Source organism: Oxyura jamaicensis, chromosome 9 (genome assembly GCF_011077185.1).
Source record: "Oxyura jamaicensis isolate SHBP4307 breed ruddy duck chromosome 9, BPBGC_Ojam_1.0, whole genome shotgun sequence".
Taxonomy (NCBI): Eukaryota; Metazoa; Chordata; class Aves; order Anseriformes; family Anatidae; genus Oxyura; species Oxyura jamaicensis.
Genome location: NC_048901.1, coordinates 19222726 through 19294814, shown reverse-complemented (window position 1 = coordinate 19294814; position 72089 = coordinate 19222726). Strand labels below are relative to the sequence as shown.

The window sequence follows — 72089 nt, the reverse complement described above, 5'->3', positions numbered from 1 at the left end:
CTCTATCTCAAGCTGCTAAATTCATTACCAGAGAAAGAGCAAGGTGCCTCTCTAGGGGACCTTTTCTACCATGGGTAGCCGTTAGAGAGTAAAAACTCTCTGATTATCCAGACTGCTCTAACCTCTGGACGCTTTCAAGATGTCATTAGGTAATCCTTTAGCCCCTGTAAAAATGTCACCATGCAAATGCTGTAATGTTTATCATCTTTTGTAGTCATGAATTCTGTCCTTTCCAAGATCTGTTATTGTGCTAGCAACAGGAGATTTAAAAACCAACAAAAACTGAAACCACCACCACCAACAAAACACTCAGAAATAGAGAAGTGAGGGGGAAAGAAAGGAGGGAGGAAAAACGAACCAAACAAAAAATCTAAAACACCAGTGTGGATACTGACGTTAGATAGCTAGAGGTGTGTATGTTATCTCCATGTTGTTAACTGTTGAAGAATACTACAAGTGTGCTCTGCAATATCATATAGAAAATGCTACCACTGCATCTTGAAGAAGTGTCACTGTGGAGCTTCACACTGATGCAGAATCCCTTCCTGTAAGTGGGATGCCATGGGGTATCACAGCATCTCTCTCAGTGGCAATGACTGCAGAATATTGCTGTAAATTAGATGCTTGCTGGCTAGGTGATCGTACAGCCAAAAATCAAAAAGGCAAACGAAGGCACAGATGTGTAGATAGGGAACTCTGGAGATTTTAAGTTTAGAAATATTTATTCTTAAGCTTATGATTTTTTATCTTTTTGTAATTAAAGATAATAAGTGTAGAGTTATGATGCATATGATTCATGAGCTAAAACAATTTAATTGCAACTCAATTTATTAAAAAGTAAGAAAAATCATCAGGAAGGTAACTTAACATGAAGCTCACAGCAGATGATCCTCAAGTAGCATAAATTTACTAGGCTCCATTTGAATAGGAAAAATGTTTTTACATGAAGATTTAATGTCTTTGAAATGTATCACAGGCAAAGCAGTTTAATTCATAATGCCAAAAGACAGCTTTGTGTAAATATTTAGTTATAGATGCCCTTTTTCTAATGGGAGATAGGCATTAGATGTGTTTTGAAGATGTGGACCTTAAGATCAGCTAAGATGGTCTAGTATTTTACAAACTCACTGCTTTTTATTTTTCAAACAAACCATCTGGATAAAGGTTAGGAACAAGAAAGACTCAAGAAAACCTAGCAGCTGGGTGGCAATGGTCATATTAAGTCAGTAGTTTTGTTTTTGCAGCTTGTTCAGTGGAATTGCATAAAGAGATCAGTTAGAAGGAAAAAAAAAAAAAAAGGAATTAATGAAAAGGGTTCCGAAACAATCAGCGGAAATAACAGGCATCACAGAAGAAATCATTCAGAGAACAGTTTTTACTCTTGTGATGTCTTTCTTGTGTACGCTGGATTTTGCTGTGCCTTGCTTGAATTTGTCTGGTTTTGGTGAAGAAATATTTTGAGTTCTTGGATATGCCAGGTATTATGATCCTTAATGTCCAGATACAGGCAGACAGACATGGAGTGAGTAGCGGATGTTTGCTTACTTTATAATTTGAAAGAGATTCAGAAAATAGACTGAACAGAAAAAAATACAGGAATTATGCATTTTGAAAACAAAACATGAATTGTGATGTTTTTGTCACTGTTTGAGGGAAAAGTCTCGTGTAAAAGCTGGATAAAGGTGTGGTACACGATTGCTCTCCAGTGTAAATTTATTTGACAGGGCCCCATTTGCTTTGCTGGGCAGTTTAGGCCAATGTCTCACAGCAAATATCTTCATACAGCTTAGGAAAGCTTGCTCTTTCATGTGTAATTAAAAATCAAAATAAAAACAGTTGAAGAAAGTTGAGATCTAAAAGCAAGAAGGGTAGCAGCTAAAGGAAGCTGGCACTGGTGGAGATCTCTAAGGATCTGTAAACTGAGACACAGCAAACCTTGCTAGCAGGGGTGTGAGGAGACAGGGTGATGCTTCTCATACTAGATAGGCTTTTGTTTGTGATTAGAAGCAGCTTCTCTTCTGGTTCCTCTGGAAGAGGAGTCAAGACTAACTGGAAGGCAGGATTTTCAGCAGCAGTAGAGTGCTGTCCTGTGGCTCATCGCTGCTTGAAAGTCTCTGGGAGGCCTTAAATCACGGGGTGATCAAACTGTCTTGAAAGCATGCAAATAATTGAACAATATTCTCTAGAAGTCCTTTTAAGGACTATTGAACATATTTAATTTATACATGGGATAAAAGCATGCTTATTTTCTTTTAGAATTCTTGGAATTGATAGGTTTGGGTATTCACTTTTGCAGTTTTGTTTTCTTTTGGCTCACTAAAGCACATGTACCTGGAGACTGCTAAAGTAATCATGGAAATTGCTGAATAGCATTTTTTTTTTTTCCCATCTGTGGTTGACTCTCTGCTGTTGTTTTCCCTTTTGTCTTTGTATAAGCTTCGACATTTCAAATCAGATTAAACGGATTTATGAGAGCAGTGTTTTGCTATTTGGTTGGTGTTTGAAAGGATTCCTTTATTTTAAGAGAAGCCTCAAGAAGCTTAGTTGAAGAATCTGACCAGGCTGTGACAGCTACATTAGAAATGAAACTATCAGGAGAAGGATCTGATTCTGATCATAGTTAATTCAAGGATTTCTGGATCAACCCTCAAATAAGAAGCTGAGATGATATTTATTTAAAAAAAAAAAAAAAAAAAAAGTCCTTCTCAAGCCAGCTGGCTGCATCTTTTGTCAGTATGCACTTGACTAATTTGTTTTAGATTATACTGAAAAAAATCATTTTGAAGAAACATGAGTAATACTGAACAGGTAACACACATTGATCCAGAAACTTGAGGGGAAAAATAACTACAAAAGTTAGAAAAGGCAGCCACTGATATTTGACTACAAAATTCTGACCCATTTAAATGATACCTCCTACATCCATTATACATTTGTATCCCATTGAAAACTTTGTCCCCCTCACTCCCTTATGCAATTTTAGTTATGCAGAGGCCCTGGGCAGAGGTGAGGTACTGCTCCTTGCTTTGCCTTTGGTCAGAGTTTCCTGTGTCAGGTTCCTTGAACTCCTGCAGACCTTAATTTTTCTGGGGATATGAGTTTTTGTCAATGTTGCAAAGTGTGTTGGTATTGATGGTGAAAAGCGTTATACAAACATCAAATATTCTTAATTGAATTGCTAGCTCGACTTGGCCGATTACAATGTCAGCAATGCTCTGAATTGGTTATGTCCTGGTCTATGGTAACACCTGCATCAAGCTTGATTTCAGCTTCTGTTGAGATACTGCACCATTAAAAACACATCCAGCGTGAGCATATCTGTGCCAAAAATGTTAGTTGCATAACAATGTCTCAAAACTCTGCCCATAAATCAAGAAAACTGTAACGAATGAGAAATGCAGTTTTTCAGGTTATGTCCTGCAGCATGCTTGTATTAGTTATATCAGACATGGGACCTCTTGGGAGCAGCCTTTGTGGTATAGACCAAGGGTCTTTACTACTTTTTTTTTTTTTTTTTTTCCCATTACTGCCAGTTCTTAAAATTTTGAATTAATAGATACATGGAGGTATGCAGTTTCACCAGTAGAGTACAGATGCAGCAGATGCATTTATTATAAGAGGTATATTAATTTATTGTAAGAGGTAAATTAATGGCTGGCTCTGGTAACTAATCCTGGTAGGGATGGTAGTTGTGCCAACCTCAGCCACATAATGCTCCATGCAGAGTTGGAGAAAAGAGTTCTAAAGGTGTTTTTTGTTTTGTTTTTAAGATATGCTGTGACTCCACTGGTTGCAACAAAATGATTATCACCAATTAACTTGTGTCCAAGGGGAATTTGTAACAGCATTTTCTACGTATTTCTCAGCAGGTTTCTTCCTGTATCAAATACAGCAGTGTGAAAGAACACCATCATGTCCTTAGAACTTACTAGTAAAGAGAAAGTATTTACAACATCCCTCTGAACACCACTGCATGGATGATGGAGCACTTCTAAAAGAATATCTGTGAAGGAAATAAAGCCATTAATTGAACAGAATTATTGTGCACCAAAGCTACATGTTTGAGAGGTCTCTGCAGTATTCAAATAACTATTGAACCATTTGGCACATCCCTAATAAAAACCTTTATCCATTAGCCCCACTGGTGCATGCTTAGGCAAATTAACTCTTTTATATGTAGATCTACAGAAAATGGTGTGTTATAATTAAATGATTCTTTTGGGGGCAGTAAACCTCTCTTCAAACAGCTTGAATATTAGTGCAGTCGTTTTTCTTTCAGCCCTACTAATCACAGCAAATTTAGCTTGCACAGCCAGAGTCAGGGTGCATGTTACAGGACACTCTGGCACTGGAGATGAGCAAATCCCGTAAGTGCTAGTGTTAGGTTTAGAAAAGGATGTTACCTGAAGTTAATGCAAATTTATCTGGATTCTTGCTGTTCATGAAATCAGGTTGCTGTTTTAAGATACCTGTTACTTACGATAGCGTAGGTCAGAGCCAACCCAAAGAAACCTGTTGTATGATTGACTTTGAATGTGACTGGGAGGTCTAGGTGATATATGTCAATTATATTCATTACATTAAAAAAAAAAAAAAATCCAAAAATCCAAGTCACTCAAGGTTTTTCTCTCTTGTATCTCAATCATTTCAAACTTAGCTCAGATTTTGAGCACTCCTTATGCTGGGTGGAAAAGGGCACCAGATACTGAATCAAAATGGCACAGATCCATATGTGCTTAAAAGAGCATTGAGGCCAAGAGCTCCTGAGGTGGCTACTGATTGCTGGGAGCTGTTGTTTTCAATTGTGCCTCATTTACTGAAAGTGCTGAATACTTATTGTCTGAAACCTGTGCTCCTGACACTTCTAGCTTCACCGAAGTTAGTGAAGTTAGGATGACTTATCTTGTGTATGATTATGCTCCTAATATTTAATACAGTTTCCACTCCTTTCCAAGCCCTTTATAAAAAAAGGCACACTGATTCTTTTCTGGTGTGTGTTTAAATTTCTGCTACCTTAGACTTTCAGGGTTATTTCCCACCTAAGAAGGGTGGTTCTGGTTTGGCACTGATTAACACTGTGTGCTGATCTTAATTAATCTGCTTAGATTCCCAGAGGTGGTAAGAGATTAACTTCCAAGAAAACTTAAAAGTTTTTTCTTCTTACTCATTGATTTCATAAGATGAAAGTTTACCCACTAAAGATCTGGTGAAGGTTAAAAATTGCAGAAACATTGTTATTAATCAGTAATTGATTTATTTCAGTGCTCTGTAAGTTGGTGAGGGTCATCAGTTCACTTTTGGGGAAGTGAAGCTTATCTCCTGCAGCAATTCATAAGCATTGCTTCAACTCTTAGCATCAGTGTCTTGTTTAACCTTGAGGCTGCTTACTGTATCAGTGGCAATGCCTAATGTGAAAATGCACTCTTTTGTAATGCAGGGATTGTGCCTTAAATGTCCTACCTTACAGACTACGTTAAGTTTTCTAGAAGGTGAAACATTATTTTCCACGTCTCTCCTGGGATGTATAGAAAGCCTGCTGAATTCTTTAAAGACTTGGTGTTTAGCTTGCTCACCACTCTCTTGCTTTTATCAGAAACCAATAAAAATAAAAAATGTAACATGCTATAAAGATTTTTTTTGACATTATGTAAAAATCATTGTTACTCCACTTGCTTTGAGATGTTCTTTGAATGTCGAAAATGGTCCTTTAACATCTTTTGGATGTGTTACTTATTTCCACACCCAAAATAATTTTCTGGTAATGGCCAGACCAGAAACAGTCAGGAATCACAGCTGCCAAAATGTGGGAACAGGGATATTCTGAAGCAAAAATTACTTTCTTCTCCTTTTCCCTTTCCCTCACCTCCTAAAAGGAAATATTCACCAAGTTTTTGTAGAAACTCACAGCTCAGACAGTGACCAGGTTTTACTATTTCACAGTTCACATTGCACCAGCTAATGATGAAGAACCACAGCAGTTTTAGCTGTTCTTAAGGGACTTCATATTAGAGCTAAAAGCAAGAAGCAGCTACTGTTACAATAGCTGGAAATTTTCTGATGGCCTTTGTTTTAAAACAAAGGTGGTTGAAGCTGAAACATGTAGAAATTGGTTGAACTGAAAAAAAAAAAAAAAATTCAACCTGCTATAAAGGTAGATTTACGGTCCTTGAAGTTTTTAGCTAGGAACTAGATAGGAGGGAATCTCTCTGGTTTCCTTCTTCCATTGATGCCTGCTGGGGGAAATTGTTGCAGTGGTGGGGAAAGGGACTGAACTCTTAGAAGTAGCTTTTCTGCAGTTCTCCTCTTTAAAATGCAGTTCATATTCTGCCTTTACTTTGACACCTAACAAATTTTACACACGATTTATTCTAAATGTGAAATTTTCTGTGTGGGGGGAAATTTTTGCACAACTTCCAATTTTTAACTTTCTGCACTAATTAACAAAGTGACTTCATTTTCTTCCCGTAAACTTTTTACTTGTAAGCATTTCTCAGGGTAATTAAACTGTTTAAGTAATTCAGCTGATAGCGTACATAGTTTTATTTACAATGTAATTAGGACCTCTACCAGAAGAGCATGAGCGTGTAACAATTTAATCCTAGAGAAGAATCTTTTGAATTTTAGGTTTGTGGGTTTTTATGTTTTTAATTTCTCCACACCTTTTTCTGCAAGAGTAAAGGTAAATGAATACACAATTTACTTAAGATTATTTCAAGGGGAAGATCACATTTTGGAGAGCAGAATTGACTTATTCACCTAGGTTGTGCGTGTAATAATCTTTTTTTCTACACTAAGCACCATCACTTTGTCTTTCAGCAAGTACTTGGGATTCCAGGTTTCCTCTTCCAGCTTAGACATTGATTCACTGTCTGGCCTTAGCTAATCTATTATCACACTTTCAAATTTATGTGCCTGTAGCTATGTTCAGATACTTGAATAAGTGACTTAAATGACTTGCTTATCAACAGTCCTCATGTAATTGTGTAACTGTGGAGTATGGCACCAGTTCTGCAAAAGCTGAGGATGCCTAATTTTACACTGATTAGTGCTGTTCACTTAAACATTTGCAGAACTCCTAGTCAGAAGGGGACTGGGAACTTGATTTGAAGTAATAAATTATGAATATTCTGTCATTCTCTAAGCATATTATTCAAGTGTAAAATATTTCTACTCCTACTGTATCTATGATGCTACAAAGATAGTTTTTTCTGTATTAGCCAGGTCACTGGTAATTACAATGTCTACCAAATGTGTGCAAGTAGAGAAAAGTTGTTTAGATAATGAAATGATACCATAGCAGCAATTGGTAAGAAAAAGTAATCAAAAAAGTATGAATGTTATTTAATTAAAATGTATAAATATTTAGGTAAAAGCTACTTATTCAATAACTTCTTGGAAAAAAAGACACCTGTGCTAAGTATCCAACTCTGCAGCTCCCTTGCTCTCACTTTAACAAAAAGCATTTTGAGAGATGTTTGGAGAATTATCCTGCATATTAAGAAAAAAGCACTATGGATATTTCCCACATTTTCATAAAAGTGGGCGGACAGGGACATGGGTAGTGAATATGTATGCCTTTATATCTGTATAGATGATCTTGCAAGTTGTTGTTTTTTATCCTCAATGTAAGGAGTACCAACAATGCTGGTGTAGACAGACAGGATATGATTTTGGAACAGTTATTTCTGGGGTGGAAATGCTGACCATCCAGTTGTGTGAACAACTTCCATCCATTCCATCCATCATGTACCTATTACAGTTTATGCAGCTTTGACTAAAATTACATGTATGCCCTGCTGCAGTCTACATCCCCTTTGCTCCTTTGGTTCATTTTCAGGAATAGCTCTTTTAGCTCTTTTTTTTTTTTTTTTTTTTTTTTTTTCCAGGCTTAAGTAAAGAATTAATTTATACTTTGAAATGATCAGAGACCTTCCCTTAAAAAACACGACTTGATTTAATGCTGTGTTTTCGAAGTAAGTTAAATGTGGTTCCCTGCATATTTGAAATAGTGACCCTTTCTTTTAAATTGCTTATGATGGTTAATCAGCAAATCAAGACATACTTCAACTCTAATTAAAGCTCAGTAGAAACGCAGAAGGGTAATGGACATAGGATAGGCAATCATCTCAAAACTGAAAAAGTACTACATTACAGAAAATGTTTATGGCACATTTGCATTTTTCAGACGGTAGATAGAGTTGCTTCTGCTGCATCAGTTATCAGGAGTTTTAATAATTAGCTGCCGTATAATTAAACATTAAATCAAGGAAGTTGTAGCCTTGTTTCCTTGATAAGAGGTTTCAACATTTCTGTACTCATGGTATGAAACTGCTATATCTTTGTTTTAAATTACTCTGGTAGAGCTTATTTACATTTCCAAGCATGAGTAGATTGTACAGCTCTCAATTTTACATTTGTGCTGTTTTGTATGATCTTCATACGTTTCTGCCAAAAAAAAGGAATCCTCTCAGGTTTGGCTCAGAATCTAGTTAGTTTTGTTGTGCATTGGCCCAGGCTGACCCAGCTGGTTGGAGGCCATCTGGCTTCAAGTAAGCTGTGTCTTTCACAGCAGCTAAGTGTCAGGCCTGCTCTCTACCTTCTGATTAGTCATCTTAAAAGTGCATTTTGGCAGTCCTAGATGGTTCTGAATCATGGAGTCATTGCTGCTTCATCCCTTGGATTATTAAAGATGTACCATTATTTTTTCCTATTCTTTCTGTGATTACATTTTTTTGTGAATTTGGTACATCATGCAGGAAGGTTATGTACTGACGGGGTTGGGGGGGGGGGATTCTTTTTTCACACATATATGCTTAAATTTATCACCTATATAATGATATCCTATATGTGCATGGTTTTTGATTTTTATTTTTTTTTAGAATAAAAAAAATATTTCATAGATTATGGTGGAAGGAGGTGTGTTCTTGGTTGCTGTATGTACTGTATATGAAACAGATATTAGTCTCTTTAAAGATGATTTAAAATTTCTTTCCATAAACATTTTTCTATTGGACTGGTATTTGTAATATATTGTTTCTGCTTGGAAATGGCTTCCACTTCCCATCCCACAACTCCCTTGGGAAATTTTTGACAAAATACATTTGGTTTGTGAATAAAAAAAAAAAAAAAAAAAAGTCTAGGAGACTGAGAGAATATGCTGAACTCTAGGATAGGATGTCTGGGTTAGTGCACAAGAGGCTCGTATGAGAATGCCAGGAGGTTAGTCTAGTTTCAGGTTCAGTTTCTGACCCTGTTGGATGATTTGAAAAATGCCATTTCTGGTTCCTCTTTCAGTTAAATTGAGAGGATATTATGGACATTTTTAGCATTAGTTATCTGCAGGCTATTATAGTATTACTTCCTAACCATTTATAACAGCTTTCAGGGTTATGCAAGCCATGACAGCAGTGGATGGGCAGCTGTCGCAGCTGGTGAAAGAGCCTCTTGCTCAGAAAAGAGGTCATGTGCTGAGTCCTTTCAGGGAATTCAAATAGAAGGAAGATGCAAGAAAAATTTTAGAGACATTTTAATTTCTAAGGATCTTGCCCAGTCTTTTCTAAGTAAAATTAGGCATGTTCTCTGTGTGGTGCTGGACATTGTGGGTTTTGTGTTGGTGCTTTTTGGTTGTTTTTAGCCTTTTTTAATTATTAAATAAATCTGCTGTTCTGAAGTTCCCTGTCTATAGTAGGTGTATAGTACAGTGAATGGAGGGAATGTCTTTAAAAAAGATGTGTGACTACACACCAAGAATTGTCTAGTAGTTCCTATTGCTGAATACTATTCCCAAGAAGATTTGTATACCTTATATAAGTAATGGGCAAATAATGTTAAAACAAAACAAACAAACGCACACACGGGATTCTTGAGAAATTAAACTTCTCTATTTTTCTCATTTCTTAAGAACCACATAATTAATGAGAAAAACACTTATTGACCAATTAAAAATACTAATTGGTTTAAGCTTATTCTTGAAATTATTTGAGTTATTTTACCCAGTTTAAAACCTGCATTTCTCATCAAACCATCCAAATGCAAGGAGGATCTGACAGTTTTTAATAATTTGAAACTTATGTTTCAAGTCAATGGGCATAATTAATGTTTGATGTATATAGATGTAATTCTGGGTGATTTCCTTTTGATGAAGTTAGTTCACCAGGAATTTTGCTGGAATTCAGGACTGATGTTTTTAATTTATCTTATGTTGCAGATAATTTAGTAGATGGAAGGGCTCTGAAGAATGTAGTACTGGAATGACACTGAGAATCTAGGAGCTCTTGTAATCTGTGAGAAGTAAGGAGAAATTGTATTACAGTAATTGACTTCAGTAAGATTGAGACTTTCTTTAACAATTCCATGGGGCTTTAGGTATTTTTGCAGTCTATTTTAAGACAGGTGCACACTGGTGAAAGTAGTGCTTCTAATCAAAATGGGCTATATTTTATTCAGACCTTGGAGACCAAGTAGGTAGAGCTAATTGGCTTATAACTGACCTGCTTAAAGGATGTCAAAATTGGCTGTTGGCTGTTCCTTTATAACATTAGCATGATTGACTAAGAGTCTGCAGCAAGATGTGAAATATTATAACCCAATTCATTAAAATTGTCCCCATTTTAGATCATTACATATTTTCAGAACAAATGGAACATACAGTATAAAAGAAATGTAGATATGTAAATCATTAACCCTTCACCACCTCCTTCTCCCTCTATTCCACTCTACAGAATTAAAAAAAAAAAAAAGAAAAAAGAAAAAAGAAAGAAAGAAAAAAAAACCCTTCCACTTGATCATATGAAATTAAGGGAGGAGCAGTGGGACTTTTTTTTTTTTTCTCATGGCACAATGGAAAGTAAGTGTTTTTTGGTTATGTTTGTTTTCAAATCTTAAAAAAGGAGTATCAAGGGTTTGACTTCCATTATTTCCAAGTTGTCTTGTTGCTTGTCATAGAACGACTCAATGCAAGAGTAATATGCATATGGATCTACAATGACATCAAAATTTCACCTCTCTCCTGTTTATTGCATTGAGAGAGTTTGTGTATTTGGATAATAGTTTTATTCCACCTGTTATAAATTATTAACTTGCCACAGGTAAGATTAAAACACTTCTGTTGGCCACCTCCAACCATGTTAAACATAATGCTTTGTATATTTTACTGTAATCTATATATATGAATATAGTAATGTATATATTACTATATATTTTTTCATTCTTTTTGGATAATTCTAGAAAATTCTACAGGGTGCAAACCTCACTGAAATCATCATTACCTCTAACAGCAAATGATCCATTGAGCATCTTTAAGCTGAAAAACTTTCTCCCTTTTCTTTCTTTACAGTTTCAAGAGCTGTTTCAGGTTGTGCATTTGAGCACAGAAGGCACAACATAATGAGTACCAGTCTTCTGAAAAAGGCAGCATGCTGGGGAGGATTTGCCTTTTGTGTCCTTGTGGTGAGGATTTCTTTTTTCTTTTTTAATTTGTTACACTGCAATTCCAAATGTAGCAGGTTTCAGAGACATTGCTAGATGCTTATGTTCATGTGTGTTCATTTGCAAACACTCTGCCAGTTGGTAAAGTGAGAATACCATTCCTTGTTGCACCTTCTTCCATGTCAGTTACCTCCCCACACAAAGTGAATGCTGAAGTCATGCTGCATTCGTGCTCTTTCCTTTCAAAGCTCTGTTGGGATGCAGGTGGCTGAGGTAGAAGGCTGGCATCCCTTACAGGAGTCTTGTAAGCATCATGGGGGGGGAAACAATAATATGATTAAAATAATGACCTCTCTTGGTAGTCCAAATTTAATGTGTGGTAATGACTGAACATTTGTTGCTTGTGTTCCATATTCTGCACTGAATGGTTTTCATATTGTTCTTTCCTGCAGCGATCAAAGCCACAGCAGGCATTATTAAGCAGTGGGTTCCTTAAGTACAAGAGACCAATCCTATTTATTGTCAAGCCTTCATAGCCAAAGTGAGCCTTTTCCTTTCCCTTGCCTTTGGTTGGAGAGGTTTTATTTCCATGTAGTTCCATGCTGAACATTGCAGCCAGGCACTGGGATACAAGGGAGGATTTGAGACTTTGGTAGATACTGCATGCACTTCAAACTGCCCATTCTAGCACCTAAATTAGTTGCAATGTGACAGTGTTGTAGTTAAGAAAGAGCAAGGTATGATTCAGACCATCTGCTATAGGAGCTCCTGGACTTTCTTGTATATAAATAAAAGTACTGTTATGGGTAGAAGTAGCTGTGATTAGCGACTTGTCTGTAGCACCCCTTCAGATGTTGTAGTTTCTTACAAGCATGTAAGTGTATGTGATACACAAAGGAAACTTAATTGTTTAAGCCATTGTGCAAGAATAACGGATTATGAGACAAGTCCTCAGTTCTATTCAGTGTGTTGTGTAGAGAAAAATGGTCCACTTGGTCTACCTACTTCTCATCCAACCTTTCCAGTGCTTTCTTTTGCTAGTGATTTTTTTTTTCACCCTGGTGTACAGAATACTCCTTTTCTCACATTAAGTGTAACAACACCAGACAGATGATAGGACACTGTCTGAATCACCGGTGATTCACCTCCTGTCTTTCTGTTGTCCATCCAAAGTACTACTGCAAACCCTGCTTCTCTTGTCTCTTTTACATGAGAATCAAAAATCAGGTAAATTTCTCCTATTTGAATCTTATGCTTCCTTGAACCTTTCTAACTGATTTGAAACCTTGACACCACTCATTGTTTCCTTGTATTTCTCCACATCTATCTACCATTTTCTTTCAAGTTCCGCCTAAAACTCATTTTTTTTCCTTTTCTCCAGCACTCTGCACATCCTGCCTTAACTGGACTCTTTTTTTTTTTTTTTTTTTTTTTCCCCATTTGTCTTTTGTATTTATGGATTGGAATATGTCCTTTGCTGTACATTAAATCCTTTGGTACTCTCTAGCCAGCCTTGACCGTGTGAATTTAATGAGGGTTGTCTAGTGGTTGGTGTCATAAGTTATCGTAGGCTGATTTTTCGACTGTCCGCTGTTGGACTAGTTTATCGCTTTCCTGATGTGGCACACATAAGGGTGTCCTGAAGGCTGCTACTTACAGCAGCAATCTCATTCCCCAAAGTCTATGGTTCATCTGGATGCGGGCTGATGCTGCATTCCTCTGAGGTATGCAGTTATATTACAGGGTGGTACATACATCAAGGGGAAAAAAAAAATCTGTGAGGGAAGGCTAGTATCTCCTGAGCATCTCCACAGTGCTCAGAAAAACATCCAGCAGCAGAATAATAGAAATATGTTTTAGAGCTCTGAGTAGTCTAGCCCACTTGTAAACTGAGGAGGTTCTGAACAGGGATGATTGTGGTCCTGACAGTTTCTGGACTGGTGCTTTCTGTGTGGACTGCAAATGGAGCTTTTGTAGTGAATGCACAATCATGCATCCTGCTGAGTAAATGCTTCTGCACAGGAACAGCTGAGGTTCTCTTGCAGTCTTGGAAATTGTTCATACTTATAAGTATGGAGGAAGATCAGAACAGAAATTTGAAATTTTATTAACCATCAGGTAATCAAACCTAAATTAGAAAGTTCTGAAACTATAGTTAGGCATAGCAAGAATTTAATTACTCATCTTCTCACGGTGTAGAATAAAATCCCCATGGGGTAATTGCACTTTTTCATAATCTGCATGTGTTCTTAATTTCATTTAAATGGACGGCACATCAAAGTAAGCTCTTTCTGGTGCTTTCCTTGAGTCCTTGATATATCTTGTAAAATCCTACCACGCAGCTGTGGCACAAATCATTCCCAACATGTTTTATGACATTTTGTGCACGTCTTGAAAGTAAGTTGGGAGGCTTCCATGGGATAATGAACTGCAGTATCTCCAGCCAGCTCATTGTTAGAATGACATCTGTTTTTAGTCATTAATAATAACAGATGATGTAAGGCCCTGTATAGCTTTCTTCTGGCTGTTTCCAGGCATATTTATCAGAAACACTGTGCACAGCTCCCATATTTATAGCAGAGCTATAATCAGATAATTTGCAACAAAAAGTGTGCTGTCATGCATGTTTTCCATCTATGTCCTGTAAAGCTATCTTGTGTGACTGTAGTTAGAGAAGCTATAATACTTTCCAAAGTTTTGTTTATGTTCAGTTGTGCTATATAACACTGTAGCGGGTTAGCAGGTTACAATCCTATTAAACAGTTTTTATCAGAAGAAGGAGTTGATACCATATCTAACATAAACATTGGTGCAGTTTACATGATTGTAATGGAGTTACTGAGCTAGTCTGAGCTGGTCTCCGTGTCTTTTTGAGGGAACAATTGATACACTGAGACTGAGGATGTTGGGGCAATCCGGTTTTGGCTGAAATAACTTTCATAGATAGCTTATTACATGAACTGGTTATGGGTCACTGGGGACTCCTAATTGTCACCGGTGTTTTGCAGGGTTAACATTTTAGCAAAAAGTGTGCACAGTGTCCCTGGAAAGTGCTGTGAGGTGGGTGTCCAGGGTGTGTGCCTTAATGGTGTGTGCCTTAGAATGCTTAAAGGTCCCGTGATAGCGCAAGTTGTCCTTCACTTTTATTAAATGAGTGCAAGTTATTTGGTCCTTAAGTATGGGAGGCTTTTTTTTTTTGCACTTCTGTGCACTCATCCAGGTGTTATTTGGGTACTCGGGTCTTGCTAAAGCCTGTAGGCTTCTTCTTCTTGTGCCTTCTGTAATGTGACAGCAAGCATTTATATCCAGAATGATGTCTTGGCTTTAGTGACCTTTCCTAGCACCTGGAATTCTCAGCTGCTGCGTTGCTTTCTGTTGCTGCTGAAAGATGTTAAGGCAGGTACTGCCTAAGGTACTGCTTCTCCGCATACTACTGATCCCAGGGCCACTGGGGAAATGACAGTGCTGAATATCCTCACCTCTGGCTAAAAGGCTAGTTCAGTTGAGTCCGAATCTCCTCCAAAGCAGCTTGACCTAAACTTATGGATGTAATGTGAACATTTGCAAGTAGATGTGTATAACTTCTAATAAATCAAAGGACTAGTAAGCCAAGAGGCCCCAGGGATTTACAAATCTTTTCAGATTTTCCTTTTTAAAGACATCTTTTTTACTCTCTACTAAGGTTGCCTGGAAAATCTCAAGGTAATTACATTCAGCTGAAGTGCGGGGGAGACAGAGAGCGCCTCCTCTGATTTTACTTTCAGGATGGTTACTTGTCTTATTTCATGTCTGTGAGCCAAACTCTGTTCTTGAAAAAGTGAAAGACCAAGGGCAACCAAATGTGGATTTCCAGTGTCAAGCATAAGATGCCCCATTGCAACGGGCACAGTCCATATGACATTGTGAGAGTATTTTACTGAAGCAGTGTTCAGTATGTGTGTTGTGAGCACAGGTTTTGGTAGGCTCAAATTACAGATGCACTTTTAAAATAATCTGGCATGACGATCTGCTTTCTGTAAACCAGTAGAGTTTCATAAATTCTTGAGCTAGAGAAGATTTTTCAAGATATCAAATGATGAAGCATCTTTGTATGCCTCATTTAGTAATTATCCACATTAATTCTTTAGATGTATTCTTTATACCTAAATATAGAATGCTTTTCAATGTTTTCAAAATCTGAGTTTTGAACTATTTATGATCAGAAAACCACTCTCTTCTCCCTTTTACCTTAAATAGGACACTACAGAAGAGCTTTCCATAACGTTTCCAGTTTGTCAGCAAATTTTCTAAAATATACAATGGGTATAACATTACAGGAATAGATAGTGCCTTTATCTTAACGGTATGGAATGATACTTTTGTGTTGCCATTACTGCACTGTGCTAACATACCTGGTTTTACCTCTCAAGGATGATCCATTTCACAGACACTGAGGTAACTTCAAAATACTCTGAGAAAATGTATGGGTTTTAAAAGGATGGTGGGGAATTCCGATGCAGTTACTGATATTTCACTGGTGAATCCCAGTGTTTGGATACTCAGCTGGACTCTGGAAGAGCAAAAATATCCTGGACAGGTTTGAAATGAGCAGTATTGTATATTTTTACTAGCTAGATTTAGATTAATGTGATGTGAGAACTCTCATATCCCTCAACAAGTGTTAGCTATGGCTTGGCAAGATCAGGATTTGACATTCTTGGGTACAATATTTTTTTTCTGGAGAAGCTGGTATAGCACAGAGCAGCCCCAAACCTCTTCTCCAGGCACATCGGAGGCAAAATCCCACTGAGGTGTGGGAGATAATGTAAGTTATATTTTCACTGTATTTGCACATCTCAGTGGCAGCAAGCATTATTTCAGGGATCTGTTCCAGGGGATCTTCAGGGTCAGATCAAAGCTAACATGTTAAACTACTATGATCGAGCACGTATCATCAGAATGTTCAGCTTTCATAACAGAACTCATAAGGTGCCTTTTCTTTCCATTAACCACTTACTGAGAATTTTTCTTGTTTTCTAATTAGTGTGTGTTGAATATAGCAATAGATATATTCTATTCTATTACAGGTGTTATCTCTGCTTCCCTCTGCTTCACCTTTAAATATCTGTACTCAGGTTTGGAAAGAGCCTTTCGTTCTTAAACTTACTTTAAAAATGGCATTTTGCTGTACTTCATGGAATAGTTAGACCATCTAATTTATTCAAGATAATGGCTCTCTGAACTTGTATCTATTTTTGGAACATTAATGATATTCTGCAATGCTTCCTGTGGAAAATCAGAGACTGATACAAGCATTAGTATGTGTTAATTAAGTCTAAATTAACACTATATTGTTGGTCAGAGCTCTGCAGTGTATATAGGAATGTTTACGATGGTTAATCTTTTGTTATATATTTTAGCTTAGTTGCACTTCTTTATTACTGAAATGTAATATATTATTTTTTTATAAGTTGTAGATAGAATTTAATTCAGTCAGGTCAAAGCTTACTTCTGTCCATGTCGTCCAAGATCAAACTGCTTTACACAGAGCAGAAAGCATGTGGTTAACTGTTTTTTTCTGTATTTTTGGGGAAGATTTTTTCCTTAAAAAAAAAAAGTCAAGCCTCTAAAAATCTAACTTGTTATTCAAACCCAAGTATTTTGTGTTTTCTACAGTTTCTACCTGATTGGACTTCTATCATTACATTCCTATAATATCTGTGCCTTGATTGATATTGGTCTGTTTGCAAGAAGAGAATATCACTAAACTGTTAGTTCATTGCTGCTGGATATTCCTACTTTGAAAGTCTAGTTTATACTTAGAAGAAGAGGCCCATGTCAGTTTACTCATACTTAGAAGATGAGACCTATGTCAATTTACTCATGGTGCGGTCTTAAAGCTAATTTGTTAGATCTTGCTGATTGGTTCAAGCAGGATGTCTTGCACAGACTTTGCATAAGCAGGTTCGAAAAGAATCTGTCAGTGCAAAAGCAATCAAATATTCCTCACATCAGACTTAACAAAGCAGAAGAGGGTAAAATGTACAAAGTGCAGCTACTGATTGCCGTCCCCTGTCTTCCAAATAATGAATAACTTACAGCTATTGCATGTTCCTTCTACAGTTCAGTATACAGGCAGAAAAAGAAAATATCTAACTTTCATCATTAGCTTAATCAAGCCAGTGTATCAGTAACCTGCGGTGAGACTGATTGCTGAAGAGCACGAAGAGTTGATGTCTATGTAACATGTGATTTTGAACCTTAAACTTCTTAAATTTTATTTAATTTTAACTGAAGTTTTTCAAAGCTAGGTATTCTTTTTTTTTTTTTTTTTTTTTTTTGTGAGAAGTGTTAGGATTTCAAAAAGACTGTTTGGGAACAAAATTTGAATGTACTTAAATACTAAAATCCCCCTGTTCCTTTTTCTTTGTGTGTGGGGGGGTTGTTTTGTTTTATTTCCCAACATGAAATAGGAGTCCTTGCCCCTTGTAAAAAAGGGGATCCTTAAAAATCCAGCAAGCCTGACTGAAGCAATGGGCTGCAAATGCTCAGGGCTTGCTTTTGGCCACCCAACACTCAGGCTGCAATTCAGGACTGCTGTTTTGCTGTAACAAAGTTCTCCTGGCTTGCAAACCCTTTATCATGGAGCTGAGAGCCAAAATCCAACATCTGGGTAAAATTAGGGCTTCCAGATTTCAGGCTATGATAAAGAAGTGTCAGCCAGGGAACCCAGTCTTAGAGTCCCAGAGAGACAGATACTGAAAGCAGGAAGATGTGGGACCCTCTGTTTTCAGAGCTGCAGATTAGTGCTCCAACTAGCTGGTGGTTTTGGCTGTTCTCACATGATTATTGATCTGATTGGAAGCAATTGGGATGGAAGCAGGAAAGAAAAACTGCCGTGGGTCAGTTTGAAAATATGAATGACAATAAAGGATTAGATATTTGCATGGAAGTTATATAGATACTTGTTTGGGGCAAAAAAAGTTGGAATACATGAACGAATTTAGGGGCCCATAAAAATGTTCTGTTATCCAAAGAATTTCAGTCTTGGTTTGTCTGATTTTTACCCTGAAGTGTTTTATTTTGAGGTGATGAAGATAGTAACAGTGCATAGTTATTTTGGAATTCCCACTTTCTATAGTCTTCTGTCATCTTTTTCCCCACCTTCCTCAAGGTGCCCTGTGACCTCTTTTCCTCCGTTGTCTATCCTCCAGATCTTGTTTTGTTTTGTTTTTCTTTCTGGAGTTTTTAAAGCTCCCAGGTTAAAAAGACTGAAGAAGGCAGATCTGAAATGCTCAAGAGAGTTCACATCATGTAAAAGCAGGAGTGAAAGTCAAATGGGGAAAAAAAAACATGAAAAATCACAATGCATGGGACCAAAAGGTTGAAAGAATACTTGAAAAGCTTCAAAAACAAATTCTTCCCTTTGAGAAATATTCTATCAAAATGTTCTTTCAGCTGCTTTTATCTCTCGGGTCTTCAGTGAATTATGGTTTAAGATTGAAATACTCCCTTGAGCATATGTAAACTCACAAATGAATCGGAAACTAAGTAGAGATGCAGAATTCTACTTTGTACCCTGGATTTGCCCTCCCTTCCCCCAACTGTGCTTGACATACTGTGTTTTTCTAGTTCAGAGTTATACGTAGTTCTGGAATAACGGATAATGGCTTTTATTTTCCATGATAGAATTGATTCTTTGCACATTTTGATGCTTTTAAGTTTTTCTCAGTATCAAGTCACAACAATTTACTTCACGTTTTATAACGCCTATAGCATAAAATGCAAGAGTGCATCAAGATGATGACAGTTTAACTGACAAAATAGCCAAGGCACTTTGGGGGAGATGCTGCCAGAGATGACAAGGATGAACTCTAAGTTTATGAATTAAAGTTATTGGAATATAAAATACATTAACTAGACATTGATGTATTTACTGTGAGAGAGTCTAGACTGGCCCAAATCCTGCGCTGTTTTATTTTTTTCTTATGATTCTACTAGGCCAGATTCTGACCTGGATCAGACGCATATCAAACCAGAGTAAGTAGGTAGAAATGAAGCAGTTTATAATCATGAGAGATAAGATTCAAAGGTGTTGATGTCACTGTAGGTGCATCTGATACAGCTCAGTTTAGACTAAACAAAGCATTAAATACTTCCATGCTTCTGTTGTGTGGAGTGCTCCGGCTGTGAGCTTGAGCATCCCCAGGTATGTTTCAATGCAGAATTTTATTTGGGGGGGGGGAAAAAAAAAAGGCCTTCTAAGGATTCTGTGCTAAGTTATCTAACAAAAATAGCTTAAAATATTCAGTGTTTCATATGTCTTGCTTAAACATGCTACTGCATTTGGTGAAGTTTGAACAACTGCATTTACATAGCTAATCTTGCTTTATAGCAGTATTAAAATAATGAAAAAGGACTGCAGCTGATGGGCTGATGGAAACTACAATGTCAGAAGACAAGTGGAGACTGTCTTTAAGTTGAAGGAGTAGGGATGCTTTACATGCACTGGAAGTGTTTAGTCCAAGAACTGTATCCATGAGTTTTAGAATTTGCCACATTTTCAGTATTTTTATTTTCACAGAGGTGAATTACAATAAAATTCATCATTGCTGTGTTTCTAGCTAATTGAAAAAGTCCTGTACATGTAGAAGTTTAGAATGGAAACAATATTGTCCGGTGTCCAAATAATGTCTGGAGCAGCCTTGCATTCAGAGCTGGGTTGCCAATCAGCTCAGGTGGGACTTCATTCTTCAAAACAAACAAACAAAAGTAGAGTTCTAAGACCACTTCTCACACCATCAGCAGTCCTAGTGTTACCACCAAGGAGCTTTGCGTGCAAGTGGAAATTCTGGGTGAAAAACAGAACAGAATAAGACAGATTTATTTTCCCTTTTTTTTGTTTGTTTGTTTTCCTCTGAAGCAGTTCACATTACCTTTCTGAATTTGAATTCTTGCTACCAAGTTTTTCAGAATTTCTTCAACAAAAGAATTTAAGCATACGCTGTTATTATATTTACAAAAGGAGATCTTACTGCACAAGGCACTTGGCGGAGATCGTCAGGTGAATTTGCCTGGTGTGTAGGTGAAACGTTCAAGCCAGTAGATGTCTTTTGCTGTAGTGAGGGGGTCATCATTTTCATTCCTTTAAGCATACCAACCCTGGAGCTGACATGCACTTAGTTCTGGCAGTGAAGTTCAGCTCTGTAGATTCAACAAGGAATCCCTGAAAGTCATGTACTGAGCAAGCTCTCCCAGTGCTACCTTACAGTGTGAAGTCTGCAGCCACATTGTTCGGGAAGGTGGTAGAATCAAAACACTTTTCTGCAGTATTACATTGATTCATCACGCTACATCCTGATGAACTTCAATCAGTTTTTTCCCTCAAGTGATCACTGATTAATCTAAAAATCTGTGAAATTAAGTTGTTTGAACTAGGAATTAAAAATTTCCAGCAATTAAAAGCAAAGAAACAAACCAAAACAGCCACCAGCATTAGAAAGTGATTAAACATGGCAACAACCGAGACATTGAAATTAGTTGTCCTCGTTCCAATGGGTTCGTAACTACTATGATGTTTTTGAAGCTATTAAATGATAGTTAAACTGTGTTATTATTTGTAAAACAGCTACTTTTGTATCCCGGGCCCACTGAGTGAATGTCTTGCACAGCAGGAGGTTGGAAGATAGTGAGCCTAATCATTGTCATTTTACTGTACAAGAGGCAATTTTAGAAAATGATTCCTTAAATTATAAGATCCAAACAAAGACAAGGCTCTGCAGCTGGGAACTTTTTTTTTTTTATTTTGTCATTAAAAGTGTCTTTCTTTTCAATGTTGTCAACTTGGGGTGGTTTCACTATACTAGTTTAAATATAGTAAAAGATATATTTAAAATTTTGCATATTTGGTCATCTTTCTACTACTTTATATAAGGACGTGGTGCACTAGTCTAGCTTTAAGAATTTTCTCTACAAAGGATACTTTGCAAACAATGAGCCTGTTTCTCTCCTGAATTACCCTGGCTTGGCTCCAGTGTAATTGTGCTGCAATCAATAACATTACACTGCTATAAATTTAAAATAATGTAGAAGAGAATCAGATGCAATGAATCTAACATTTTAGATGAGAGTTTGCAGATAGCTTATACACATCTAGTAGTCTAGACATTTAGTCATTACCCCAGTTATGCAAATGAAATCTGTTTTACTTCTGCTACGTACCGCTTGGAAGGCTTTATGGTGCTACCCACCATAACCTCCTGATCTTAGTCAGTGTTTTGCAACATATGCTCTTCTTATAGAGTATATTCCTTTTCTGTGTGTTTTGCTCCAGTCTCATCACTGTAGATTTTTTTCCGTCTATGAATTTCATAAACTACTCGCTGAGCTCCTAGTCATTCAGATTACGTTAAATATTTTGTCACCTTCCATTGCACTGAATTTAACTTTCACCCTTACCAAAATGTCACCTCCAGCTCGATGCGTTGCTTTTTCTATCTTACAGAAAACACATGCAAGCTCTGAAGTTCCAGTATGTCCCGTTCTGTTGGTATTTTTTCTCATTTTTATGTGACAGAATTTTACACCCACATTGCACAGAAGCAGGTAACCAATGCAAGGTGCAAGGAAGTAAGAATTAGTACAATGTATTGAGAGTCTCGTGACAGAAGTTGATGACATGGGGCTTCCTTCCACCATGTCTTTTCAACTCACCTTGTGCCAGGCATTCCTTCCAATTGCTGTCGGTATGGAAGAGATCTGTCACATTCCCAGATGTAGCATCTCTTGCTGTCAGCTAGCAAAAGTGAAATGAAATCCAGGAGTTGCATGAGGAACACAGACAAATAATTTATCCTGTTAGTGATCTTCCAGATTTGCCCATTTTTCCATCCTGCCTTCCACTTGCTCATCAACATTCTCTTAAAGTGCTCGTTGCTGCTATCACCAGTAGGTGTGTGTGAAGCTGCCTGGTATCTTTAGATCACCCATTACATATGCTGTATCGCTGCTGATTTATACACCCAGCAGGGGACAGATGTGAGAAAAGACTGCATGCAGGGCCGAAATGCGGAACTCTGCAGCTGTACATGGGGAACAGTCTGACGGAGAAGCACGAAGGATCAAACAACTGCTAGATGTGCTAGAGGGGAAAGTTTAATGACAACTTACTGTGACACTTATGACCAGACTGATTATGAAGACTGCATAAATCTATGGTATATTTCAAGAGTGTTACTGTACGGCCATCTGATATAGGGGTTGCCATGGCAAGTACAGATTTTCTATTAACCAGGAAGGTGAATAGTCTCATAAAACCCATGGAACCTGTTAGTGAATAAATTGCATATGAGAAGCACCTCTATTGACCCCTATGTAAATTTAATATTTTCAAACAATGCTGTAAAGTCTTTCCTTGGTTATTTTTAAAAAACAGTCTGTGGTACTGTCAAATCAAACTGTTCACGTTCTGGTATTCCCCATGTCTTGGATGACAGCTTAGACAGATTGGAAATCATCCCCGAGCTAAAAATACTAGTGTGGAGGCAGCAGGGTAAGAAAGTAAGTTAGTGAATACCATTAAATAGGACTTTCTCTTCAGCTTAGATACTCAATAAGGTTAAGTTCCTCAGCATTCCTACCTGAAAATTAAATATATATCTATTCACACACACATGGACTATTTATTAAAGATTTCATAACTTGTGAGGAATATTTAAAGAGACCAGTATAAATAGGAAAAAATTGTTAATGCAACCCGAAGTGAAGAAATTGAGCAAAGAAAGTGTTTAATGATAGGGAGGGAGGGAGGACATTTAATTCCTCCCTCCCTATGTTGCACGTACATGGAAAAGAGTTCCCCTTGCTTACGCATTGTAGCCCCACAGAAGTAATGACAGGGTGGGGGGAATATAAAGCTTTGGGGTGCCTTGCTTAGGCCCAAGCATGCAGTCACATACAACTACATGTGATTTGCTGGTGGAAGCAGTATGGTGGGAACTTTGTTGTGCTGTTGCCATCTTCTGTATAGTTTAGCACTGCTTTGTTCCAGAGCAACTTTGGTTTGCAGCAGAACTGCTTTACTAACAGCTATGACTTTCTTGCTCCTCACAGTATAACTTGTTCAGTAATTAGCAATCTTGGGGAAGCCCAATGGAACACAGAAAATGCATTAGTATTTCACCAGGAAATGGTCTCGGTGGCAAGAACTTGTGAACAGCACATTAGCAAAGGGTCACGTCAGATACTGACCTAGTCTAGAGGGGAGTGTGTTGCCACTGTGGATGTTTTAGCTGATTTGAGAGTGTCTGGAAGTCAAGGAAGACAAAACCATTGGTTGCGTCCCCCTGTTGTTCTTTACCATTCATGCCTGGAGGGTTTCTACTTTGACTTCTTCCCTTGTCTGTCTTAGACGCTGGTGGCCATTGTCTCACATGCCACTCAGGGTGTTGCAAGTGCAATTGCTCAGGCAGAAAAATAACTACTTGGAGAGAACAAACCCTGGGTAATAGTCACATGTAGCATTCGGTGGGGTCTGACTGCCCAGCAGCACAAATCTGAAGAACCGGAGTTAAAGCTTTCTCTTATTTACAGCAGCTAATTTCTTATTCACTACGTCAGGTATATTTCTCTTCAGTCGTCTTCAGTTTTGCACATTCTTCCTGGTTAGTTATTTTAGCCACATGTTAAACACTTGCTATAATAATTATAATTCTCATGTATTCAGTTCATACCATATCTCTTTTAATGCTGTAAGTTCGTATTTCCCAGTCCACATATCTTCCTCCAAGCGATACTAAGGTGTTTCGTTCAGACCTCCGTTAGTCCTTTGAACTACAGTGGTTCAGCTTGTTAGCCTGCCATCTCACTTCTTATCAGTCACATTCGCTTCTCATTACTCCAGTTGCACAGCTACCATAATTAGATTTTATATTTTTAGGCATTCAGAACATTGCTTTAGTGTATGCTGTGCTATCAGAAGCATTTTAGACAAGCTGTAAGACCAAACTAATTAAATCGTTCCATGGAGAATTTTTAAAGGCGAGTTATTGCTACTGGTAAATTGGTAAATTCATACATACACAGATGTTAAAGCCAGAAAAGACTGGTAGGACAGGCCAGTCAGACCTCCTGTGCACTGGAGGTCACAGGACATTATACCATATTTGCTCTCAGTCTTTGATACCTTATATCTTTTAGGAGAAGATAAGCCAGACTGGATTTAAAAAGTCCCCCCTTCCCATCTCCCCCCTCCTTCACGTAAGCTTCCTTTTCATTCCTGGAAGTTCTCCCAAAAGCTAAACAGAGATCTAGAGCTTATAACTTCATTCATCAATAATAACATGTAATTCAAAAGTGTCTCAGAAAGTGCAAATAGAGCCACACAAATCCACAGATTGTGTTTTCTAATAATTAGGGTCTTTGTTTAATATTTCTAAAAGTTTAATCTGAATTTGCAGTTTAGGTTCTACTATCTTTCATTGTGGTGTTTTCTATTACTGGTAGTCATATCCTGGGGATTTTTTTACCAAAGGTACAATCTCTGCCTTTATCCACTTTCCTTAACAGTTGCATTTTCTTCCTCCAAATGAGCACCTGTTGTCTTGTTCCCCTTCTCTAAGGATAGGAATGTCTCAGTAAATGATGTGCTGAAGCCCATCTGGGTCTTTTCACTCTGTATCGCGGATATCTCTAGCTAGATTGCATCTAGTATGGGAAATGGGTCTGGAAAAGACCTTCTGATGTTGTACATGCCTGTAAAATACAGAATTATTGCTGCTGCTGTTCTGAAATGTGGCTCTGCAAGAGCATTTGCCTCATAGTTAACAGTATTGAGAGGTAGCTTATCCTATTGCACTGTCTCTGTATGGAGTGGATGGTTTTGAGATGAGGACGATTTTATGTACTGGAAGCTGTAAGTATTTGCTGAAATATTTTGTGTCTCTGTGTTGAATACAATCTGAGCTGTTGAATTTCCTTGGCTCCTACAGTTATATACACAGAACACATTTCTTTTTAAGTTGCACTATGTATTTATAACTAATAATTTGTAAACATTCCAGTTGAAACAAGAAAAATGACTTAGTATTGTGGTAGGATACCCATATAGCTCCTAGAATGAAGCTTACTTGGAAATGAGTTACAGCAGGTGTAAGCACTCTCCATCCTTCCATCTAAATTATTTAGTCTCTGCTAGTACTATAAATGGCTGCTTTGTGGAAATTAACAATAGTGTATTCTACCAAAGTAAACATACTCCTCTTTCATTCATTCACTTATTTTAGAGCTAGCAAAAAAAGAATTAAAGGTATATTTTACAGGAAGAACTCAATTACTGAAATCTCTAGAGGGAGCAAGTAGCTGTAAATATGGGACAAGTATATGATAATATATAAAAATAACTGTGGTGCAAATTTACATAAATAACCATTTTTCTTTCAGAATCCAAAACAGTACATTTATCTTCCCCTTCCTTTCTAATGGAGTGCTTGCTGCTGGATTTCCATAAATATCAAAGGTAGTTTGGATGGCACAAGCATTGTCTTTGGATTTTGAAATACCTGAAACCTGCATCACCTGTATTATACCACGTTTTGGCAACTGCATTATCAAGAACATCTTTATAAACAAGGCAGAGGCTGAACATTCACTAAAGGTTCATTGGTTTGTGTTTAGGGTTTATTTCTTCAGTGGAATAGGAGCTCCAAGCTCAAGGGCTTTGGGATATCACACCTTGATATATATATATATATATATATATACATATATGTATGTATTTCTACAAATGTATACTGGAATTTTAATATTGCTTTCATGTGGCAATGTACTCTGTATCCTTGAGCATAGGTTGGAAAGTTTCAACAAAATGTGTTTTTTGTAGTAGGTTTTTGTCTGCAGGAATCTTTCTGGAAACAGAGGTTTCTTTGTCAGCTGATACTCCTTGTGCAAAGGAAGCAAGATCTATCATTTGTGCCTTGTGCATCTCTGGAAAAACATAGAGGGAGACCATGTCTGAATCTGTAGATGCACCAAAGGAGTCTCTTCTTTCTGCACCATGAAAAGATTGATTTTGTGCACACAGCAGAAATGCACAGATTGTTACTGGATAAATATCTGGGTCAAACAGCACATACAGCACACATGATGAGTGCTCCAAAGGTTTCCTATAGGCAGTGTGAATTGTTCACTATTTTGGGGTAGCATTTAGAGAAACCTCAAGTCTATCTTGGTGTTGCTTAAAGCAATACATAAATTGGTGCAGCTTTTTGCTGGCTGCTTAATGGGCTGAAGTACCCCGTCCACGCACCGTCCTCCCCAGAGCTGTTGACAGAGCAGATGGATGAGACGGCACCGTCTGTCAGCTTGGAGACCATCCCACAGAAGATCAAGACAGGTAAATGCCTTGCTCCTGCTGCAGATTGGATGTTTTCAAGAGTATTTACAAATGGCAGAACAACACTTACTTGGCTTAATAGCGAAGTGCAGGCAGTGAGAGAGGAGTAGGCCAGAGGAACTGAGGCAGTGTGCTGTGACAAGGCAGAACAGACCCCTAGCCCTGTCAGCAATAGGGAACAGGCAGATGTCATTTGAAAACTGTCACAGCTGGCCTCTACCTTCCAGTCAGATGGTGCAACGCGGGACCAAATACCTTCATCTTTCTCTTAGAAATCTGTGATACACAAGCCTTCAGTACTGGTATCTTCCTCCATCCCTCTCTCCCCCCCCCCCCCCCAAAAAAAAAAAAAAATATGTGCTGGGGAAGAATTTGCAGAACTCTGGCTGGTAGAACTGGTCGGCAGGTGGGAGAGAGGTTTGTTCAAAGCTAACCATGAAATATTTATAGCAGTAGACAAGTCTGGAAACCAAGAGAAATGAAAGCAACCAATACCCTGGTTTCTGAATTTCAGTACAACCTCCCGCCCCCTGGCAGAGAGATGGAAGGAAAAGGTGATCTGGGCCACCTGGTTAAAAATCACACAAAAGTAGTTACGGAACATTCATCTTTCCAGACTTAATTTTGCTTTTCGTAGTGGTTAGAATATTTATTTAGTGTTCTTCTATTTGTTCTGTTGTGCAGATCATGCGTATTGTCATTGTGAACTCTTACAATTCAGCCTCTTAGTCTTGTAGTTTTAAATTGAGAAAAGACCCTGTGTACTGCCATACTAAGTAGGGTTTTGTGTTCCGATGGGGCTAACCACATCCTGTGCACTTACTCGAGACCCTCACACATGTTGCTTTTTCTCATTGTCCTCTCTTCTTCTAAAATGAAGGACCCTGTTCCTACAAACGAGCAGTTTGCTTTGTCTAGCAAAAGTACGAACTTCCATTGTTATTTCAGCCTTAACAGCTCAGCAGAGGTTTCAATCTATTTAAAGATTCTTGTAATGAGTTCAGTGATTTTTATATGTATACAGGGGGCATTTATTGTTGTGTGAAAGGCAATACTTGCTAAAGTGTCAAAGACCAGAAGAAAGAAACGTGACCATGTATGTGGGCTTTCTTTGTAAATGTTATAAGCGATTGTTAATTATTTATTGTTTTATTTCTTTCCTTCTGTAAGAAATGTTTCTAAGAGTTTGTGTGGCCTTATTTAATCCAGATATGTCTTCCATACTCTTTGTCCACAGCCCTGGTGATGACAGGAATTTTTATTGTCATTGCCACAAGAGTTTGGGTCAGGGTCTATGTGCTGGTTCTGGTTCTTCATGTGACTTCCTCTCAATTCACAGGATTTTCTCCCTGTATTAGCCATCATTTGTTCATTTATACGGATACTGCTCCCTTTTCTAAATCACTTGTATCTAAAAATATGCCACTGCTTGGAGTTTCATAGCCCTGGGTCTTCACTGGGGCCCAGTTTCTGGCCTGCAGAGACAGGAACGAAAAGGTGGTATTCATCCTAGAGGAGCTATGATCTAGTACAAGCAGGAAAAATATAATAAAAATACATTAGGGTAGTGTAACAAAGCAATAAGATAATTATGGTCACCTTGAAAGTTGGTGTTAAGCATAGCAAGAGCCTAACAGAATAAAGTATATTATGGCAGCCTTTTGGGGCTCATTGGTGCCGCAGTTTGCTTGTATAGAGTGTGTCGTGCTTGGCCCACAGGAGCAAAGGAGGTGGTGTTACCACAACATGGCTTCTGAGAGGCTGTAATTTGGGTGTCAGATTGGAAAATTGAGTTGTACTTGGCATGTTCAGGACAACTGGGGGACATGGCTCTTCCCTGACAGTCAAATGTTCCTTGGGAACCATAGTTCTGTATTTCCGTCTCTGAATTTTGAAGAAGATAGGAGAAATTTTTTTCTCAGAAGGATAATGGATTTCTCTTCATCTGTGGTAGTGCAGTCATCCTTTCTAGAGCAAGGAAAATGATTGGTGAACCAGAAATAAACCTTAACAATAAATGTCCTTTGAAGAATAAGAGAAAATAAGAAGCTTAAAGAGTTTGGAATGAGCAAGTGTTTTTCTCTTTCAAGTAGATTAAAATCACTGAAAGAACAATTCCAACTAATACTGGCATATAAGCCTTTCAACCAATGAGGTAATATATTCATTTTTTTCTCTCCTTTCTTATGTATGGAAAAAGCAGTGGAAAAATCTTATGGTTAACTCTGCCCTCTGACTTTATATATCCTGGTTGAGATTCAGTGGATCTGACAGGCTATTCTCTATGCTCAGCACAATTTCAGACTGCCATGTTGCATCTAGATGAACTATGTGCAGGCTGCAGCATGCTAAAATGATTTGGTTCTTGGCCTGCCCAGAATTGGGACCTAGCTATTTAAGCATGTTTGCTGTTCACATGTAGAATGTGTCTCCTGAAAAATTAAGGTGCAGCAGAGACTGATGCAGTATTGGATCTTGCACGGAAGCAGTGGTAGCTGTGGTACACATTGAGACGCTGCAGCCTGGCGGTGCTTCCTGCCAGAACCCCCAGTTCCCATGTAACCTTAGATGCTATTATTTTTCACATAGCACAAGATTCCTTTCAAAATGTAATGGGAAATAAATAAGAAATGAAAATAATTTAATGTTACCCTTCTCCATTTCTAGCATATTAAATGCGGACTAAATCCCTTTCATTCGGTCAACATACCAGCCAGGGATTTCCAAGGCTGCATCAACCAAGGTTTAATAAACAGTGTTATCAAAGCAACAATTCTTTCCTTTTCGCAAGACAGTTAATTGTGCTCACTGCCGGAACAGTTAAGGACATATCTGTTTATCTTATTAATAGGCTTGTCACAGCCATCATTCAGCAGTTGCTGAACATCTTTGGAAAATAGCACCTATGTAACAGACATAAATTTAACACTTCACTAAGATTCCCTTTCAGAAATTTTAGCCCATATTTTGTCTCATTGCTTGTGGACTTTATTTATTTATTTCAGTCTGGCCTCAGGCAGAAAATCTTTTCATGTTTTCATGGATTCACTGTGTTCAGCAGTGTTGCAGAAATCTTTGAGGTCCAAGCCACCCCTAATATATTGAATTTGTAACTTCTGTATACAGGTAATACCTTATTTCCACAGCATTTCTGAAAACATTCTGAAAATTTACTTGGAGCATTAATTAAGCTCGAACACTTACACACAAAGTTACGCTTCCTTCTCAGCATTACAAGAAAGCAATTAGTTAACACTGGAGGCAGTGGCTTTTGCTAATCAAAAGAACTGAATTTAACTTGTGTCTGCTTAAGCAATTCAGTTATAGAAACATGGGGGAAGACAGCCATATTACTGGACTATCATTTATAATGAAAATGTGCAAAGCAACACAATTCTGCTAAACGCTATAATTTTACTTTAATTCAGCAGCTCCATTCATATTGCAAATATTGGAAAATAAGATAGCTGCTACTCAGTCTTCCCGTGATGTATTATATGAATGACTTTAAATTCAACTTTGAAATCTTCTCTGTTAAGATAATTTTTGATCTAAAAGCATATAGATAATAGATATTATCTTTTAAACATTTTCATTTTAATCTTACTTTAGACAGTCTTCTACCTTGACTTCATCATCACATACTCTTCTTCTTCCCCAAGCAAAACCTGGTGAACTTTAAATAGAGCCCTCAGGGAGAGAAATGTTTCTATTGCATCGCTGGACTTGACTGAATAATTGGTTTTTTTTTATTATTTCCTCTTTTTGCTGTAGTAAGATTATAGGACCTAATGGAGTTCTGAATTAACTTAATATTAATATTTTTAAATATAATAAGCATTTTTCATGTTGCAGACAGCAGGCACCATACCTTGGCTTTATACATCCAGAGCCATAATAGATCTCATTCAAACTTTATAGAAAACATCCCTACATGGGTCTTTTTATTATTCATCTATAAGCTGGCATTAATGAAGCAGCTGTCCTGGAACTTGATAAGGTCTGAATTGAATTCCTGATTTTGCCAGTTTTCTTGTTTGTCCATGTGAAGTTGCTAGATTTGTGTACCTGAGACAAGTCCTTTGAAGAATGGTACTCTTATTTTTCACTCAGCCTTTGTCTCTCTAGTCCTGACTGTAAACTACAAGCACCAGGGATTATCCCATTTGTAGTATGTGGTTCTTATTTGGGATTCACTTCTTGCTTCTGAAACACAAATGCAGTATTTGTTACTATAGAGTTATTTCTATCAGAACAGTCAAAACCCCAAAACAATGATGACATATTTAATCTCCTAAGTCTTCTGCTAGAGCATTTGTCTCCTGTTGAATATAAAGATCTTGGTAGTTTGGGCATATACTCTTTAAAGGCAATTGATTATTCTTGGTGGTAAATTCACCAGCCATTAAAGAGACAGACGAGTAAGGAATTGCACCCAGTGCTTAATCTCGTCTTGGGACAAAGGAATAGACTGAAAGAATTCTTGAGGTCCTTTCCTGCCATATGCTTATCTGTGGCTATAATAACCTATCAGTCTTTGTCTAATTTTCTTTATAAAGAGGATGAAGTAGTATCCAAGAACTCAAATTTATTTTCTTATAGTCTCCTTATTGTCTCTGTTGATTAGAGAAAAAATATATAATCTAATATTTTGCATAAAATGCAGTCACTGCTTCCCAGATTATTGAAATGTCAATTTTTCAGTCTGTTTTCTCTTTGTAATCAAGTTATCAATTCCCCACCTCCCTGTTTTTTGTTCGGCTTCCTCTCAGAAATACAAAAGGAACTGGCCAGCTTTCTTCCCACTGTGAGTGACAAAACCTCAAGATAGTGTTAAGCTGACATGGACTGTGCTGCTTTGCCAGTCTCTGAAATGTCATTGCCTGGGCAGCCTGCTGGGCTCAGCTCAGAGTCATGGTGCCAGGACTCCTAATAAAAAAGAATAAAGGTTAATGAAGGAATGGGGTTATTAGCTGAAATCAAGTTGCCTGCTTTTTGTCTGTTCAAGGCATAAGGTTCTGATTTTTATTTATTTTTTTTTTTAACACTACTTTTCCCCTTCACAGCCTTTGGTATGTAGTTTGTATTCTAAATTACAGTGGATGCACAAGACACACTCTAGTGTCCTGATTTCAACATGGTCTAGCTGTTTTCAGTGGTAGTCCTTGAAGTAGATGAGTACTAATGGTGCTGACCCTGCATGATTATAAGGCAGAAAATGATCTCTTTTATGTCTTCTGTTTTGAGAAACAAAAAGCCTATAAGCATGCCCAGAGCCTAGCTCTTCTAGTGGAGCTGCCTCTTGCCCCTCCCAGATCAAAGTGTTGTGAAAGACACAGAAGATATTCACAGAAGATATTCACAGCTGGCTTGTTATGTCCAAAAAAAGTTTAAATACCAAGATCTGTGTGAGTCTTCATGAATCACATCCATGAATCTGGTTTTCACAGAATCCTAGAATATCTGAGTTGAAAGGGACCCACAAGGATCATCAAGTCCAACTCCAAGGTCTCATGGTGACCTCACAATTTTAGAGTATTGCTGGCACAAACCCACTTAATTTTCAACTGTATTTGAGAAGGAGGCAATTAATTGTTTCTTAAGGTAAGGTGTTTTTTGTTGTGTTTTGTTTGGTTTGGTTTTTAGAATTATATTTAAAAAAAACAATTCCTTGTGTCTTACCGCCCAGCACACCTTCCTCTAGTAGCCCTCTGAAAAGCACACTGGGAGGCTGACAGTAAAAATCTGCACAGCAGAAAATAACAGGTTGAAGTCTGACAGCTAGAAAATGTTCTGAGCTCTAAGTCATACTTTTAGCAGTGGAGATGTCTGAAAAAACTCTACTTTTTTATTTTTTAAAGTGCTGGTCCTAAAGTAGGTGATTACTGTAGTTACTTGCATCTCCTCCTTTTCCTGCAAACAGTTACCTTTTTTTTTTTGTTGTTGACCAAGTGAAAAGAAGTAATAACACAAAGTAAAAAATTGAAATCAGTGTGAGACAAGAATATAAATGTATAAACGTGTCTGCATACAAATATATCAGTGCATGCACACACATCCATCAGTGCATAAGATACAAATTCATCTATAGTTATGCATTATAGAGTGATCAAAAGACCAGGGCTTGTTTGACAATGAATATTGAATTGGAGGCCTCCAAAATTTGAAAAAACAAACTATTGCAATGTGAAGTAACTAAGTGGTTCCCAGAATTTGCTGTTTTTTTACTTGAAAAATGACATAAATTTACAATTACTGCTATTTAAGAAAAAAAAAAGGGGGGGGGAGGGGGAGGAAAGGAGGCTATTTTTTTAATCTTTCCATGCCATCAATACAACATTAACAACAAAGAAAGTAAATCCCTTTTTAAAAAGAGAAATTACACCTTGCTTAGAGAATAGAAGGCTGGGGTTGGTTGGTTGGTTATTTTTGATGACATTCTGTAGAGTTAAATAAAATAAGAAAGTAAAACACATGCTCAGCAGTAAAGGGCATTATCCAGCTTCAGCTAAGTCACTGGAAATCCTCCCATTGACAATCACCGTGCATTGCAGTGTTGAAAGCAGAATACAAGATGAGAGGGAAAATGAATGTAATCTAAGTATTATGTGTAGCTATACCCAAGTGTTGTATAAAATGATTTCATGGGGTGTTATATGATGCAGTAAAAATGAATGACAGTAAAATACAACTAGGGTTACTGTGTAAAAACAATACTGAAATAAAATAATTTAAAGGAGGGTAAAAGAAATAAAAACAGATACTAAGAAGAAAATAGAATGTGACAATGAGGAGGAAAAGACCACGCTAAGATGGGGTTCTGGAAGAAAATAATTTAATATAGGGCCTTATATTTTCACTTCGAAAAGGACAATGCTTTAGAGCCTTCTGCAAAGAATGCTCTCAAAGAGCATTTGAGAGGAGAACAGAGGAGCTTTGAAACAGTAGAGCAAATCTCCCTTGAAGGCAGCAAGAGCTTTGATTTGCTTTGGAGCAGCTGTAGAAGCACAGTTCTCACAGAGGTCTTTCCCCTCCCTTAATTTTTATAGAGATTTTCCACAGTCTGCCCAGGGGAGTGTCACTGAGTATACTTTTCCAACCCCTGTTGTCAGCATGGCTGTTAACTGTGCTTTCTGCATGGAGACGGGTAATTTTTCAACGATGGGAGCATGGTTGCTCAGGTGTGCAACGATCAGCGTGTACTGATACTGCACCCTGTGTGTCAGATCAGGGATCTAATTGTTCTCATTGTGCTTTTATAAGCTCCTTGCATCCAACTCAATAATTGTTACTTGTATTTGCAAAAACACGAGGAAAAAAAAAAAAAAAAAAAAAAAACTAGAAATGTACTTGTGCTGCTGCTGTATTATCTGGTTATTGGGCTGATAAATTGAAGGCTGGAGAACACATTTTCCTTCTCCCTCTATGATACCTGTTCATGAGATTATTAGATGTATAAGGGCTGTATGTTCTATCAGACCTGAATATGGGGCATATACAAAGCCCCACATTGTCTAGGGCAGGGTATAAAGAGTGAGGCTTATGGCTCAGAATAATATTTCCTCTGATTTCCATTTTTAATTCTTTCTGAAGTACGGGGTGAAACGTTGGGGAGAGAGGGAATCAACTCTCTTGATTTTTTGGTTCACACCTAGGAAGGAAACTCAGTTTTAAGCATATTTGTAAAATAGAGGTTTTGTTCCCTTCATTAAGTCTGTTCAAAAAAGGAAAAAAAAAAAAAATAAAGCTTCATTGATGTGCAGTGCCTCTAATTGTTATAAAATTTCTGGCAATGTAGTGCTCAGTTTGTACTTAAAAATAAAGAAAATGTTTGCTTTTTCAGCTGTCTGTTGTTCATAAACTTGACCGATTCTGCATTTAGAATAAGGGGCATCACTGAGGATGTCTTCTACATATGGGAAGCCTTGATTTCTTTTGACTATAGTTTAAATTAGGTAGTCCCCTCTGGCCACATTCATCCCTGCTCTCACACACTAAATTGTGGTTTCAAAAGAGGAAAGAATGAATATATCTCTCGTTTTTATGATCTGTAGTTGTTTGTTTGTTTGTTTTTTAAAAAAACTTGTTTTGTTTTAGAGAGAGTAGCTTTTAAGGCTATTCTTGTAATGTATCTTTTTTTCCATGGGTTATGGAAACCACTGAGTTAGTCCAGAAAATTAGACCCTGAATCAGTTTTCTTTATTTTGGTTTTGTTTGCTACTTTTCTCTGTAGCAGAACACCTATATTTGGTAGGAACTGTTCCACCAGGGATCTTATGCATGGGATGTGTGGCTGGTAAATCCTTGTGTAACACTTCTCAATCCTGCTACAGCTGCAGATGGGAATTCCTTTCTGATGAGCAGTTGATTTTCTCAAGGTGCTGGAGAATCGTAGTGCTGCAGGGCAGAATTAGTGTCTTCTGAATATGAGGGCTAATATATGCCCCTGGCTCAGAGAGGCTTTTCTAAAGATTTTTTTTTTTTTTTTTTTTCATTTTAAAGAGAACCAAATCTCTCATGAGATCTCTCTTACAAAAATGTCCAAGATGAATTTCCTAACATTTATCCCAGCTGCAGTCCAACACCTACTACTTCACTGGAAAGACAAATTTAAAGTGGTATTCCTAAAAGAACTGCTGTATTTCGTTGTGAGGCTAAAGGTCAAGAGCAAAATGGATTTTGTTGTGCATACCATACGTGTAGGATAATTATAGATAATCTGGGCTGTCCCTGAGAGTGCAGATTTTGGAACCCGAAGTGTGGGAAAATTCTCCACACTGACACCACAACTGACTCGGTGTGGCCTCTACCAATTCACCTAGCATCTATCCCATGATGTTTCTGCCTTTTGTCGTATGAGTGAGCACAAATTCCTACTCTTCTGACTTTCTTTAATAAGTTACCTAACAGCAGATCAGATCCTATTACCCTGAAGCAGAATCCTGTTTCTCAGATTGTCATCCCAAAATTGGAGCTGGGAATTACACTTTTCTAGGATTGGCAACAATTCTGGAAAATTTAGGCGAATCTTCACTTTCTGCTGCTGTCGGGGGCATGGTCCGTATGCTCAGTGAATACAGGTGTGTTTAGCTAACTTCTGTGCTGCTTTGCCTCATTGTCCTCAATCCACTTCTTTATCTGGTTCCATCTGCTTTAGATTTACTATACTGCTATGCAGGGAAAAACTAAGTTTTTGAAATAGATCAGATTTTTGTTGCTGTTGTTCAGGGCTTAAATTCCTTGAATATTTACAGTCCTGCTGATAAACTGTATTTGGGCATGGTAGACAAAACCAGTGCAAACTCTGAGATCAACATTCTACTGTCAAAATTGGATAATGAATTTGGTGAGCTTTTTACTATGTAGGTACTATTGAGGTTTACCTGGGTAAAAGTAATGAAAGCATAGGGAAAAATGTAATGAAAGAATAAGGAATAAAGTAATGAAAGCATATGGAATTTTGACAGATTGAAACCATTCCAAATGTTTCAGTAATCTCTGAAAAAATAATAATAATTTTTAGCTAAGGGCAGATTGTAGAGAACTAACTCCACGGTAGACTCCTTAAAATTTAGGGATTCTTTGCAAGGTGTGCACTTGCTCAGAATGCTTTAACTGAATTTGTATTGGAAGACCATATGCACTGTAGAGAAAAATTAAGAACTGGTCTGGATTAGCATTGTAATGTTCAAATATCCAATTACCAAGACAAAAATTTGCAATTGATAGAGCAATAGAAAATAAAAGCCTATTCCAGAAGCAAGACAGAAACTGCTGGTGGTTCTTCTGGGAAATATGTAGTGCTGGAATGCAGATGACCTGGGGTTCAAATGGGTAGGCTGGATCCCTTCGGGTACCAGCGAATATCTGTAGAAGAAGGAACCTCTTTACTATCCACTGAAAGGAATGTGAAGGGACTGGGACTCAGAGATTACAGCCTGTATTATCAGCTCCTTCATAGTAAGACTCATTAGGGATACTTTAATAAGGCTATAGAATGAATGTCTGTCAGACTGAATTATATGCATTCCTGGGTGAAAAAGGGAACCTGCAAAGGTGAATGTGCAAGTATCAGTCCCAAAGATCCTAATTCTGTATTTTAAATGTGCTGGTTGATTTTCACGGATTCTATGGAATTTGACATATGGTTTTATTAGGTTAGCACAATTATCCTGAAACCACTTATGGCCATCGCTGACAAATACGGCTTTTGAAAGTGTGATCATGAGTAGGCACTCCAAGTTTCTGAAGTGTCTTCTTTAGTAGTACTCAAGCAATTGACACCGTAGAGTAATAAGACACTTCCAGACTATTAAGAATTAGCCAAGCAATTATTTCTTGAGCTCTAGTTCTGTGTAAATGTTTAGGGGCTTTTGTAATGCAGTCACATTTTATTTCATAAGGAATATGCCATGACCATTACTGCTCAGCAATGGGTGTATTTATATGGGATCTTTCAGGCAGATGTTGGAGCGCTTTGCCAGGCAGATGTGATGTTTATTCTGCTGAAGTGCCAAGCTGGCCAGGAGCCTTATGGCTGCAGCAGTACAGTGCTGAGCGAGATAATATACCCTGCCTTTCAGCTGGCCTTACTAGCCCGGGCTCAGTGCCATGCTAACTGTGGCTCTGCTCTGGAGCTGACTTGTGCCCAGCTGGCTAGGAGTGTGATGAGAGTTTACCTCAAATAAAATGTAGACTTATTCAGTATCTCTTTCTATCCCCAGCAGTCCAATCCAAATCCCAGTGAAGTCAAAAGAATGATTCCCACATATCTCAACAGTCTTTGGATCAGGCCATGTTAGAAGAAGGGATTTGCCCCAGATTTAGAGTATGCTGCCACCTGTCATTCACAAGACTGCCTTTGGTATGAGTTTATCCTGAGCCACACTGTTCTAATATTTTATGCCCTACTAAAATGAGTTAACTTTTTCTCTGCGGTTGCAGCCACCACATTGTCAGCCCACTTTAGTATTTTATCCATGACTATTCTGAGTCAGTTTTAACTTCCTTGCCTACCTATGCCTAATAAATTCCGAACACGTAGGTTTTACCAAATCTAACATGGGAGAGGTCATCTGAAAGTTAGGTTGCTAAAATTTCCATGAAAATAGACAGCCAAGGTAGAGGTGAGGAGAGGCAAACCTAGTGCTTGTCAGTGAAAGAATCATTGCAACATGATCTCAATTTGCTGGGATTAGAGCAATCAACATGAGGATACTCGGAGAAATGAACAGCTGATGAGGATTTATTCAACCAAGAGTAATCCAAGGATAAATCACAAATACCAAAAAAAAAAAAAAAAAAAAAAAAGGCAAACTTCATAAATTTTGCTTTACCAAAACTACTTACCTTTGTAAATTCTCAGGAGCCAGCGGCTGACTTTTACAGGACATTAACATGGAAATGGTTGCAGGTAGGGCTTTTTGACTTATTTAATAGATCTTTCTGAAAGATATATTTTAATATGGAGAATCTTCTGGTACTTTTATTTATTCCATATCTACTAAAGTTATGTTAGAACAGCAGACAGCTGAAATAAATTTTGTCCAAGCTGCTAGAAGATTCACCTAGTATTGCTCTGTTCAATTTATTGTATGGCTGAAGCTGGTGAGGGTTAACAGTATGACTATTTTTCTTTGGTTTTGCAATTTTTTTTTATATTTTTTTTTTGTAAGTAGTGTGTGTCCTGTGTAGTCTTGCCACCCACAAGACATAACTTTAGAGTTAACTGAGCCTAACATTTCACCAAAAGTGTCATTTGTAAAGCCTCTACCAAAATTTATGGTATCTCTGTGCATGCTTGTTCCAGCAGCACGCAGCTTCCAGGAGAGCCAGGCTGCAGTTCGGAAGTACCCACCACGATTTCTAGTACTCAACCTACCTCAGGTCTGAACAGGAAACCTGGAAGGGGTACCACAGTACTAATATAGGAGTCAATTAGTGCTGTGAATCAATTTTAATTAAAAACAAATCAAATCAATCACTCTGAGCAAGAGCCATGGGTACAGTATGACAAACTCTTGCCTGGAGTTAATGTTTATGGCTAGTTTTATAAGCTGCTGAAAAGCAGGACATATTGCTACACCCTGAAATGTAATGGTGTCAGTGACTGCTGCTATAATAAACTGCAGAGCCTCCTCCCAACCTTTTGGATTAAGTAATAAAAGAAAATGATTAAGAGGGCAATTCCATCATTTTTCTTTTGTTGAATAAAACACTTTTTTTTTCTTCCTGACTTGCTAACAGAGACAGCCATGAAAATGAATGATTTGGCTTCACCCAAAATGATGGATAATCCTGCTAGAAGAGCATGACAATGATAGACAGACCTCTTCTGAAGGAAGAGGTAATAGAGGAGACTGACACTTTGATAGGCACCATGATGAACAAGCCCTTGGGGGCTGTGAGTTAATAGGTTAACAGAAGTGTTCTGGCGCTCTCAGCCCCTTCCATCTCTGTGCTCCTTTTACAGCTCCTTCAGCACCAACCTAAATAACGCATTGAACTCAGGACCTATGCATTTTGTAGCACCACCATGTGCTTTTTGCACAGTTCTTAGCATTGTAGTAAAGCACATAATGAAACTACTTTCTTTACTTAAGTGCAAATGCCTGCTCTGCCCAGCTCTATTTGATTTTGCCTCTTCCATCTCTTAGCCATTGCTTGCAGGTAATATAATGCCCTAAGGATATTGCACATGTGGGGTCTAATCACCTGTGAAATACATTGTCACAACGTCCTGCTGAAGTTGATGGTGGGCCACTTTCTGAGGCTGACTAAACCAGAAGCTAGCCCAAATAGTTTCGTTGACATCAACAACGTATGTGGCTGATTTCTTGAAATTCACTATCATATCATTTCCCTCTCCCCCTTTTTTCACCATCACCCTTCATTTCTTATTGTTAGAATTCTGATCAACTACTAACCCAAATATTTAAGTATTATGAAAATAAGAAAACAAGACTTATTTAAATGATTTTAATTAGTTATAACATTTTTTTTAAATTTTTTCCTTATATACCTGTAACATTTTTTCTGATAACACAAATTACTGAACTATTAATGTATATTTCATTATTTGCTGTGTATCTTGGTTGTTTTCTACATTAATGTCTGTTAAGAAGTCATGATCTTTGCAAACCACCGTCTTGACCTGGTAATTAAAGTAACATATACTTTGCCAGTTTTTATACCTTTTGCATTATGGAGCGTTTTGAGTTGAATGAACATTTTCTTGTCTGGTTTTCAAAACCAGCTGGAAGTGTACATTTTGACAGGAAGGGTTAGGTACAATGGGTTTGAACAATTTTACAGTAAAATTATTCATGTGAGTCAAACTAACGTGAAAAATAGTAACATAGGTAAATGAATAATAAGGTAAATAAATAAACAGAAGTCAGTATAATGCCAGTAAAACATGCTTTACAACCAAAAGGAAGTAAATTAATATATTTCAGATCAAAAGAATGTGAAATCACAGTTGACAGAAAGTCTCTCTGGGACTATAATGAGAAGTCATAATGATATACTTGTTTGTGTTGTTAGTACTGAGGGATAATATATGGTTCTCTGTGTAGGAGAGCAGAGGACAGATCAGACAGATCAGCTCCCTGCCAAGCTGCATGAACTTGGACATACAAAAATCCTTCTCTGTACTTATCTTTTCCTTTCTTAATTTATTTTTAATGCTCTCCGGTGTAGGTGGTCAATACTTCCCTGCCTTCACATGACACATTTCTGTATATCTGTAGTAGTGTATTAATGTAATCCAAATAAGCTTAAGGTGTGTATTTTAAAAGCACATGACAAATGCATTTATTGATAGATTTCTAGTCTGGCTTCAGGACACAGTCAAGTTGATATAAAATACCAAGTTCACATAGAAAAAAATGCACTAGAATTTCATTAGTATAACTAAACTCTGTATTTGAATGGGAAAATGTTTATCTCAACTATTAGTTTTTATGTTGGCTTCCTTATTTAAGAAAATTCTTTATTAAGTGTATCTATTGCTTTCCCTCCACATACAAGAATATTGCTGAACTTCAGTAGGGTGTGTGGGGTGTTATGTTACTATTTAAAAGAGTATCTATTACATTAGTTAAGTGTAACCCCAAAGTTAGCACAGACCAAGTTGGTTTTCTAGTTTCTGTCTTTTCTAGTGCACAAGCCTCGTGAAGCTCAGAATGATACTACAGACTAAGATCCTTTGAGAATCAAATCCCATTACCATCCTTCAATCTGATTTCTCTATACCAAGCATAGAGTTTTTTGTATGTTAAAAAGGAGTCAAAGCACTGTCACAACAAAAGGCTACACAGCAAAAAATGTGTCTTTTTGGAGAGAATGTGGGGACAGACTATGGGTCAGAAAAGGTAGCAAAGTCCTGTGCTTTTGGAAGCCCTTCAACTTCCAGATGATTAAGAATGAGAACACAGTAGATTGTGAAGCTCAGTCTGTCTTATTTCTTCTCACAAGGTACTGTATATTTATTTTAATCCTTTATTCTTATAATCACTAAATTACTGTGGCACCACACTTTATAGCCTCTGCTCCTGGGCTTTTATACACTATATCAAACATCACACCATGAACAGAGCATACAGCCACGTGCTATATGGGTAAACTGCCTGGAAGAAGCATAATCCAAAACTAGACTTCATCCCTGAATTTGTCTAGCAATGAACTGGTTAATTCTGCCTTTCTCTTGTAGAACCTACAAAGAAAGTTTCGTGTTAAGGGACTATGCAAAATTCTCTGATATTAGCTAATGATCTGTTACAAAGAGTAGACATCTATCCTTCTGGAGCAAGTTGCTACACGTTTTTGTACCTTGATTTTCCCATCTGTAAAATACAAAGAATGATACTGAATTTCCTTTGTAAATTGTCTAACAGCTGCAGAGCAAGAGGGAGATGGTGCACTCCTGTAGCATTAGCATGGATGTGCTGGTATGCAGGTCCCCACTGTGGTACAAGGGAAATGCAGAAAAAGTTCATTGTAGCTCGTTGCCTTTTTAGCAAGTGCTGGCTGTATGGCAGTGGCCATCCTGGCAAGACCATTGCAGTCACTGTCTCACTGGGAAAGGAAATGGAGCAGTTGAACCAGCTTTGTGATCTGCTACTGCCAGAAAACGTGGAGCTCAGTTAAACTTCTGGCTTCACGCAGATATGCAGGGTTGTGGAGAATTTTCCAAGTATGCTTCATATGTAGACTTATTTAGAGCTTATGCTTTTGTACTATTTTTAGCCTAATAGGTTCATGACTGGGACTTGTAGCTATAAACACAATTCAAGTAATAATAGCATTGAGTTGAAGATGTCTCTGTTTTTACAGTGCACCAGCATATACGTGACCCATTGATGCTTGAAAACAAAAATGCTTTTGGAAAAAAAAATCCCACGCGACACCTTTAGCCCAACACACTTCTCAGATCACAGATTGTCCATTTTTTTTCCACTTGTACCATGCCCTCAGTACCAATTATCTTCATAGTTTACTGTTCTTTCATACAGAAAAAGCCAGTTGACATTAAGCTGTGTTCTGAAAGAACAGCCTGATCTGAATTTTAAACTGATACGTGTGCACATATATCTCTATTTTAACTGCAGGCAGATATTTCAAAAGTACCAGAGGATTTTGTCATTTACGTATGAAAATTAATTCATAAATCTTTTTTGTATTTACAGCAGTTCTGACAGAGCTTATCAAAAATGAGTTGCCTTATGGAACTATCAATGGATTAATAAAAAGAATCTGATCTAATATTCATGACACGAGAGACAAATGTAAACGGCCAGGCAACTTCATCTTTTTATTGTTAGTGAAATGTTGTTTTTTTCATAACTTTTCCTTGTAGATTTTGTTTTCTCATTTCATAACTGCTTTAACAAAAGAACTGTGCCATCAATTTTGCTATATTGCATTATTCATGTGAAAGTATACACACCAACTTCAATCCACAAAGGAAAGAAATACAAAAGAATGTGCTATATTATTATTCATATAAAAACAAGAAAGCTTTCAAACTCATGTTGTCCTGTTATATTTATGACCCAATAATATTTTTCAACTGCACAGTTCTTAACGTCCAAACACATTTTGCTGCTGTGTTGCTCAGAGCAAATCTTAGTATCTAATTGTTTATCCTAATTACCTCTATCACTTGATTTTGATCTGAGACCCAAGCATCCAATAACTAATTTGGAGAAAGGATCATCCTTACTCACAGGCCTGTGACCTGAACTGCTAGTTATAATGGAAATCATTGATTTGTTATAAAGGAATATGAAAGTAAAATAATACTATTATGGGCATGTTTGTAGCGATGCTAGGTTCCAAAGATGCTTATTGAAAGCTGTTTCTATGTTGATGGTGTTGCTTTTAGGGTGAGCTTGGAGTGAAGTGTCCCTAGCTCAGACCCAGAAGTGCTCCTGGCTGAACTGAAGGATCTGCTCATCGTCCTGTCCTTGGTTACCTGCGCCTGCTCCTTTCCTACTGTGAAGAAAGGAGCTTCAGTGCACCCAAAGTATATTCCTAAAACCCAGCAATCTTACCTAGCTGGGTGCCTGGAAGTTAATTGAAGTCTGTGTTTCACTACTGCATAATTCACATGCTGGTGTTTAATAACATTTACAGACCAGATTTTCATTTTCAGAAAAATAGCAGAGATGCACCTTTACTGCACCTGGAGTTCCTGCCCTCGAGTGGTCACCTTAGAGCCGGTATTGCTGTTAGGGTACAGCAGATGAAACATTAAGCCTTTCCAGTCACAACTAGTGTGAAGTAGTCTGCTCAGGTAGTGTTATCTTCCATTCGAAAGTAATTAGTGTCCTCAGTATTGCAGGCATACCATTTACTTACTTTCTAATTCAGTGCTATACTAAGGACAAATTACTTTCCAACAGTAAATGTCAATGGTTTCATAGCAACCACGAGTACCTGAGAGCTTTCGTTTCATATTAAATCCCATCATAAGGGTGTCAAGCCTGGTGATTTCTGCCTCGTGTTGGTGCTAGAGACTGACTGCTGCATCCAAGCAGCAGAGCAGGTCTCTTGTTTATGTTGTTGTTGTTGTTGTTGTGCATGCTAGAAACAGAACCTGAGAGGCTCCCTACATGTTCTGCCTAAAGTTGGGTGGTTTAGTTTAATAATTTCAACAATGCTTTTTATAAGATAGAAGGCTATTTTAAGTGGTTTTTATCATCAAATCTTTTCTTTTGTGTAATGGCTTGATTTCATGCTCAGAAACTGTGAAATGAGATGTTACTGAAAAAAAATCAGTCAATATTCACTGCCTTCCAACTACTTTCTTACAGAAACCCAATAGAAACCAACAGCACAGTGTGGTCCAATACATACAATTTGAAATGAAAGCATCTACTTATTGTTTTTTATAATTGTTGGAGGTATTGCACCCAAAGGTGCCTCTTTTTGCCATAAAACTCTCAATTTCTGAACTAGTGTTCCGCTAGGGAAAAGCCAGGTTCTTGCACAACCAGGCAGGGCTCAGGGCTGTTTGGTGGTACAGAAAGTAGGGGAAAAAGAAAAGAGGTGGGAACCCACTGCACTGGGAGCCATGGTATGCCGCTGGTAGGCGATTCCTTGAGGGTGTATTTCTTTCCTCAGAAACAGGAGTGCGTGCAGGAGAGTCGTTTCCTGAGCAAGAGCAAGAACAGAAGCCCACCTCAGCATGTGAATATCCTCTGCAGATATGCAACCAACAAAAGCACAGGAGCTTGCAGGTGCTTTTTTTTGTTGGTTTTGAAATATATACTTTTTTCTCAGTACTTCGTACAAATTAACCATTTAGTTCAGGTTTTATTGACTGGATCTCTACAATTAAGCTTTTATAGTGCTTGGACATTTTGGGAAGTCAATTTAATGAAGAAAACAGGAAAGAGAGAGAAAAAAAAAAAAAGGATTTTCTGACATCCTACTTCTGCTTTCACTTCTTTTGTCAAAGGAGAGACATGGTCTCAATACACAAATCAGAACACAAAATAAGAAATCTGTCTTTGTTAGGCTTTGTATGTGGACAGGAATAAGCTCCAACTGATGTGGGATTTGGTAAAATTAAATATGCCCACTGGGGAAAACTGTTATTTGATTTCATAAGAAAAGATTGATTTTGAAAAGCTCAGACTGTCATATGAACAATCACTAAAATCACTTTTTCTATACAGTAAAGGCATAATAATTCCAATGACAAAGTGAGTTGCTGTTTCTTCATGGAAACAGGTTTCCAAAGCAGTCTGAGAAGAATGAGGCAGTTGCTCTAGGGTTGGCATGGTGATGATCCTTTCTTTTACTGTACACCTGAACAAATGAACGAATTAAATTTGCACATTACTTTACATTGCCAGAGCTTTTGTTGCATTTTAGCCATCTTTTTTTTCAGTATGCTTTTTTTTTTTTTTTTTCCTGAACATGATCTTATTATCTTAAATAAAAGTATGTATTTCATACTGTATCTCTGCTACTGCTAAAAGTTTCATTTATTCACCTTCAGCTACTCCCACTTGTTACTAGCTTATAAAAGATGCTTGGGCTACAGTCATGCAGACCCTGTGTATTTGGTTGTGCAGAAAATGATTTTTTGGCTAAATTAAACATCTCATAACAGCAGACTGGCTGTGAGGAAATAGTTTCACTTTTGATTGTTCTTAATACAGCCTGCAATATTTTATTTACTTATTTATTTTAAACCGAGTCAGAGCAAATGGCAGATTTGGTCCAGTTTGCTTTCATCTAAAACATTATATTTTTGGCCACAATAGGAATAAAAATAAGCATTTAAGTTTTGACTGGCAGGTGTGCTTAGCTTCAAGTGCAATTATAGATTATAAAATAGACTATGGATCTTTAATTTTTTTTTTTTTTTTATGAATTGTAGGTTTGCATGTCAGACATCATACTATTTCTATAAACTCAAAATTAGAATTGTAGTCTGACTGATAATCCATAAAAAAATAAATGCAGATATTTAAGATTTCTAGCAGAATTGAAACATGAAAGTTGCAGACCTGAAGCTTATTTTTGTAAGAAAAATAAATCCACAGAAACATAGATTACTGCACAGACAGAGATCAATATAACAAACCAATAGGGATGATCAAGGAAAAAGGTGGCCATGTGGAGTGAAAGTAAAAATTACGTGAGTTTAAATTGGTAAGAAGCAGAATGAGAGAAATATAAGTATAAAAATGAACTTGAATATTGGTACTTCATCGGGGAAAAAAAAAAAAAAATCCCTCAGGCTGTTGTCCATCTGGTGCCCAGTCTGTGTCATACAAACCAAGGTCATCTTAACAAACATGTAAGCATATTCATAGCTAACAAGATTTGTAACCTGCATTGTTTTTTTGTGTTTCTATGATGTTCATTTAATTAAGGTCCATTAAAACTAAACTGTGATTTCATAAGCTTCTGAATCTGTTCCACTTCTATGATTTACCTATCTTTCCTCCCAATATTTTTAACTATTTATGGTGACTAGTAGGTGGAAAAGCTGAACTGTTCGTGTTCTAGTCAGTATTGGTAAAAGATTAATTGATAGTATTGTTGGTCACCTATGAAGTTTGTGTTAGGCTGTTGGGGAACAGTACATTTATGTGGTCACCCATTTGATGCTTGGGATATTAGAAAGATGCTATAATTACTGTAAGCAAATGCTAAGCAAACATGAAGACCAGAATTTTATAATTACTATATAAAGTTAAATTGAGTTGTCTTTTTCCTCCTCTTCTAGATTTTTCCAAAATACAATTTGTTGCAAATCATGCTTTTTATGTAAGAAGTGAATGCTTTATTCCAGTGCTATGAAAAAAGTAGTATGTGGGTTGCTTATACATCTCGCTCTACTATTTTATATGCCTTCTAGCCTATTGTGCTCTAAATCTGACCTTTTCTTTTGCTTTCATTTGCATGCATTCCATGCCTCAACTCTTTTTCCTTATGATTTCAATGGCAAAATTTGCTTAGATTTCTTTACGGGAAAGATTTCACTCAGATTCTGGATAGAGAGAGGTTTTAAAATAGTGGTGTGATTTTAAAGTCTCTAAATGTTACAGGTGAGTAGTCAGATATTGGGAATATTTCTGCAGTCCATGCTTCAGAAAAAACAGGGCATGTACAAAATAGAGGTACAAGGAGGTGTTGGAGGGCAGAGAAAATGCATTCCAGTGAGAGATTTCTGTTGAGCTTATCAAAAAGAAAGTTAAGCCTGTATAAACACCTTTCTGCGAAGAAAATATAAAATACTAAAGGGTTCTTTAATCTACCAAAGAAATATGTAGCAAGAACCAGTAGCTGGGAGCCAAAGCAAGGCAATTTCAAATTAGAAATAAAGCACATGTTGTTATTATTTTTTTCCCTCTCTGTTTCACAGAGACGGTAATTAAACTTCGGAGTAGGCTACACTGCAGTAGAAAATGGTAGACATCATCTCTGGAGGCTTTCAGATACAGCCTATCTACTTTCTGAAAGTTATTTTTGGGCTGAACATGAGTTATGGAGGCTCAATAGCAGAGGTAATTGGATGAAGTGTCTGTGAAACAAAAATTCAGTGGAGATGAACTAATCTCTTCTCCTGGCCTTAAATGTATGAAAATATAGATTACATTACTAGAATTTGTTTGTTTCCTATATCTAATTAAGTTTTTTTATTCAGGGCTGAAAATATTTTTGTCATTGCAGCTTGCATCCTTTAGGAATTCACAACAAAGTTCTTTACCACTTGCTGAATAGTCGCATACTGTATGTCTCTGAATGTGCAATTTCCAATTCCTGTTTAGCACTAGGAGCCCTGTCAAGGATGACAGAACAACATCCCATTTTGTTGAGCTCTACTACAATTAAAACATCCAAAAGCTGTGCAAGTGCTATTCTACAGCCTAATCTCTTGCAGAAAGACCTGTTGAAAATGTTACATCACAGGGGTTATTGATGGAAATAGGGTGATTGCCAAAAAAATTAAAAAGAAAACCTTCCTATGATGCATTTACAGTACAAAGGTAATCCACAGACAATGGACATTTTGCTGTCTTTAGTGTAAATCTGCACAGACAGATTCTCCACAAAACCCTGGACAGAAGATGCCAGCAGACGGGTGCACTAGCTCCTCTCCAGGAGTGAGGAGCTTCCTTGATCCCAAGGTTTTTGTGCAGATTTTGATCTAGAGTTTCTGTGTTCTGTCTGAGAGACTCAGAAATTGCAATGAGATTGTATCCGATGCATGACAGTGAGACTGTTACAGGCTTATTGGGGGGATGGTGCTAAGCCATGCACTAAACATGTCCAAAATGCCATATCAAAAAAACAACAACAACAACAAAAAGGATTATTTCCTGAGAGGAGTGTCATCTACTGTTGCATCAATGATTTAATACATTTATGTGTACACCTACTCTGTCGGCCCTAATACCCACTCTTCCTTGTTATGCTGAGCTGTATTCATCTTTCTCAGCTCTAACTACCAGAGACCAGGTGGTTGAACTCTTCTAAGCACTTTTGATCTTGATTCATTTTCTCATTTTGCAGAGAAAAATATTGCTATTTCTGATTGACGTTGAAATCCTTTCTCCCAGAAGATATATTTTTCAGTATCTTTTTCAGAATGTATTAATATTAATAAATGACTGTTTTTGACTGTTCACTACAATAAAATGTTTAATAAACTGTACAATAAGGATTTCAGGAAAATGTAGTCTCCTAAACTGTTGTCTTCATAAACATGAAGACAACATAAAACTTTCCCAACTAAGCTATTATGACAGGCATTGAGCATGTAGTGCTTTGGTTGCTCCCAGTTGGAACACTGGCAGATTGCTGACAATTGGCTTTTCCCAGCCCCTAGATCTAAGGGGGTCGGGATCGCTACTGGCCTTACCTCTGTGTTCTCATTGCTTCTGGTTCTGTTACTCACAGGTACATCATGAAGAGGAGCAAAAGGCCTGCGGTGCTTTTATTTCCCCTCCAATCTTCATTACGTGACAAATCCATGCATCAGTCCTGACTGATCTAACCCTTCAGGCCCAGCCATTTGGCGTGTTTGTCCTCCTGGCTTGTGGGATGCCTGAGGGTTCAGTAAAAGAGTCACAGTGTCCTCAGGTCCCAGACAGCTTTTCCCAAGGAGAATATGAATGTGGAGGTAGGTAGTGCACCTGAGAGTGCATTCAATTTTTTAAAAACTCTTCATAAATTTAAATCTTAGCTTGCACATCTTGTTTTGAATTGAATGCATTCTCTCTTCTTTCCACCCCATTCTATTATACAGGTACTTTTAGGGTAAGATATCATTGCTATTAGCATTTCTATCATGCAGAACGGGCATTCTGTCAGTGTTGGCAGCTCCTTTTACTACAGGTCTCAAATGTGAATTGAATTTTGTATAAATTTCATGCTGCGACTTAAAGTGTCTCTGTTGAAGAATGACCACCTGTAATGCTTCCTTTAGTGAAGTCCTCAAAGAATCTGAACTATGGGGCTCAGTAGTAGAGATAAAAATCAAGAAGTGGATTTTTTGGTGAGAGAACATTTTATCCAAAGTCTTCTTTCACAGTAATTTCAGCTGTTTCCTTCCTCAGGAGGAATGCTAACTCTTTTTTAGAGTGTTGGGCATTTCTGATGTTCTGCATTCCTAAATATCAGATCCCAGGTGTGAAACTTAGCACTAAGTGATTAGGTCATTCTGCTTTTGAAATATTCTTTAAAATATCCTTCACATATAAGGAGGGATAATCCTGGAAGTCCATCAGTAACGCATATGGCATGCCAGCTGTGTTTCTTCCTATACATGTTATCCCTATAGGGGACAAAGGAGAAGTTCAGGGGATTTTTTCAGTGATTCTAGTGCTATCTAGGATTAGGACTATTGGTATCTCACAAAAATAAAATAAAATAAAATAAAAAAATAGCATTGTTCCCAGCAACTCTTCTTTGGGAAAAATAAATAAATAAATAAATAAATAAATAAATAAATGAAGTTGTAGAGTTGTAGTTCAAAAGCCAACAAGTCCCCCTCCTACCTTGTCTAGAGAAAGGAATCTGACAAAGTTGTTGAAGGTATATATGCATTAGAAAATGTTGTGATTGAAGCATTCTGCAAAACAATTTTAAGAACAGCTTTTATCATCTTTACCAGTACAACAGCTAGTGCAGAGTTGCAATTATGTTCCTTGTTAAAGAGAATTAAGTTAATTCATTTCCATGTTGTGACCTGCAATAGTTTAATTTACCTTATACTATTCTGCTTGTTAATACAGGCTGGACAGAAACATGATAACTTCCATTTATGTTAACTATCTGATTTGTGATGCAGTCTACCTCTGCAATGACTGCACTGTTCAAATTAATTAATACCAGATCATTATCTTTAGATGGCAGGCAGATGTTGAGGTTATGGTGTTTGTGAACCCTAAGCGCATTTCTTTTCTGTGCAGATCAAGAGCAGTTGCTATATAAATTGAGGATCCAAGGTCTAGGCCTTCTGGCAGTCAATTGGTTTTGTAATTATCTTAGTAATAGTTCTCAATTATTATTCAGTAAAGGTCGTCTTTCCTCTGCTAATGGGTCATGGCACCCTCTAGGGATCCATAGATGGGCCAGTTCTCATTTTTCTCATGTAAATGACTTGCCATCTGTGTGCCATACAGGTTCATCTAAGGCAGTTCTGAAAACACTGCTAATTAATATCAAAGTTGGAGGTTCTGACAAGATTGTAGAATTATTTTCAATACTTTAAAGATGGACTTTGTTTTCTAAAATTATCAAGGCTTTGTTAAATGCTGTGGACAGATTAGATGCAATTCTCTTGATGTCATACAATGATTAAAAATCCAGCCTCCGATCCAACTAGATGATATATTTTCTACTTGCTCATCTCTACTTTATATCTTCAATTTGGTTCATAAATTTTATTTGGAATGTATGCTAAAAAATTTCCTTTTGAAATTATTTGCAATCTTTAACATCAGCATTCAGAGAGATGCCTGACATACCTGGCAAACTTCCCATCATGTGGAATGTTTAAATATACACAAGTTCTTTATTTCAAATCATATTTCAAGCTTATAGTATGTTTCTTTATGCCAGTCAGTGTGACTCCTGTATTGAATTTTCATTCAATACTATTTTGTTCTTCTTGAGTTGAAATGTAAGATCTTCACTGTTACAAGCAAAGCTTTTATTTAAAAAAAAAAAAAAAATCATGTTTTCATGTATTGAAGACAATTTCTCTAGAAAAATACAGACTTACACTTTAATAGAAGGGGGTTATGCTGAATTTTCCTGCTGTGAAAGCCATCATGTGTGTCCTTCTGATTAGCATTTCCCATAGTCCAATGATTTCTGTTGATGGTATAAACTCAGACAGGCTCTGAATCAACAGACTTAAAAGATACACACCCTAGGCACACCGACAGTGCTGTCTGGGTCATGTGGTATAGGAGCCGTGAGGCTGTTACCAACTGTGCTAAGTCCAGCCCTGGTTTTGCCCAAATGTTTGAATTACATGGAAGGATCCTGCCCTCCTGTGCCCCCATGCGATCCCTCTATTGCCATGCCTAGCATTATTTCTCCCTGATGATGTTGTTTTGCCTCACCTTCCTTTCAGTGGCACTTTCAACAGATGTTACCAAACACCAATAGCCTTCTTTCTGCTCCATCTTATTGCTGACTTGCCTGCCTTTTGTTCTGTCCCATTGTATTTATTTCTGCTGTGCGAGTAGCTGGGAAAGTTACTTTCCTATCCAAAATTGTTAGACTTGCACAAAACTTCTTCATTCCTTTCACTCCATCATGTTTACATTGCAGGCTGTGCTAACAATGAATAAAATGAAAAAGTTAACTAAACTGATAAAGTCATCATTTGCTTCTACTCTGTCGTAATAGCCATGCTGTAATAGGTGCTGTTTCATATAAAATTACCATATAAATTATGCCATCCAAATCTGCAACAGAAACAGCAACAGTACTTACAATAAATGGCAAATCCCTGTTAATTATTGATAGCCTAATAAACAAACCATTATAATTCATTATTATTCATTATTATTAATAACTCTTATTTAGTATTCATTGCATAAGGATCAATTATGATTAACTGTTCCAAATATGAATGGTCCACATGAACATTTCTAATTCAGGGTCTTTTCCATTGAAGAAATGTCTTTCTGTATTAAATTGCTTTGTGCAGTCAACAGGGCAAAACATGACTATACCTAAACAGCCAGTCCAGTGTCCTTGCCCTGCTGTCTGTAAAAAGCTGGTACAAGCTCTGTTAGAGGAGAGTATTGTTCCTCTGGTAGCCATTACTTGCCTCTAACGTGGTTGGCTTATGACTTAAAGCATATTATTATGTAAAAATAAGTAGGTTGGTTGGTTAGTTTGTTGGTTATGCCTGTTATCTGTCCATGATGTGTTCTTATCTGTATTTGCAATGTTTTGGTCCTTCAGTGTGGGATTCAGGTGACTGTGTGAGCAATGTAACAGAGGCACATACAAGTGGTCTAGTTTTTGTGTGCTGTCTTTATACCAAATAAAAAATCTAGTTGGTGCTGTTTAAAGTATACTTCATGTCAGCCTACAGTAGGTGCCTGCATTTGGCCAGATGGATGGTACCCAGGAGTACCCTGAATGTATTACCTTGATTTCTGTTGACTACAAAGGGAATCCAGCAAACTAGCTTTGATGGAGGCAGCTGTATTTTGTAAATGTCTAAGGTTAAATAAGATCAGCTTACCCTTACTAGCAGTGATGTTCTGCTTTACTGCTTAGCAGTGTCAGAGGGAGCTCTTTTTAAAAAGCTCAGCCCAAAATTCACTGGAGCATGATCATAAATCCTGGTGGCTTCAAACCTTTAGTGAGTTGGTGAAGGAGGCTGGATTCCAGGAGCTGCAATGACAGTGTGCCCTTGTGCGGATTTCCAGTGACCATCAGGTAGAGTGCCAATGCAGCCGTCTTCTCCAGAAATGGTAAATAAATTGTGTCATTGGTCTGTTGTGACTGCATCACTAGAGTCATGACTTTTGCCATCTGAAGTTCAGTTGGAAATGGTAGTGTCATTACCAGCTGTAAGAACAGTCTCAAAGTATCATTAGCCAGCACTATAGATGGTCTTTTCTTTTTTTCACCATACTTTCTATTTTTTGACCTCTGTTCCAAGTCTAGCTAACTGCCACTAAGACATAGCAATAGAGAAGATTGATTCTAATGGATTACTAGCAGTTGCCTGCCTTCTTTGTTTCAGTTTTTAAGCTTCTGACTGGACTTTGGCTCAGTTTTTCTTTGTTTCTTTTTTCAGGTTTTTGATGCGCTAGGAACTCCATTGCATCTCCTTTTAGGTGCTAGTTGCTACAGTATCCATCTATTGTGAACCAAGCTGAGAATGTCAACTGGTACCTGCAAGCACATGTGAAACGTCCTCGTAAGGGTGCCATACACAGTGGAAGTTCCCTGAAGCTTTCATGGTGAATTTAGTTAACAGGCAAAAAAAAGTATAATCACTGCAAGCCACGGTGAGACCTCTTTTATTTTTTCCAGAAAGCACTGTATTTCAGAGTTTTTGGGAGGTGGATGGGAGGAGGGTAAAGTACACTGTAGATAATATATAGAGGTATCCACAGTTCCCTGGCATACAATAATTTCACTTTTTGTTTGTCAAGGGTTCTCCACTACCCTTCCCTGCTGCCCACTTCTGAACTTAAAATACCTGATGTGCTCTGTATTTTTCCATGAAGTGCCAGTTCTCACCAGCTGTGGTTTTCTAAATACAGTGATGCACTATAAAGCAGCCAACTGACGTGTAAGAAGAAATGAGTTCTTGTGCCAAGGAGAATTTAGCATAATGATTCAATTGCAAATATAGCACATAATTTCAAAGAAGGAGGAGAGAAGTTCAAAATGTATATAAATACAATATACATAAATATTTTGCTATTTTAGAGGCCCAAACTTCATTTTTTCAAATAACATCTTGCTCTGCTGTATATATAGCATCCATCCAAGACATATTAACTTTTTTTTTTTTTTTTTAGCAGATAAGCAATGATTCATTTAGTTTGTGGACATAACATAGCACATAAACCATGTAGTTCAATAAACGCTTTGTTTCCAATGCTAGTGTGCATTACACAGCGATACACCTGGAATAATTCGAAAAAGACACTTAAAAGTGAATTCTAGCAGCAGAAGGAAGCTGGGGCAGTTACCTGAGTGATGCCCTCTGTCAGCAGCAGCCCGGACAGGCTGCGTGATGGTGGCACTGGTGCCATTGTGGAGGCTGGAGGGAGCATCATTAATGTGTGCATGCTTCATGCTTCGCACCTTTCCTGAGGTTGTGCAAGGCCATACTGAAGTGTCACTTCTTAACCACTGCTTTCGTTGCCCAGGGGAGGTGTCTGGCATGCTTGGTTGCACAAGTCACACTTTCATACCGAGGTGCTGACACATCTTAAATAAGAACAGAATTTGATCTCTCTCTAATTCATCAGTAGCCCTGTACACAACATTGTTGGGCATTTCTGCCAACTGCCTCACAAGGCAATTAACTATTGATCTTGCCCATTTTACAGATGACAAAATTCTCATGCTGTGTTTCAAGAAATGATCATTTTTAACCAGTTTGTTATTTTTCCTGATCATGTGAACAAAACACACAACGTTACATAGACATATTTAAGTTTAGTTTTGTCATACAAGTTCTATGCTCAAAAGTTTGCTTTTGGTTAGGGTTCAAGATCAGAAACAATTCTCAGGGCGATAGTTCCCTCTGTCATCCAAAACACCCTGACTGCCTGGGGATTTTAGAAGAAGGGCATGCTCTACAGGCCAGCTGATTATCTGTGGCCTTTGTCTGCTATGTACATCTGTAATTGAACAACCTTACAGTTAGCATACACCCCAACTCCACAGCTTTCATTTCTTCTTCATCAAGAGACTCACTAGACACTAATAACATGGTAGTTTACTGTCAAGGTGTTTAATTTTCTAATCTAACTAATCCTTACAAAGTATTTCTAGAGAAAAAAAAAATAAAAAAGGCAAACAAACAAACAACAACAACAAAATAGAACAGAGCTATATAAATAATATTTGGGTGTGAAACTGGGACCATCTGCTTTTACTGAAAGCAGTCCTTGAAACTATTATGCTATTTTAAATTCATTTTCAAAATGTCAGTGATCTAAAGAACACAACCAAGAAGCTGCTTACATTAAACATGCTTCTATTATGCAGTCTAACTATAAAAACAATACTCTGCTTAAAAACAAACAAGCAAGTCAAAAACGAAGAATTTTGATCACAGAGAAATCAGCTTTACCATGTGCTGTAAATACTACTGAGGAAGCAGCATGCCTACATCTCAGAAACCAGATAATGAACAAAATGAAGTGAGGAATATCATGAATCTTAATTTGCTATAAATGCAAAATATTCAATATACTTAGTCTCTTCTTTCTCTTTTTTTCTTTTTTTTGTGTGTTTGTTTTTAAGTAAGGAAGTACATATATTTTGATCACTTTGCTGAAACCTCAAAACATGGAAATAAAGCAACAACGAGATGTGAAAGCTACAGCAAATGCCTGCTGGAATGTGTTTTTGTTGCTGGGGCAACTGTAAGAGCTTTCACTATTTTTTTTCAACAACTAACATTTGCAGTATTTCCCACCTAGTGGAGGAAATGGTGGCTGTTTTACATAAACGTATATTTAAGGCTTAAAAAAATATTTTTTTTTTTTTGAAGTTAATCCATTAGTGTTTGTAGAGGAACTAGAGTGTCAAGACAGTAGTTTCTTGTTCATCAGCTTGCTATGGCAAATATGGTGTTGAATTTAGTGAGACAAGTCTTAATCTTTCACTCCAGTTGTGGCTAATATAACTCTAGTGCGGTGCACTCCTTTTGTCTTCCACATTTTCTTCTGGGTAGGGTATAATTATGAGTTTCATTGTAATAGCCTTTGCATTTGGATATTTTACATATCTGAAAGCAACCTGGGAGATTTTATATTTACAAAACCTATTTCATCCTTCTGTTTAAAAAAAAAAAAAAAAAAAAGCATATTGAACGTAGGATGGCGTCAGGTAAATACCAGAATGTCTGATATTTAGATGATAAATAAAGAGTGTGATACACCCTTTTTGATAAATGAAGACTGGCAGATAAATGAACGTAGCAAAATTACTAGTTAAGTTCAATATATATTTATTTGACAATGTAATGACTAGCAATTCAATAAATATTTGCTTATTTGTCAAAATAAACAATAAAATTAATCTTCATAGCATGGAAATGATAGCTAGATTTTTCTTTAACTTCACTGTTCCATTTAAGGCTTTCAAATAAGTAGATTTTGATAACTGAGGAAAGCAGAACTGCAATTTGTGGATGTCTTGGGAAAATAACAGCACCAAGGAAGTATTTTAGGTTCTTACTGTAGAGACAAGTTCAATAACCAGGTCAGCTTTCCTGGGAGGGAAAATAAAACAACAACAAACACAAATAAACCCAACCTCCCACCAGGACTTAATTTGATGCAGATGAATGAAACATCAGTAAGCTTTTGCAAATAAGTGAATACAGAAACAAATAAAACAAATAAAAGGAAAAAGGCACTTGTCTTTGTTGTGATACAAAGTCTTCCTAAAGAAGAGGAGCTCAAATATAGGTCTTTGTTTTTTTTAAAAAAAGTGTTTATCTTTTATATCAACATAGGAAACTTTGGAATATCACATCTTTACTGTATTTTATATTAAAAAATAATAATAATCTGTAACTTTATATGCTCTATTTCTGTGCCATATACTAGTTTAATAGCAGTCTGAGAAAGTCATCATGCCGGTCTCAAGTATATCTGTTACGTGTTTTTTTTTTTTTTTTATTGTGATTACATGTCAATAAGGTTTTACTAGGGATCCTTTTTAACATTCTTTTTCTTCATCCTTTCAGCTCCTTTCACTCATGTTATATTATGGCATGCACAATTTCATTTGGGAGAGTTTTTAGCAAGTCTAAATTGAAGATACAATTTCAATTTTCAAAATTTTAATTTTAAATAATTTGATTTTAGGAATAAACTGACTCACTATTAGGCTAACTCTTTCCACATGTATCCTGCAGTTCCAGAGTCTGACTTTTTCCATTTTTACTGCTGTGGGAATCAAGAACGTCCTAATTTGATGAGAAGAATGCTTGGTTTCCAAAGGGATGAAAAACTAAATTCCAAACAGTCCTCTGAAGGTTGGTTTTGTGGTTTCAGACCTAAGGATGGCCTGCAGTAGTATGATGATGGCTTTGTCATAAACTCAAAATGGTTACTAGTCCTAAAGACACTTAAATACTTCTAATTTTCCATCTTTTCTTGGAGGCGGGGAAAGAGGGGTCTAATGTATCTAATGCAAAGTAAGATTTTGTAATGTGAAATCATGTTCTTTTAAAATTATTTTTGAAGCTCTTTTTACAGAGCTGGGAACATTTTTCTATAAATCTCATGATGCTTTATTTACTGTGAATTATCAGTATTTATAAGAAAATAAACTCTTCATACAGCTCTGGGTAGCAGCATTTTCTTCCTCACAACTGTGAATATGTGTGTATATGTGGATATAAAAGTAAAAGAACTATGCCTGACCTTTATCCACACCTTGCCAGTCAAGTGGGCTTTTTTGATCCGCTGAGTGACATGTCATCGTGTCATTCATAAAAGCAAGATATTTTCTTAACATTAAAACCACTGAACTGGTAAATGATTCATTCAGTTTGCTAGCGATCAACTAAATATTATATCGGAATGTGTGTTTTCTCCTTTTTGGATAATATTTATTCTCCTAATTCTCCTCTGTGCCTTTGTCTCTGCTTCTGCCTCTCCTTGCAGCCAGAGCAGGTTTTCCCTGGTGAAGCATCACTGAGAGTGGTCCATGGTGTGCTGCCCTCCTCTGGAGGGCTCCTCTGCTCTCATTTCAGGGGGAGAGCGGCCACAGTTCTGCATTTCTGGGCGATGGAAGTGAGTGCAAGAGAGCACAGTGTCAAAGGCAAGTGAAGGAGACTTCACTGCCTGAGACTGGAGTGCCTGAGGGGATTGGGCTGAGAGAAGGGAAGAGATTACAGTAGTGAACACCCATGCGCCTTTTGGTGTAATTTTTAATGTGAGACAAAGAACTTCGATGGCAACGGCTCCACTGGTGAGGGCCAGGAGTTGTACTGAATGGTAAGGAATTGAGGGATCATTTTATTCTTTCTGAAAACCCAGTTACTCTGTGTATAGCAGGTGCAGCAGTATCACACACCATGCTTGCAGGTACTGTGATATATTTTAGAATATTCACAGTGGAAGAGAATCAAACTGATCCCTCTTCACTCCTGGCAGTATGGAAGTGCCTGCAGCAACCTGATCTAGTACAGAGGACTGGATATGAAAACAGCAAGTTCAGACTCGAAATACTCATCTAATCCATAGTCATAATGAGCTCATCCACTGCCCCGAGCGTTTTTAGCAACGCAGGTATGCACAGCGTTCGGCCCGCTGAATGGTACGGTTGGCTGCATTCACGGTGGGTGCTTCGTTACACTGACAAATGACCTCAGGGACTTAGTTAAGCAAGAGCATAAATGTATACTTTCTAACACCGTGCACAATATTTTGTGTGCTTTTAATAGTGTAGCCGAAGTGTAAAATTGGATATAGGATTTTAAAAAACTTCCCAGTGAAGAGAAAACATAGTTTGAAGCCACGGAAGCTGTGTATCCGATGGCAGAGCAGCTAATGCAGTTTGCTTCTCCAGCATTGCCCTGAAGTATCTTTAGAGATTCATATATAAATGGCAAGTACATAACCCACTGTAAAAAGCTACAGTGATGCTAAAGAAACCTTTGGTGAGTTTCTGTGGCCTGCAGAGGACAATTATTTGTGGAATAGAAGTACAGCTCCAAACTGGACCCTCACACAAATGCCTCAGGATCTATCCATCCTAATTAGAGTATCCTTGAAATCCTAATGTGGACTTTGACATTAAGAGCCTAACCAGGGCTAAGTTTAGCAAAAAAAAAAAAAAAAATCTAAAAGGAGAAGACACTTTTTACATGAGGGATAAGTACAGAACAGTGTCAGGCCCCCTTCCATTCCGGTGCTCTCCTCCAGGTCCATCGTGCAGCTGGAGATGTGAGTGAGCCAGAATGGCTAGCTCTGGGTGGAAATGTGTCTACAGCAATGGCCAGCTTGGAAGCATCGTTTCGTGTTCCAGACAAATACCAGACAGAAATGGTCATGGTTTAAATGTTACATTTAGCAAAATGTGCTTGGGCCTTGTTTATTCATCATAGTTAACTACAATTAGCTGCATAGGAAGGCATGACTTTTAAAATCTGTTCTTAATAGGTAAAATTGTGAATATTCCTATGTAGTTCTTACAAATGCCGTAGTTCCCATGAGTATTGTACAAAAAAAAAAAAAAAAAAAAAAAAAAAAAAAAAAAAAAGACACCACCCTTTTAAAGATGCTTCCACAATGCTTTAAGATAATTTTGTGATTCTTTAGGCATTTACTAACATTTTAGTAGAATTATGTGGCTGATGCTATTAGATCTCCCCATTGGTGTGTCCAGACTAAATGGTCTTCAGTCACGGCTAATATGTGAGTTAGTCACAATTATTTAAAAGCAATGACTTGTGCTAGAAGAATTATGGTGTTTCTGAGTTATTCGTGGAAATACATGAGTTCTAAAAAAGATTTAAAGCAGGAACTTTATTGTTCCTGTCCAGGATGGACTTTGCTGCGGAGTTTAAAAGAGAAGATTATGGAGGAGGGAGAAAAGAGATCTAACAATTAGTGAGCTCAGGATGTGGAGGAATTAAATTCAAGTATCATTTATGCAGGCAGCGTTTTGACATGTACGCAGGAAAATATAATTATATGTTACAGAAATTACTGGATAAGAAAATGAGCAATTTGATAGAGATTTACTGTAAAAATTGAGGTGCAATATTTGTAGTTAAACATTTATATAAATGAAAGCTGTGTGTGTGTTTCTATACAAGTGATGAAGGTGACCCTGATTTAAGTCATTCAAAAAGAGAACATTTAAATATGTAAATCAGAGATGAACTAAGTTGAGGGAGGGTTATCAAAAGTGCCTGCTATCTCTGAACTTGAACATATGCTCATTATGGTAATTCAGTAGGCTCTTTAGATCAAATGCTGGCAGATTTCAGTATTTTGCATTACTTTAAATTTTACTTCTGATTTCATCCCCATTTTCCTTTTTTTTATGTGATTTGTTTGTGGTTTGTTTTTTTTTTTTTTTTTTTTTTTTCCTTTGACTGAGTGCCAAACAAAGGACCATTTGAAGGGAAAAAGTCTTTCTATATTTCTCCAATAGACCTTAGATGTTGCATTTTGCTGGTTGATGACCTGGGAACTGCCCAGAAGAATATGAGGCCAGAACTTTGTCACCCAATAATCTCATAGATTCATTTAATGTTACACAAACCATAAACCTCACTTACATTTTCCTTTAAACTACAGGTCTTTAAAACTGCTAAGATTAGAGTGCCCAGTTTTTTTAATGCATTGATGTCTTAAGGTTGTTGTTGGCTACGTCTCTTCAAAGACTAGTCAGTTATTACTTTAGGAGGTGATATTTGCCACAAAAGAAAACCCTGCAATTGCACTGCTGGAAGCAAATCCCCTCAGTTCCTGGTTGTACAAGAAACTTTACTGCAGTTTTCTTACATATAATTTGCAGAAATAATAGGCTGGATGTTGCAATGATAGGATAACGTTTAACTGCTTTAGTATAAATCTCATTAACGCTTTTTTTTCTTTAAGGAGAGGGTAGTGTGGTGAACATTTATGTTCTCATTTCTTACATAACCCACAAAACCTTTTTTTTCTGTTAGTTTAAGTGCTTGCATCTCTGTCTTTTGCACCCCACATGAGCTCTTTCATTAAGGTGTAAATATGTTCCCTAAATAATGAAAGTGCCATTATCACCCTTTTATTCATTTGGTTGCCCACGACAGAACTGAAAAGGCATTTAGCTAGAAAACATACTTTTGCTATAAAGAGATAATGTTAACATAAGAATCTCTGCAGATCATTAGTCTGATTGTTCTCTAATGTATACTCTCTTGAGGTTTTGTTTTGTTTTGTTGTTTTGTTTTGTTTTGTTTTGTTCTTTCTCCAGAATACAGAATAAACGCAGGCATGTCAGTGAGCAGACACTAGAAGTTTACATTCACTGCTCACCATCTCTCATGACACCCAGCCTGGGCTGATCCAGCAGAGATCCGCCTACATCCTTATCTCCAAGCTGACGGATAGCCCCTGTCTTTATCCTGCATGGATGAATCCCTCCAGAAAAGAACAGGTCACTTAGAAGTAAATGAGTGCTGACTTATGTTTGATGAATAAAAACCACAGGAGGCCCTAAACATTGTAGCAAAGATCCCCAAATTCTTTATTTTCTACAGAGGAAGCAACTGAGTCACTGCTTTGTTTTACATTGTCCACACTATGTTCCCACGTGGCTCCTCCTGCACTGATGTGAGCATGGTACATCATGGGAAAAAGCCTAAAATAATCTTGCAAAAAGATGTCAAAATATTTCAGCTAGGACAAATTGTTCTGATCTTTTGTTCTTTGCAGGATGACAGTATTTTGACTTGTTTTGAAGAAAAGATTTTAAATATTTGCTCTTTGAATTATACAAGTAACCCCCAGAAGAATTTCAGGTGTGCAGGAATCCTAGGTAAGTTGTCCTGCTGGTTAGCTACCTGTAATGTACTCATTTTAATTTGAATATGTCTAGTATCAGATTCGAGCCATTGCATGAAATTACACTTTTTCCTTTCCTCTGTGCCAACCATAAAAAAGGTACATCAGTCTCTGAAAACTTTACAAGAGAGGTTTGCAAAATAAGCCAGGCTAGAAGTTATTATACCAGTGTTTTGAATGTGAAAACATTTGCAAGTAGTTACTGATCTCAGAGACAAAGGTAAGGGTTATTAGGAGTGGCTGTGAAGCTTGCCCTCATGGCATGGACTCTGAGTACAATTTTGTTACCAACCCATATGCAAATGAAATAAAACCAATAAGCTTAAATACAGACTCACGGAACCATAGAATATCCCGAGTTGGAAGGGACTCACAAGGATCACCTCCAAACAAAAATCTTAGCCCTGATGGTCTGTTGTTCTTGTGCTTTATAACTAGAACTGCCAATGTCCCTTTAACACGAGGTTGGTTTTCTTGGCCGACTACTGGACAGTCATTGTTCTTTGACTAAGATTGCACTCTAATCTTGGATGCTATATGAATCTAAAGAGAGCTAATGAAGATTTGTGGAAAATGGCTTGACATTTTTCCATTACTGCTAATAGGATTAGGGAGGTGATGAATTCCCCACTGGAGGTTTTGATAGCTCTGAATAAAGAAGACAACCTGCAAGCAATACTTGTAGCTCAGTCATTGCTGTTTTCTCTGTGTTCTGGACGCCACAATGCAAGAAGGATTTAAGGTCTGGAACAGGCTTCCTGGCGAGGTGGCTGATGCCCCAAGGCCTGTCAGTGTTCAAGAGGCATTAGAGTAATGCCCTTAAAAATATGCTTTACTTCTGTGCACGCCCTGGCTTGCACCAGCTTATCCAGCATGTAATGCTTAACTAATTTACAAAATACTGTGGCTTCACATCCAGGCTTTTAAAAGTTCCTAATGAAAACAGCATTTCATATGTTATGAATAGTTTTCTGTAATATGTTTTGTTCATGGATAATAGATGTGATAAGGAGAAGGAGATTTTTCCCATTGAAGGAAAAGAGGTAAATTAATATTTAGTATATTAATATAGTTGGTCAAGACCTTCTAAATTACACATTTCTTGGTTAAAATAATAAAAACTAGCATATTAAAATCCTGACATTTAAGAAAAGTAGTATTGATTATTATTTTTTTAACTCTGAAAACACTTTGGAAAATATTTCAAAATTAAAGTCCAAAGCATGAATTTGGTTTGAATTTTAAGCTAAAAATGTAATTTTGTTTACAGAGATAAATACTCAAATGAAAGATTTTGATGTTATTAAAATGCTTATGGGTTGTTTCATATTTGACTTCATATTACTATGAGATTGGGAAATGTTCTTCCATTTATGCCCTACTTTTAAACAGTGATGCAAATGTAGTGATACTCAAGTAATTCAGACCATTATTTCTAATGTGCAAATGCTTCTACTTAGTCATACCAGAGGGTCATTTTCAGCAGAAGTGCTGAGAAAATGGGTTTTCTCAGGGGAGAAAAAAACAAAACAAAACAAACAAACAAAAACCCTCTTGATATTTGCTAGTCTTGCATTTTCTGAAAATGTTGGCAACCAAAATAATTTAGAAATTTTGTGGTAGTGTCATCTACATATCCATGTCAGTGTAGTTAATGCCTTTGTTCTTGCCTATGGCTTCCCTGCCTGCATTGCAGTTTCCTGCATATTTCACAATCCCACTTTTTCCTTAGCTACTGCTACTGCCTCATAAGCACCCCTGTTCTACAAAAGATAGGAAAATCTGCTTTATACAAGGGAAGGGTAGCATGAAGTCACAGTGGCCTCTTTTCTTTGACCAAAAAGTTAGACTTTATGTATTTAGGTATTAATTCTTTAACTTAAAAATTGTTTCCTCGTTCACAGACAGCACAAACATCATGAAAGCAGGGAACTGAACCACAAAGAAATGTCCTCAACCACCACCACCACAAGTAAATGTCTGATCACCTTTGATTTTCTTTCCACTTACCCAAAAATGTTTCTCAGACATCAGTGAGTAGACTTTATTTCCTTTTCAATGCACTGGAATTAAGGGAGGACATTTAAAAGCGTTTTCACGTAGATTGTCAGGTACTTTTGGTGTATAAATCACTGGCTGGCACAATTCATTGCCTGTCCTTTGGTGTCAACTAACAAGTGGTATACATTTAGATGTAACCTAACCTGTAGAAATAAATCAGTCCAGGTTCATCACAAACATCTTAACCTTAACCCTGTTGAAGTACGCTACTGACACAGAGGGAAGTTTCAGGAGACCCCTATCACCAGGTAGTGTATCAAGATGTAAACTGATCCTTTTGGTAAGGATCCAAAATCAGGAGCAGCGACTCAGTCAGTTTAACAGAATAATTTAAAGAGATACATAGCTAATTTTCACTACCACATAGTATCAGATCAAAAAAGTAGCAGAAGTAACATATACATCATTGATTTTTATCTCTTTCAGAGCAGTCTGTCTCGGTATTTTTAATGAAACATTAAATGATTGTAATGTAAAGTGTAACAGAATGGCATAGTTTTATACTTTCTTAATTGGATGCTAATATCCATGTCAGTATTTGCATGAAAAATGGTGTACTAAGCCAAAATATCAAGGTTTTTAAAGCTCATAATCATTCTTCCATTGATACCATCTGTCAGCTTAATCTTCACCTCCCAGAATTCAAGGAAGGGGGTGCCTTCAGGGAAGGGAAAAGGGAAAAATTACTGTTATGAAAGTACAGTAAACTGAGTTTAGACCATGGAGTTGAAATCCCATTTGATTAGAGGGGACTTATTAATTGTCGAAGTTGGAAAATAATTAAGAATTACTGCTGGGGCACTGTCACTCCTCCTCCCTGAAGAAGCTGCAGGGTTCCCTGGAGCTGGGAGCGGAGCAGAGGCACAGCCTGCAGGCTGCCTGCACAGGAGTTCGGAGGCTGCCTCCTGGTGCTCCTCGTCCAGCTGAAATTCCTGCACCAGCAGTGAGAGTCTGTGTACCCTCTGCTCTGCCTTGGAGAGCGGTGCGACTGCATTGCGTATGCAGCGCTGCGCTTGGTTCTTCTTGAGCTTGGCATTTTTACAGCAACCCTGTGTGTGTGTAACCTGCGTATAGCTGCTATTGCTTGGGACAAGCCACCTCTTACTCGTCATTCATAGGGTATAATCAAGTACCCACTAAGCAGGCAAAATCCCCAGGGGAAAAAAAAAAAAAAAAAAAAAAAAAAAAAGGAAAAATAAAAAAGAAAAAAGAAAAAGGAGCTAAGGAGCTGGAGAGCAGATCACCTGCTGCTGTTTATTCTGAAATTAGAACATATGTGCAAAGCAAGCACATATCTTCTTTGAGATTATCTCAAATCTCTGCAATACTGCAGGGGCTACAGGACAATTCTTCCTTAACAAAAGTAAGAGGGTGCATTTTCAAACATCTCCAGCTGTTAGCAAATCCTTTGACATGCAGCTACTTTACTAGATTGCCCTAAAGAAATTCAAAAGCTATTGTTCTCGCAAAATGTCGCTATTATTCAAATTTCAAAGACAAACAAATGCATCAGGTCTTTAATGTCTGTGTTTACACAGCAGCTGTGCCTCCGAGTTTCTACTGAGCTGCTGGGTCCCTGCAAACACGTAGCTGGAGGTAATCCCTGCCCATGGGACAGCACAAGCCAGGCCTGCTCTGTCTCCATTGCCAAGTGTTGTACTGCAATAGGAGTGAATCTGCAGAGCAAAGCAGTTGGTGCTCAGGTCTATATCCTGCCTGGTAGGGGCTCACTCTGCATTAGCTCTAGCCTGATCCTGTAGACGAAAGGCTCCTTGGTGAGTGGAGTGTGTTGGGGGATCTCAAGATGCATCCTTCAGTTCAGGCTCAAACAAGAGGAATCTGCTTCGCACAGTGAGGGAGCATTCTGCGAGCAAGTCCATGCACAGTAACCGAGGAGACTAGTGAGAATCACTTCAAAGGCTCCCACATAATCCAAATTAAATAAATATGCTTGCTTGCTTTCTCTTTTCCTTCTTTGCTTTAAACCAGTATAAGCTCTGAAAAAATATACAGGGCATTTTAAAATGAAAAGTTATTTCAAACAAACAAAGAAGTCAAGCTGTTTTAATGTTGAAAAGCTTCAATTTTTATTTTATTTTATTTTATTTTTCCCCTAGGGAAAGCCTGTACCTTTCAGTAAGGAAAGCTTTCATACTGCTTTGAATAGCCAGTCAGAGGAAAAGGACAAAGCAAGTACTGAGCTACTAAAAGGTACTCCACTGCCCTGTTAGCTATGCTAGTTATGATACCTTGCTTGCTTGGAAATAGAGGCCATAAACAATTAAGGAAAAAATGCACAAACATGTAAGGGGCATGTAGCCCTTGGCATGTGCTTGGAGGGTGGCATTTGCATTCCTCCAAGCCAGAGGCTGTGGAACCTTTGCTTCAAGTTTTCCATCTGGGATAGGAGGTAAAGTGGGACGGATGTAATTTGAAGAAGAAAAGGCAGGTTGTTTGCCAAAATTGTAATTTTTCTTATGGAAAATTATTATTTTCGCAAAGAAAACCAAAATTATTCCAACAAACTCTTATTCCAATATCTGGAATCAATGAGTGGCTGCCAATGCCAAATGCCATGCCCCTCTCCAGCTCCAGCACCAAAGAACCAAGGTCTTTTCATTCCATTTTCCAAACTTAAAATTAAGCATGTGCCTAACTGAGCAGGGTGAAATAGTTGGAATAAGGAGCAATACTGTTAAGTTCTAACTTGCAAAGCTCTTCCACTTAGTGGTCTTTTTTTTTGTCTTTTTTGTCCCAAGCAAAATATATATATATATTATAAAATATATATATCTTTGTATGTAGACATCAAATCTCTGTGCAGAACACCTTGCAAATTTAAAGTTTCATAAGGTTTATGTGTGTATATAGATGCATATGTACATCTATTTTTTTCTTTCTATAAATGTCATTGTATTTTTTTTTCAACTGCTTCCCCACCTCTCTATTTAATTATCTGAATTATTTGTTTTATATATACTTATCTGTAATCCCAGAGTAATTTAAAGTGGTACTACTGAGCCAGTTTGCCAAAATTAGAGTCCTCAGATTTGCTTGATGCTAATTTAATGGCAAAATAAATAAAAGATTTTTTCATATCTTTTCCTGGCTTTCAAGATTTAAAAAATGGGATCCCTATTTTTTCTTTTCTTTTTTCTTGTTCCTCCCCATTCTTTCATTCAATAAATAATTACCAGATTAAAAGAGGGAGAGGAGTGTTTCATGTATTCTCTTGTAAATAGTTTTAAAGCTCAAGTAGTTTATCCTAATTCCATTTATTAATACAAGACAGAGACTAAAGTACACACAAACACAACACTTATATTCATTTAGCAGTGACAGGTTAGCCAGACTTTCTAAACAAAGAGTATTAAACACTGTTCAATCTGTGTCATCCTCCAGTTCTTTGTTTGGTCCATTATCTGGGATCTGAATGAGGAATTAAACTCCTCCATAAGATAATAGTCAGTCATTGTGATGTGAAAGAATTTCCATAATTTATCCTCCAAAGGGAAATCCTGCCCTGAGCAGAGGAACAGTTGGAGGCAGACACACCACTTCAGTCTGATGTAAGTTTACTGAAGCCTCAAGCAACACGTAAGGCCCTGTGCTGCTCCTAGCAAAGAGACATTTTTCTCTGCAAGGCATTGTATCACCTCCCTTCCAGAGAAGTTAATTGTGGTTATACCAAAGGCCAAATTAATTTCATCATCAGCTTACAAATCAAAGTTGGGTCAATAAGGGCTATCATACCACTTCAAATAAAACAATCCCCTATAAGGTGAGGAATTATTTGCCCTCCCTCTAACGTATTTCTCTTGGGAAATGAAACGGAGAAGGGCAGAGAGTGGCAACTCCATCTATTTCATACATTCTCAGTGTCCTCTCACATACATAAGCCCTAAAGCTAGAGCTTCCTGGCTTTTTCTGTTGTTTAAGAGGCGATTTGAAACTTCTGTTGAGAACATGCTGCTCTTGGTTGTGTGTGTCACTGACATATTTCTCTGGAAGACCTCCTAGCCTGGACTTTAACTCAGGACCTGGCAAGTGATTTAGCACTTATTTATTGAAACGTGCATAAGCCTTAAAACCACCAGACAGTTCCAGCACAAACATCTGTCTTTTCAAAAGATAACACCCTGTCAAAATGCCCTGGAGCAGATTCTCTTCCTTTGGTTTGAAGTTGAAGAAGTAGCAGCTACAGTAGTTAGACAGCGAGTATTTTTGGAGACATGACAGCTGGGTTGTCAGGCATTAATGCTGAATTACACAACATTTGTATGTTACAGCACAAATGTAATAAGCAATTATTCTTACATTATCATATATAGGGCTGCCAAATTACTGTCTGTGAGGTAAGATAAAGGACTTGTGGTCTGTACCACTTCTATTGGTGTTAGGGGGTTTCCATCAGACGTAAATGATGTTAAGTCTATTTTCACTCTTGTCATTTGAGGGAGTATCGGTTTAAACATCTGCTACAGAAAAAAAGATATCAACAAGCAAAATCTCCAAGGCAGATTTCTATCCCGTGTGTGAGGAAAGCAGACAAGTTACTTACTGGAACTGCGAGTGATGAGAATTTAGCTTCCTCATCAGTAGATTTCATACACAGAGTAAAATCATATTTACTTAATCCTCAGTGTTGGAAGACTCCAACAAATTTCATTGTATTTCACATGTCATTTTTACACAGCGCTACTAAGAAAATCGCTGCATTTCAAAGAAACTAAGAGATCTCTGGGTGGTACTTTTTTCTTGTCTTGAGACACAAAATAAAAGAACACAAGTCAGGGAGAAGGATGAGAAAACATTGAATAGCTTTTTCATAAGAAAAAAAAAAAAAAAAAACAAAAACAAAAACAGCAAAATAGAGTTGTCTTTTGGAAAAGAGCTGACTGAGGTTGCTATGACACAGGTCTGTGCAATCATAAATGAAGAACTTAATGGAGAAAATTGTTCATTGTTTCTCATAATATAAGAAATAGGGGACAAAAATTGACTGACTAGGTAATAGGTTCAAAACAACCAGAAGATAATTCTCCAACATCTAGTTAAACTGTCAGTGTAGGTAAACTAGTTAGACATCTAGTCAAATTCATGGCTACGAACCAGATATGCATTTGAGGTTAAAAGGCCACCAGTTGAACTGACAGAAGAAAAAAAATCCATCAGACTTCGAAGGTATTATGCAGAGCAGTTTTCACATGGGCAGGTAGTGATAGGACAAGGGGGGTGGTTTTAAACCAGAAGAGAGGAGATTTAGATTAGATGCTGGGAGGAAATTCTCTGCTATGAGTGCGGTGAGGTCCTGGCCCATGCTGCCCAGAGGAGCTGTGGCTGCCCCATCCCTGGCAGGGCCCAAGGCCAGGCTGAGTGGGCTTTGGGCAACCTGGGCTGGTGGGAGGGGACCCTGCCCATGGCAGGGAGTGGAATTTGGTGGGCTTTAAGCTCCCTTCCAACCCAGGCCATTCTGTGAATTTATGATAATCTCTGCCTCAGTTTCCAAGTCTTATTATCATCTTTTTCCCTAGGTCTACACTGTTGGTCACTACTGCAGAATGACTAATGGTCTAGAACAGACCTGATGTGACTGTTCTCATGCTCTAAATCACAAGGCTAGAAGCTTGTGATTCAATTGCCAGCAACCCACTGAAGTGAGCTGAGCTATGCAGATTTATTCGGGGGAGCTGCTATACAATTTTAACAAACTACTATAGAAAAGAAAAAGGCTTAGGAAGAAAAAGAAAAAAAAAAAAAAAAAAAAAAAATGGAAAGAAAGAAAAAGTGCTTTTCACAAGTCTGATACCTTAAGGTATCAGCTATTAGCAATTCTATTTGAAATATTTCTATGGTTTTCCAAAGAGTAACATTCAGCAAAGGCTCTGTCTCGCCTCCAGATACAGCTTAGATAAGAGGAGCAGTTCACTAGACATGGCTCTGATAGACAAGGCAAGGCATCAGTTTCAGCCAAAATCTTTCTCCAAAAGCATGTTTGTTTGTTTTTTTAATCCTAGTCTCACAGCTCTGGTTTCTTAGCTGTCACCAGATTGAGCAGTAACTCAGTTGGACAGGACATAAAAATAATTATTTAGGTCAAAGCCAACACAAAGAAACAAATTCACAGTCAAGTCACATCAAGAAAAATTTGTGCATTTCTCCGTCCATGTGGGAATGGTGCAACACTGCTCAGTTGCTTCTTGTAAGAATGAAGGTCGTCGTGGACAACAACAACTAAGCAGAAATATTGCTTGAACTATCACTGGAACCAGAGGTTGCTGAGGCCACCTGGAATCAGTCCTATGTGGCATTAGCATGTAAATATGCAGAAGTCACTGAATATTTTTTTCTGAAGTTAAGCAGGATCTGCTCCTGTTTCATTATGGAAAGACCTCCCCCACCCGAAAAACACACACAAAAAAAAACAGGAGATTCTTCTCCATGACCACTTTTCCAAGCTTAGAGAGAGATGTGTGGCATTAGGAGGCTGTCCAGCTCGTCGTTTGGAGCACAGATTCTTGAGACCTCCCTGCCAAGGCACTGCTTCTCCAGCTGGACTTCAGCTTCAGAGTGTGACCCTTCCTCTGATGACAGCCAGACAGACCAAGCCTTGTATCGCTCAAACAAGTGTACCCATAACGAATCCCTGTTGTAATGCCATCAGCTGTACCAAGCCAAGCTAAATAACAACCATCTTCTGACCAGGGCAGATCAAATACTTCCTGTGATACAGATGAATGTTTTCTGGGGTGTGTATTTACTGGTATGAAAAATTGATTAGCAGGATACCTGAATCTTATTTAGAGCATCTGTTCAGGCACATAGGTGCATTCTACAATTGTAGCAACTATTTTTAAAAGTCATCAAAAGGCTACCGTATTATGTGAGCTTCTCTAGCAATTTCCTCTCTCACATTACACGTGCTTTACTTTTCCCTTTGTTTTCTGAGGAAGTATTAGTCGTGTAATGTTCCTCTGTGCTCTAAATAGTCCTCTAGTTCCTTTCTTAGGTGAACTGAGAATAAAATTACTCTTTATTAAGCAAATTCTATTCCTTTGTTGCCTGAGATTCTCAGTTTCAGCTATGGTGGGGAAGAAACAATCCCCTGCTCCCTAACTCCTGCAAAGCCCTCCAGGGAATCCCTGTCACATTTAATCTCGCTGTAGCTTCCAGGTTCTCGGGGGTGCCTTCTGAATCACAGCAGTTCTATTTTATTTGCTCCCTCTCTTACACGTGTGCAATTTAAGAAAAGTAATTGAAACTATAGCATTTCACCTTGCAGTGTCTGTGCGGTTTGAGCAGGTAGAGATAAAATTACCTAGAGATTTTATCTAGAGAGAAAATTTCTGCTTATCAGCTGCATAAATGTGCCCCAAAGCCTGGAGAAATCAGGGAACTCTGTAGGAGTTCACTTACTGAGCAGGTGTTCATGGCTCATCACAAGAGAGGTGTGAGATAGAAATAGCTTCTTACTTCTCCACCATGAGCAGCTTGGCTCCAGTTCACACCTCTGGACCTACCGGTCAGTACAATAACATCCCAATTTCTCTGAATCACACTGGCAAAGCATAACAGTGAGGCATCAAGAAATGCTGTGTCTCCTGTCCAGGTTTTTCTATTGACAGAAACAGGTGATGCTGCAGGAGCCACGCCGAATGCACAGCAGCTGCAGTGGGACCCTCTTTCCTTGGCACTCTTAGGGCACTTATGGGCTATGTTGCTGTCAGCTTTGTGAATTTTTTTGTTTGTTTGTCTTAAGTAGAAGCTTGATTTAAAAAAAAAAAAAATAATAATAATGACATATATATATTAACATTGTTAAGCTCTCTTCTATAGAGATTAGACAGCAAGCAGACTGGTCAGACCACATCAGACAAAATAGACTTCTGCTGAAAAAATAAAATAAAATAAAATAAAATAAAATAATAAAATAAAATAAAAATAAAATAAAATAAAATAAAATAAAATAATAAAATAAAATTTTAAAAAACATTTCCCAGAAAATGAAATATCTATCTCATGAAAAACATCTCTGCATCTTGAAATACAGCTCTAAGCCATGGTTTATTAAGCATCTAGACTTTCTTCTACAAAACAGAGTCTGGGAGGCCTGGGAAAGGCTTTGAAGCACGTCTGGCTCCGAGGCTGCTTCTTCCTTGAGGTGTTTCAGGTTGGACTTCCCTAATGCCTGTGGGCAGCCCTGCTTGCAGGTCATTCTGCAAAGTAGTGGCTGGCAGAGCCCCCAGCCTCTGCCTGCAGCAGCCCAGGAACCTCACACATCCAGAAACCCAACCTGTGTGTGGGTCTCTGTCCGTCGAGGAGAATTGTCACCAATTTTTATTTTATTTTATTTTATTAGGTTTTGTGATTTTTTACATCACTGTTTAGTTTTTGTTTGTTTGTTTGTTTTGTTTTGTTTTTGCATTGTGTGTATTCCTGGCATTAAAAACCTGGAGCTTCTT

General features: G+C 37.6%; 1 long non-coding RNA gene across 1 annotated transcript; it reads left to right on the top strand.

The window, feature by feature from the left end:
* The first annotated feature begins 48730 nt into the window (after positions 1-48730).
* Positions 48731-58877, top strand: LOC118171621. The gene is made up of 3 exons (XR_004753283.1): positions 48731-48947; positions 53100-53265; positions 57670-58877. It is a non-coding gene; the product is annotated as an uncharacterized LOC118171621 (long non-coding RNA).
* The last annotated feature ends 13212 nt before the right edge of the window (positions 58878-72089 follow it).